A 72,089-nucleotide genomic window follows, 5' to 3' on the forward strand; every position below is an offset into this window, starting at 1 on the left:
ATCGCCACGAACATCGAACACGAAGGCGTACTTCTTTTCCCGACAGAGCTCAGAGACAATATCACTAAAAGATGTAACTATCCTGCGATAATGAGTCACCTGAGGCATAATTGCCGCTTCATCAAGCTCGCGAGGGTAGAAGGAAAGTATTTTGCCACTAAATCCATATTCCTTTACCGCCCTCGCTCACCCATTTCCACGAGCGGCTCATATATACACTATATTTTTGGTAGGTACTAGCAATGGTAGCATGATCGCTTATAATTTTCGTTGGCCTAGTTCAGCTATTTGCTCACATCTGGAAATAGCTTCGATGCTTACATCGTCATTCCCAGGCTAATCCCATTTCCCTGAGATGGTTCCAGAAGGCGTAATCCAGGACCCAGGAGGGTTCAGTCCGCATATCTCGATACTATTTTTCCATATTCTCTTGTGAAAAATAGAGAAAAATAGACTCGGCTTCCGCTCCGCACCAGCGGTATCTTTCTAGAGCGGTTACTTTGTTCCTAATTTCGTTATAAAGGCATATACGCTCAACTCTACCATAAACTAAATTCTGTGCAAAGTCAAAAAACGTACAAGGATCCCACCGATCCATTTCAATCGGACGACTAGCTAAGTATAAGTTATTATCACGAAAATAAATGGAAACAGGGACCTTGCTTGTACCGTTCTCATATAATAAATGTGGCGTTCCACAGGGAAGCGTATTTGGCCCTATTTTGTTTCTTTTATGGGCACAATTAACCGGCCACCTACATTTTGTCTATTTCTTTAAAATTCTTTGGCAATTAAATGAATTGTCTTATAATGGCTCATTGGGTGAACCTTTACGACAACAAATACAACATGTGTAAGTTGTAAAGTGATTTAATTTGGAAAAAAAAATAATTAAAAATAAGAATATGCAGTTTTCTTGGAAACGACAAAAATTAAAAAAAATCTTAATAAAAAAAGTATGCTCTAAATTATCGCACTAGTAATGTGTATTTCCTCCTCTATAATGACCTCTTGTAAGCGATTTGAAATCCTTTCCAGTATGTCTTGGTTGTCACTTTGTGGAATGTTCCCCCATTCCTCAACGGCTGCAGATTTTAGCTCACTGATGGTCGTAGGAGCTGGTGTGCGACTCCGAATCCGTCTTTTTAGGTTGTCCCATACATGCTCTATCGGGTTCAGGTCAGGACTCCGAGCAGGCCATGGTAAACGCTGAATATTGACGGCATCCAATTAATTTGTAAAAATTCTCGCGGTGTGAGCACGAGCGTTGTCGTGCATTAAAACAAAATTATCGCCAATGAATGGCCCAAAAGGCATCACATGTGGTTCTAGGACTTCTGCTACGTACTTGTGAGCATTAACGCTGCCTTTATCAAAGCGACCAACTATGTACGGGCGTCGTAACAAATGCCACCCCACACCATTATCGAGCCTCCCACGTAGCCCACTGTTTCGACCACAGCACATTCCGCAAACCTTTCACCGCAGCGTCTCTATACATACGCTGACGACAATTGTATGAAGTTTATTTCTAAGAAAATCTTCTACGGGATATACCGTGCGCACTGTTGGTAACATTACGTCCTGTAAAATCTGTGGCTATACGTGGACATTTGATCGCCCGGGTATAAAAACTAGCTCCCTGGGTCCCGCGGAGCTCATCCAACCACACATATTTACTGTTATTCTTCCCGACTGGGTATTTGAAATTATATTTTGAGGACCATACCTTGTATTATTTGCTCGACATAAATTCTGACGTCCACATTGATTGGACTTTTTTCGTCAGAAAATATGGCGTTTGAAAAATCGAAATCTCTAAACTCTCTAGCGAAACGTAGTCTTGCGGTGCGATGCTCTTCTATTAATGAATTTTTTTTTAGCTGGTGTCCTATTATGGACCCCATTTCTGTGTAGATAATTGCGAATGGTTTTTACCGAGCACTCAAATTTTTGAGCAAAAATTTTTGTAGCAGGGAAAGGTTGCTCGGAGTAGTGTTGCAACATCTGATCTATTTGGGGCTGCTGCGCAACACGCAACGACATGTTTCGTACTCGATTTTCCACAGTTGAAAAACTTGAGATTAGTCAACTTCGCTCGTTTATAATCAAGATCACTCGATGACTCGCCGTTGGTATTATTTATCTTGCGTTTCAGTTGATAGAATACATTCAATTCCTGTTGTAATTTTTTCTCGCGAAACGATGTTGGTAGTAAAAGCCAAGCGTAGATGTCTCGTGCCAAACTGCGATATGTGAGCCAGTATTGTAGCTACAGCTATTTCTTCTTTGTTAACATCTTTCCAACGATTCGTTGAAGGGGCTATCAATCGACTTGCATATGCCGGAAGTGATTCTTTTTCTCTCGGTTTTTGTTTACTTAATTTAATGAGGATACCTGCCAAAGTTTCCGTCGAATTAAATCTTGCAGTAAAAAGTACTTTGAATTCCATCCATGACATTCCTTCGTATGCAATTTGAGATAACCACGTAGATATAGTTTGATTCGTAGAACGGTGCAAGGCATATTTTCTGTAAGTTAAACACCGGGAATATCCGCGGTTGTATTTCCATCCAATAACTCTTTCTCCAAGTCATTAATATCTTCTTTGATAATAGGCGTTGTAACTTAACTGTTTTACAGTCACTCATCCCAAAACTTATTTACTTAAAAGTTCCTATTATTTGCCCAATTGGCAGGAACGTTCTGATAGTTGTTGTAATGGAAGCAAGCCCAGGGATGGATGAACTCACCGTCCTCGGTCTCTAGCTCGCGGCGTAGTGTACACATCATGTGCGCGGCTATTGTCGCTCTCAACGGCAGGCGTGTCTTCGAAGTGGCACGTCCGATGGTAGCAACGGTTTGAACAAACTTAGACGTACTGGCTGTTTGAGGTGAACATATTACCTGTTGGACTATGGAACCATTGGTTGCTGGGGGTAGCTTTGTGTGTTTATATTTGCACTCCCTAATCCTTCGCTCGACGAATTCAAAAATGTCTCTGTTCAAGCAGTATCTTCGATTAACGAGACCATCATACATATCATTTGGATCGATCAGGTCAAGCATCTCGTGATACTGGTTTTGAGTTAATCGTCACGCGGGTCTCCAACCTAACAAGTTGACTGTAGGTGCTGGGCCCGGTGGAATTACGGCTGGTGCCTCAACTGGAGGTGCCTCTACTCCCTCTATGGCATCTTCTGGTGCCACGTCTTCGGCTGGGAACTTAAATAAAGTTATTAAGAGCTATTCAGTGTAGTGCTTTTGAGAAAGTTTAACACTAGACTGTTTCTGTGATTTCGAGACCAAGAAAGTAGGTCGCTGGTTTGATCGATATTTTGAAACGTAGTGTCTCCTTCATAAATATTTTTGATTCTTGTGGATTACTTGAAGCAACCAGACCATCATCAACATATAACGCCAATATAATTTTAGAATTCCTGATGTTTCTTATCCACTCACACGTCCGGCTCACGCAACTGTATATGCCATCTTACGTCCAGCCACTCGCAACCCTGTGCGAACGATTAGCGGAGCTCGCTATTTCTTAACAAAAACCTATGTAGCTACTTAAATATGATAGAGTAAGGGAAAAAATATTGATGATTAAATAAAAGTATATAGAACACAATGTTTATATTTTGAAACTCATTATATTCTATTGTATTACTAAAAACGAGGTAAATCATGCTATTAGGTGGAAAAAACTTTATATTTTTTATAAATTTACTTTAAAAGCAGAAAATATAGATTGTGGCAATAATAATAATATTACTACAAACTAGACATTTTCCTTTCCTACAATATCAATATGTTGATATTTATTTCAATTCTGAGCAGCTAAATAAATCGAAACAAAACATACTCCAGATAATTTTACCGCAATCTTCCAAGTGCCCTCAACTACTTCTGCGAAAGCTATTTCGTGCCAAGATGGCCGCCCGTCTAAGGTTTCTTACACACTTTATACTATTTAACGAACTTAATTGTTTAAGTAAGTTTTGGATGAATTTTCAATTTAATTCAAATAAAGTAAAATATATACATTGTATATAGTTGAAAATATAATTATTTGAAATGTACAATATTTAAAAATTCAATTAGAGTGATTAATTATTTAAAGTATTTTTTTTATACAATACTCTTTTAAAAATGCAAAACAACCAAACAATTTTCTCTCAAACTATTTAACTATTGTAATATAATGAAATGAACCCGGCATGCCTAGCAATGCCACGTTAATTAATAAAATAAATTAAAATTAATATATTAAATTAAATTAAAAATTATTTAAACAGTTAACAGCGTTGTTTAAATTAAATGTGGGTATGGCATGAAGCAGCCTTCTATGCATAGGTTAATGTTGCACTCCAGACACTTCCAAATTGTTCTCGCCGTGACCTTCCGCTGGGCGCACATCCAACAGCGACTTTGCTTAGAACCAGTTCTAATTGGGAAGTGTCGATGCTGTAGTTGGGGCCTTTTGCTTGTATATGGCCGCCTTGTCGTTGTCTGTCCAGTTTTAGATGTTGTAAGTCGCGGTTCCGTCGTCAAGTCAATACTTTTATGTATTTTCAACAAGTCCTGAATTGCCTGTGTGATATTTTTTGGTTAGCTGTTTTAAAAATTATATATGAATTAAATAAAGCGGAATTATATAAACGACGGAAAAGTTTTTTGTACCAAATTTTATTTCGAATACGTTCCAAGGAGTGAGCAGATAATATTTGATCCTTCCTATCTACGCCACCCATGGATTTATTATAGTCCAGGACAACATTTGGCTTATATGTCAGTTTGTTATATTTCTGTCGTGTTCCAATTTGGAGATGATGATAAGTCGAGATCATGCTAACTATGTTAGCATCTCGCCATGTCATTACCGACAAATCGGAACAGTAGCTACAAAACACATCTCTGGTTTTAATCCGGAGTCTATTTTTATCATTCCATGTCTTCCCAAATGCCTATTGTTGTTTGTGAATTGACATTAGCGTATTCTACGTTTCCCGAAGACACTACGAATGGTGTTCTGTTGCCAAAGTTATAAATTTTAACGTATGTTTTTATAACTTATGCAGTGTGGTTTGTTTCGATTGTCATCGTATTCTTTGTGTGATAAATATTTGTATAATTTGTCCCAGGGCAATGTGTGAACGAATGTTCTAATAATTACTCTTTTGTTTGCTGCGTTTGCACTGGAATTTTCTTTAAGATGCACATAATGTGCTCTTTAATAAACAGAGCAATATAATATTTCCTACATTGAATTCAAAGTTCTTCCTTGACCGTTGTTTTATATTTTCGTATAAGTGACGTAGTTTTTGCCATGTTCTGGTTCACAGCCACTCACAGCTATTGAATTCCAAGTAGGTAAATATTATAAATAAAATAAAAACACGTCGAGATAAGTGGGGATCTCAGGAGAGTAAGTTTTAAAAAACAATACGACTGCTCACTAGAGCTGGTGTGACGGAACTGATCCTTATTTTACATACATTAAACATGAGGAGTGAACAGTGTGTGCTTCTTATGTTTATCTTAATGAATACAGTACAAAGAATATCTTATGGCTAAGGAATGTATAAACAAAGGGGTATTCTGACAGTTATCTTAATAGTAATAGATAAGTTTCTTATACTAGTTGTGGTTATGTAACTCCTCCGCCCGTAGAATGAGGCGTACCGGTGGTTGGGATTGGGCTGCATCTGCAGCGTCAACCCTGATCTCGTGAGCCTCTTGAAGGGGTATTTCTTCACGTGGGGTGAATTGCTTCTGTTTCCAAAACCTTCGTACTGATCTGTTAACAATGTAGCCGATTACTGCTATAAGGAGTATTATATATAAAAGAATAGTGGACCAACTAGGTTTCCTTCCAATAATTCGCTGTTTTTCTAATAGTGTTAGTATCTAATACTTATGCTTTATTTAGTAAAGTATTAATATTGTCTAGGTCTATATTTTTGAGTTCTATAATAGTATCCGATGGGTTCGGAAGTTGTAGCCTAGATAATGGTATGGTTTCTTTAATTTTTTATATCTTTCGTGTGTTTTTAATGTGTGGTCTCCTATTCTTATAACGCATTATATATAACGTTATAATAGTATGGGTTTCGTTGCGAATATTGCCCGCTTTATTTGGATTAGTTTTTATAACTGAAGGACGCTCGTCTGCTCCAAAAAATCCAACTCGTTGTTTTCGAAGAGTTCATTTAGATTTTCCTCTACCGACGGATTTTCGATTGGGGATTCGCCTTCTCCGTCGTTTTGGTAATTAATTTTGTGTGGATTAGGCTTATAAAGTTTTTGTTTATTATCCTCCTGTTTTATTACAGGCTGATTGTGTTTAACGAACGGTCGAGGATGTTGTTGATTATTATAATTATAAGAATTTGGTCTATTATACATTGACCTTTGTGGTGGTGATCTATTATTGTTTAATATTCTATAATTTTTTAATTTAGTTTCCTCCTGTTTAGCCAGGATAATCGTGCGTTCTAGATTATTAGATTTTTGCATTCTGACCGCTAGTGAGAGTAGTGGATTAAGTTGCCCTATAAATACACCTATGCCCATTTCTTCATAAAAATCCCGTTTTAATGGATTTAAACTAATGAGACACTTTTTACAGATTGGAAAAAAAAACATGATGATGTAGGTTGCGCACAAACAGAGCTTTGAATCAAGTCATTGGAACTTTCAGTAAAATCAACACCTTTTTTTTCAGTTCATTTTTTAATCCATGTAATTGTAATTTTAAATTTTGGTGGATTTTGCATACACATACATTATGTGTTCCACTTTTTCCAGCAGAAATACATTGCCTCGGTCTTAAAGTTTGAAATTTAGTCTGCCCAATTTTTTCATCAGGAAATTTTTCTTTAAATTTTTTATATAAATCATGTATGTTAAATAGTAAGAGTCTCTATTGTTTCTGTATTTTTTACCATTTTCCATAACCGTAACATAATCTTTCATTCCGGGCATGATAAATAAAAATTTTTCACGCGATCTAGTGTTGAATTGTCCAGACCTTTACCTTTTTTAGAGTCAGGCTGTGACGCAAATCCTGAATTTTTCCTAATACTTTTAGCATCTTGTACCATTCTCTTTGACACTTTGAACTCACGTCGTATCATTTTGATAGACCAATCCAGCGGAAGAGTAGTCAAAACTTGGATTTTCTCGGATCTACTAGTTTTTTGATCAAAAGCAGACTTGTAATTACTTAAAATAACGTCCCTACAGTTATTACCATTAATACCAGTTAATTTTTTCATAGAAGTTAAAATAGCTGTCTGACACTCGGCAACACTTGACACACGTCTTAATTTTATCGGTGGTTCACCAACTTCCGACAGCAATTTATTACCATTTTAAATTTTCAATTGATTACCAATAGCATCACACTCAAAAGTCGTATCTTTCTTATCATCATCTGTAATTTCGTCTACTTCTGGCTCAGTCGTATCAACAATAGAATCATTATTTACAGGTTTATTGCATGTATTCTTCCGTATCGCAGGTTCGCGTCCCAGATAAATTGCCCTCTCACAAGAATTGCACAAATAATTTCCTGTAAAGGCTTTGAATTGGCAAGCACGATTAGCTGTAATTAAAACTAATTTTTTAATCACATAATTGTGATTTTTTTTAATTTAACGGATTGCAACACTTATTCACTCGGCCCATTTTAAATCACAGAAAGTATTAGTATTACAATTAAAAATTATAATACTAAAATGTTAGCTGAAAAAACAACAACACTTCAGCTTTTATTTTTAATAATTATTTCATGCTTTGCGTATAAACTTATGTCACGAATAGACAGGTATGACTTCTAAAAATGATTTTGTGACAAATGAAAATCGTAACGGAGCGGTTTTTCTTTTATTAACTAAAGATGGAGTGTTGACTAGAAAATTCAAAAATAATAATTTACTGAATAACCTAAAAAAGTGAATACAGACCATAACAGCTTTAAGAATTTTTAATTGATTATTTATTTTTAAATTTGCGCTGTTTGGTAAAAATAATAAAAAAAAAATTATTATATTTTTTATGATATTTTTAACAAAAAACAAAATTTTATTGATAATAATTATAATAATATAACGTAAATAATAATAAAATTTGTTTAATAATAATATTTTGTATTATTATTTTAACGTTGTTCTTAGCTGGGTATAATGCAGCTACTATACTCCATAAGAAACAGTGGTTACCTTTATTTTTAATATTCTTCTCTGTCATCATCCTCATCGTCCTGGCATAAGTCGTCAGTGCCAACATCTGATACAGAAGTTTCGTTCTGTTCTTGTAATACTTGGCGCTTTGCCTTTTCAGGACCCTTCTTCTGTACTTTAGTCTTTTTTCCTTGTCCTTTACCTTTCCATGTTTTCTCTTTTTCTTTACCCCCTTTTTTCTTCATTTTATTAATTTCCTTTTCTAACAGATTTTCTTTTTGTGGCGTTGAAGTTAAAATTCTTCCCCCTCGGATTCCGTGCTAATCGGTCGTGTTGTCAGTGTCTGTGTTGAATTTTTAAAATTATTTATTCAAATTTAAATCAATCATATAAAATCAATATACCAGGAGAACATAAGAACCAACAAGCTGCTACTTAAGTGATGTCACCCACTTTGTCAGAATGAGACCTAACTACGTGAGGAATAAAGACAATTAGCGTCGCTTGCGCTTGTCGTCATTACTGCTGCACGCACTGTACTTAGCCCCGCCCACTAGGCTGAGTGAGACTGTGCTATACGCACACAAGAGATAACTAGCTGCGCCTGAGTCTGTCGTCGCGTCTGCCCCGCTTACCTTAGGAGTGAGTAAATAAACATATATACACAACTAACTACGATTTCGTCCAGTCATTGATTCAATAAGCCTACACTAAGATGTCACAACAAAGAACAACTGCTTACCAATCGCAGAGGGCAGACAAAAATCTAGCTCAATTATCACAATTTGATTCTGATTCAACACTGAATCGCCCGGTAAATAGTGGTGAAGGAACCCTTACACCCAGTATGAATATCACACAACGTAACAAACGTACCAGGGAAGTTTCCTCTCCCAATCAGTTAAATATCTTTAAGGATGAGATCATGGACTTAATCACATCGCTAATTGGCGGACAAAATCGGGAATTAGAGGCAATAAATAATAAATTGCAGGCAATAACCGAATCCAACGCCAGAATCGACGATGCTATCTCAATTTTAACCGCTCAAAATGAAGAATACCGTGGTAAAATAGCCGATCTTGAAAAGCGCGCTCAGAAGGATCGAGAATACATTACCATTTTAGAGGACAAAGTTGAGGATTTACAAAGAACTTCACGTAAAACTTGCTTAGAAATTAGAAATGTTCCCAAAAAATCCCAAGAGTCCAGAGAAGAGTTGATACAAATGGCTGTAAGTCTTTCAAAGTCCATTCATTTCCCTTTAAACGATCGTGACATTAATGATATACACCGTGCGAAATCAAAGGGTGACGTCGAGAAAAAACCCACTATCATCGTCGAACTTAGGTCCTGTAATCTGAAAATAGACTTCCTGAAAAAGGTGAAAGACTTTAATCTCAAAAACAAAACACGTCTGCAAGCTAAGCACCTTGGATTCACGAGCAACGAAGACACACCCATCTTTGTAACCGAGCATCTTACCTCTAAGGGGGCACGACTGTTTTTCCTGGCCCGAGACCTAAAAAGAGCTCAAAAAGTTAAGTACTGTTGGACCTCTATGGGGAAAGTTCTGGTAAGGAAAGATGACACCTCTAAAATTGTCCTTATCCAACACGAAGCACAAGTTCATCAGCTAATGCAAGAACTATGACTAACCTTAAGCTTAAGTTCTCTGTTAATAATACTAGTTTTCTTACATATTTATTTTGTACAAATTTCTTGTGAGATTATATCAAATACTTGCAACAGACATACACTAAAGCCGTTATATAACCATTCGCATACAAATACACATATACCCCATACACACAACCAATCACTTCATTACATACACACAACTCAAGCTCTCCTTCAAGTCAAACCAGAACGTAAGTGGGATAATAACCTACGAACTTACCCTGATACCGTATGTGCTCTTATACACTCAAGGGTATACTTACACTTCACAATACATAAACAGTTTATATCTAAACAAAGCGCACTCGTACATCTATACCCATTCTACACACTATCTTGCTTGCCATTATATAATTTACATAAATATACATTTATATCCCGTTCATATAGATACCTATCTTTTTCCACAGACACACTTCACGCCACCCTACAAGATTATTTAAAACATATTAGTAAGCAAATAAACATCCCACTATTATACATTAACGCTGTCATTACACTCATATATTATTTTATAATTCAATACCACACAAAGCACAAACATACAACACTTTACACACAATTTACTACCGGACAAACTGGATTAATACATGAATACCGATACAATCCACGATCTAACTTTGTTACTATAGTAGTACATTCCACCTACCTTCCCTGTAACCCTAAGAGTTCTAAATTAATTCTTAATGGATAGTTTTAATACATTAAATGAAATAGATCATATTAATATATCTGAGTCACTAAAGTGTAATATACAAGACTTAAAAATAAAGGTGGATAATTCTACACATAATTTTATTGTATTAACACAAAATATTAGAAGTATATACAAAAATTTTGACGACCTCCTTCTCACTCTGGCGCAAATAACATATCATATAGACATTTTAATCCTGACAGAATGTTGGTTAAACTTAAACAAACCCATTCCACAACTAATGAACTATACTTCTTTCCAAACCAAAAACCATATTAACCAAAGTGATGGAGTAGTTGCATACATCAGTAATAAATACTCAGTGAATTTCAGAGAATTAAACCTTCAAAACGCCACCGGAATTGAGTTATATACATCTAACTTTATAATTTTAGGTATTTACCGTTCCCCATCATTTCCTAACTCAAGTAATTTTATTTCATCTCTCAACAGTTACCTTGAAAATACTACCCCCTGTCAAAATATAATGATCGTAGGCGACATTAATATCGATCTGATTATTTCTCCTGCAGAGACAGCCCAAGAAAGAACGAATAGAATAAATTATCTGAACATGTTATCATTACATGGGCTACTCGCGACTCATAATTTACCGACAAGGGGAGACGGTTGCCTCGACCACGTTTTCTTGAGACACAACAACAAGGACACGGTTTTTACCGCAGTATTAAACACAACAATAACAGACCACTGTCTTGTTCTGTTATCTATATTAAATATGGGTGTACAAACTGTTCCTAACAGGTGCAAAACTGTGGTTAATTACGAAAATGCTTATAAAAGCTTAATAAATAATGATGTGTCCTTCTTTAATACCTTTAAGGACCCTGATACTTATGCTTTTGCACTAATAGAGATGGTCAGAACGGCCTTACTATCTAACACTAAGAATATTACTGTCAGTAATAGTAAAAGAATTATAAAGCCTTGGATAACCCCAGGTGCCTTACGGTGTATTAGATTGAGAAATAATATTTATTTAAAACTTAAATCAAATCCCCACAATCAAATCCTCATTATAACTTATAAGCGATATCGAACCTTCTGTGTCAATCTTCTAAAAAAACTTAAAAATAAATATAACAAAGATAAAATTAATGCCAGCGCTAGGAACCCTCGCGCTTTGTGGTCTACTATAAACGAAATCACCCACTATAAGCCACCCAAAAGTTCTAATGCCCACTTACTTAATATTAAACCTAGTCCTCAAGTTTCTGTAAATTATGTAAACAAATATTTCATTAACATCGGGAAAACTTTGGCTGAGAACATCTCTAATAAGCATGTTCCCTCTCAATCAAGTCTCACATATGAGTGTCATCCGTCTTCTTTTGTTTTATTGGAAACTGATTGCAAGGAAGTAGAATCAGTTTTAACATCCTTAGACTCTAATAGTGCTCAAGGCTGGGATGGAATTCCTACATCCTTTTTAAAAAAAGGCAAGGATTTCATAGTTCCACTAATCACTGAACTTGCCAATCTGTGTTTTAGAACAGGAACCTTCCCATACCTTCTCAAGCGCTCCATTGTGACTCCTGTGTACAAGTGTGGAGATAACTGCGACCTAAGCAACTACAGACCTATTTCTGTCTTGATTTCTATTTCTAAAATTATTGAAAGACTTTTGAACTCTAGAATAGTAAGTTACCTGAACCAGTATGACATTCTATCTGACTCCCAATATGGCTTTAGAAAGGGTCGATCAACGCAGCACGCTATTTCTGATCTAACATCTGTCATAACAAGGGAAGTTGATAAAGGTATGAAGTGTCTTGTGGTCTTTCTTGACCTCAAGAAAGCCTTTGATACCGTCTCTATCCCTATTCTCGTACGCAGGCTTGAAAGTATCGGATTCCGTGGAACTGCTCTCTCGCTTCTTAGAAGTTACCTTAATAACAGAATGCAAGCGGTAAAAATTAACAATTTCATTAGTGTAGAGGAAAACGTAACTACTGGAGTCCCGCAGGGCAGTGTCCTCGGACCAACACTATTTTTAATATATATTAACAGTCTCTGCAACTTAGGTAGCCTTGGGGGAAGAATTGTGTCCTACGCTGATGATACAGCCATCATTTTTACTGCTAACACATGGAATAAGGTTAAGTTGGAAGCTGAGAAGGGACTGGCTATTGTTAGTAGATGGCTTGAAGATAATCTTCTCACCCTAAACACCCAAAAAACTAATTATGTATGTTTTGCTCCTTACATAACATCGCAACCCCCACCTGATTTTGACATTAAAATTCACTCCTGTAGCACTTCTTTAAACACTTGTATTTGCCCATCCATCCAGAAAGTTAGCAGTATTAAGTACCTCGGAGTGATTGTGGATTGTAGATTGTGCTGGTATCAACACCTGGAACGCACTATAGGCAGGGTAAGGAAGCTCATGTGGATCTTCAAATTATTAAGACGCGCTGTGAATACTAAGGTGTTAAATAATATATATATAGCTCTCGCTCAATCAGTAATAACATACTGCATTTCAATATGGGGCGGTGCAGGAAAAACTAACTTTCTAGATTTAGAACGGGCACAAAGGTCCTTGATCAAAGTAATGTACAATAAACCTTTTAAATACCCCACCAAAACCTTATACGAAATTTCAAATTTGCTCTCTGTAAGAAAACTATACATTTTACATTTGATTTTAGGATACCACAAGACTTTACCCCTTGATAGTAATAAACTCAAAAAAAGACGGTGTCATGCTGTTGCCCCCCAATATCCTGCCCGCACTGTCTTTGCCACTCGGCAATATATATCACGTGCCCCCTATGTCTATAACAAAATACATCGAGTACTATCTATATACCCTATGCAGCTGTTTGAGTGCAGGCGCGCACTAAAGGATTGGCTCTCTGCCCTTACCTACGACGAGGTTGAGCAAATTCTTACAATAACAATTTAGTTTTGGCTCTCATTGGACCCACCACAAACACACACACACACACACACACACACACACACACACACACACAAACACACACACACAGACACACTCAAACACACGCATAAATCTCACAAAGAAATGTTAAAATTAAAAATTATTTTCTCTTTATGTTAAAATGTAAATCTAAACTGTTATGTACATTGGAAGAGCGAGGCATTCCCTACACAAGTGTCTCTTGACTACTTTTTGGGAAGCCCCGGCAACTTAATTGTAAAGATTTACTTGAAATAAATACATTTTTATTTTTATTTTATTTTTTTATTTTATAAAATTGTAACGTGTTGCTTCTTTCGGCCCTGTCTTGTTTTAATAACAGATGCTTTCTCGGGCATTTTTATTAAATCATGCAATACACTAGATTGATTAGGCGTGCCAGGAACTTGTGGTACAACATCTGATTCAGAATCAAGTGGGACTTCTTGGTTAGACATCATAAGATCTAGTGAAACAATTTGTGTTGACGTGCTCGGAACTGGCGAGTCTTCTTTTGATGTACTGGGAATCACACAGGCAGCTGCGAGAGATTCATTGCAGTCTTCGATTACAACGGTCTCAGATTGGAGAGTTTCTGCAGCGAGAAAATCTTCTTCTGTGAATACCTCCGGATTTAGTGAAAATATTCCAGTTGATCTAAACCCCGATTCTCCTTTACTAATAGAAGCAACATTATTAAATGCTTTCCTCACCAAGGACGCTACGTCGTAACGGGTTATCTTTTTTGCTAGCACGTTCATCGCCATGGTGGGTCAAAATGACCGGCACTTGATCTAGCCATTTGGGCCATGGGGGGTCAAAATGACCGGCACGCCAGACCTACCTTTGCGAAGCCCGTTCGCGCCGCAGAATGCAAAAGCTGTGTATTCAACCATACAATGTGACCGGCGCGGCCCCAATGAACACCTGTAACTACTTGGTTTTTTGATTTTTTGATGGCATACCTGTTTTTAGGACTTAGAGAAAAAAGTTAATGAAAAAACATAGGATTTCGAATCATATATTTTTATTTCTGTTATGAGTTGCATTTATGCATAAAAATGAAAAGACAATAGAATATTATTAATTTTAGGCATGTTTTTATCAAATCAAAGACAATAGAACAAAAAATATTAGGAACGTTTTTTATCAAACCACAATTACAAATCGTCATACGAACAACAATCAAACTAAAGATTAATTCAACTCTAAATGGATATTCAAACATTTTAGTGGCATTTGTCAAAACATTGACGACATAAATGGGGATTGCCGGGACAAATAGTGCAAAACCAAGAAACCTTCTTTGTTTTGTTCTTGGCCACATTTCTTCCATGCAACTCAACATTTGATTTGTAACAATCACGACAAAATTTTCTTGTTGATACTGCTGCACCTTCTTTTTTCTTAAGCTCGTGTTTTTGTCTTCTGGGTCGTGGTGTGGTCAATCCCGTATTTTCTTGACTACCCTCAATCAACTGCTTTGCCAACAGTCGCCTAAAATCGACGACAGATATCTTCTTCTTCGTTGTACTTTCATATAGTACTCTTGCATTTACTACAGCAGTATTGAGTAATAATTCGATACCGAGCTTCTTATACCACTTTAACGTCTTTCGCAATGGACTCGAATAAGCACTCATTTGGTCAGACAAGTCAACGGCTGCTTTGGCTTTATTATAATCAATCACAATTTTCGGTTTAATTGTTTCAACCCCTCTTTTGTTCTTTTTTTTTGTAAAACCAATTGAATGTTTGGTTGACAACAAACACACGTCCCTCTTATCCTTCCACTTCATAACCGTGACTCCGTTTTTGTTTTCTTTTGCCATAAACTCACCCGGTTTCAGATTTCCAGTCATGACGTCCTTTGGTAAGTTCTTCCTGTTTTTTCGTAGGGTCCCTACTAAATGAGTATCGTGTTGAACTAACTTCTCAGCTAGATCTAAGCTTGTATACCAATTATCTACGAACATGGTATGACCTTTTCCAAAGTAGTTACGTGCTAAATTCAAGACAACGTTGGTTGGAGTATTATCCTGTGAATCTAATGTCTTTCCTCCATATACCTCCACCTTTGTCGTATAGCCAGGAGTAGTACACAATTTAAATAGCTTGATGCCATATTTATGTCTTTTCGACTTATTATATTGGCGGAAAATGATACGCCCACGAAATGGTATCATACTTTCATCGACGCATAAACATTCATCGGGAGTATAATGAATTGAAAATGTTTGGTTCAATATTTCAACCAATCTTCGTATTTTACCCAGCCGGTCATTTTTTGGAACTTCTTCGTTGTTGGAAAAGTGGAGCATTCTAAGCAAAACTTCGAAGCGGTTGCGACTCATAGTCTTTTTTGCAAAAGATTGACCCAACATTTCATCATTAGACCAATAGTCTACGATTTTTGGTAACTTCACTATACCCATCCAAATAATCACGCCTAAAAATCGTTTCATTTCTTCTTTGTCGGTTGGCGTCCAGAGCCGTAGTCTCGACTTATCTTTAATGCCACCTTTATCGATACTTTGTTGGGCAAATATATTCGTCTGATGTGCTATATTTTCAAATAACTGGTCAGTGACTAAGAGGGAATAGAAATCAACAGGTGTAGCATTGGATAGTTGATTTCGAAGTGAGTAAGGTTTCAGTCCCGGTATTTCGGTAAAAGGAATTAAACGAGGCTGCTTACCACGTGGCTGGTACCACTCACATTCAGGTGTATGGCCGGATAAAGCTGGAGATAAATCACGGTCATCTTCTTCACTGTCCGACAAAATAACTCGACGTTTTCTGGTACGTGGAATATTTATCACTTCATCACCCTCACTTATGACATGGTCAATCCTGCTATGTGACCTCTCTAAACTGTCAATTACATGTAATTGTTCTTGTGTAAACTCAAAGTCAAAAAAAGTGTCCATTTTAACAATAAAACTATTTTTTCTGCTAAACAATATCTTAGTGTGCATTTGATGACCAAAACAAGTGCGAACTAACGAAAACAATCCGTGATTGACTTGAGTCATAGGGAGAGGTGAAAGGGGTGAAGGGAGGCGGGAACAACAACCGCACGCACGGTGTACTCCCGCGCTAGCATCCATTAGGCGCGCGGTACCCGTGCGTAGTAGACGTGTCTATAACGTTTGTCTATGTCTCATCGATCGAAAATTACGCGTACGTAAGTACGCTGACCGGCATTGTGACCGGCACGGCCTGAATGTAATAATTATTCCGTTTAGGCCGCGCCGGGTCATAATGACCGGCACTTAAAAAAACCCTAAAATAAAGCCAAAATAAACAAATATCACTGTAAAACTTTTATATATGAACAAATAAACCTATAAATAATCATAAAAACCAATGACATTTTTTTATGATTTTGTAAAATAATAGTCGGCGATGAACGTGTTAATATGTTATTTAACTTAAGGCTTATTAATTCAAAATTCCTATTAGAGATAATAAAGGATAACATTTCTTCTCAGGGACGCGTTACTAGTTCGCGGGTATTCATCAACTTTACTTTTACCCACTTATTATAAATTTTATGAAAGTATGTACCTTTAATTAGACCATTTTTAAATGACAATTTAAAAATACGTATAAACAACACAAGTCCCTGTGCTCGATCAGTCATCCATCTGTCCAGTGGCGGCTCGGAGGGAAACTTCCGGATAACAGTCCGAGCGTCCACTTGACAGATCCTACTCAGAAATTTGGTGACACTGACCTGGATGTTGATTTGTAGTGATGATAAGGAAGGTTGTACCTTATTTCATTCTAAGCTCATTGCCATCACATATACTTTTTTTTTATCAAGTCCCTCCGTGACCTTGTTATTGGGAATTTTATAAAATAATTAATTAATCCAGGAGTTGTCAGGGCATCTGTTACTTCCCTTACATATTTACTCACAGTTGTTTGCCCTAAGTATTTCTCCACCAACCAGTATTTGGTATGATCTAGTGGCATAAAAAGACAAAGCATATAAAACCTGCAATGAATAGATAATATTAAAACTTTATTAGCACGAGTTATGTTGAGACACCGAGTGGACGAGTTTTTAAAAAGCAAACTCAGGGACTACTGTCACTTAGCTGTGTTGTGAGAGAACTGACTTTATTAAACAGAAATACATCTTATATACTAGCTTAACTTAAGGTGTGGGTGATCCATTGACAAAGGACTATTAATGTTATCCCGCGAACACAATACTAATTCTTATGATGCGTGTGGCCTTATCGTTCCTATTACTTCCTTATCTCTTTCTGTTGTTTGTTAAAAACCTTCGTTACGTGGATGTAACTCAAGCAAGGAAATAATATTTTGTTTGCTTTGAATTAGTGATAAATAACAGTGATTAGAGAAATAATATATGGAGTATCTTTTCTTCTAAGCTGATTCTTTTGGTAGATTTTATACTTGTTTTCTGACAGAGTTCAGCACACAAAAACTTAAAAGCTCATTTACTCAGACAAAACCTATTCTTAAAATCTATGTCACTGAGATTTAGAAGATTAAATCTTCTTTTATTTAAAGGTCTTCTAGTAATTTCCCTAGAAAGTGGTACATATATTTTAAAATTTATGACACTGAACTATTTAAGTATGATTTCATTAATTCTAATCAGAATGAATTAATAATCATTATATTCTAACTAGAATTTATTTAATTCTACTAAAACAATAATAATATTTATTACTGTATAATTCATGTTATAAATAATATCCGCAAATAATTATGTTTATGTTTTTAAGTAATTTAGTATTTTATAATCTCACTACACAAGTATATACCTACTCTCCTACATTGAATGAATAAAAATATGAATTTAGTTAAAAGTTGAAACACATTACATTAATCATATAAATCTAAGCGTAATTAGCTTACCTTGTATCCCTGACTTCATTGTCAATATTTTCAATTAATTCACTTAAAATGTAATAACATAATGGCACACGACGACTTTTTAATAAAGATAACATAAATTTTATATGAATAACGTCTCAAATACAAATGAAATAACTTTAAATTGTCAAGACAAATGTTCTCAAAACTTTTTTCACCATAAAAATCTAAGTGACAAAATTTTCGTGTATTTACATTAGCCAGCCGCAGATATTTACGATACCGTACGTCAAAAAAAGATTCGTGCTTCGAACTTCGACTTCAGAAAACCCCACAAGAAAAAGTTTAACGGAATCATATAACCCGTCCGTACGAACACGCAAGCGCCGTACGCCGACTCTGTCGCATCTGAGAACACATTTAATTCCACATAAATAGGGTTGTCACCTATAGCATGCCGTGGTATACGTAATGTCCACAGTGTAGACAGCGCGCTTACGAAAGCCTGCCATGTGTGCCTGATGTCGCTGGGCATCTCGTCGTCCCAGCCGGTTTGCAGCAACCACATGCGCTGCACACCTTGACGGTTATAGTCACGCAGCTTAATAATCCTAATGGATCGAAAATTTGAGATATAATAGACATGATGCATCATTGTGAAGTCTTTGAATCTAAAAATTCCGCATTATTACAATCAAAATTAAATAACCATTTACGTAATGGAAAACATCCCGAGTGAAGTAATTCTGTTATATGTTCGCAAATTTGTAACAACTGAATTTTGTCGTCGTGACCCGTTATCATGTCATCCACGTAAAAATCCTCCATAATGATAGTTGCAATAAAATGGCAATGGTGGATAATTATGCTCACGTATTCCTCAACATTTTGACATGCCTGAAGTGTTGTTGTGCATCCCTCAGTAATCCTACTCGACGTGTCAGTCCCGAGTCATCAAAGGCTTTGTCAAGGTTATCCCATACCTCTTTTGCAGTTTTACAGTCCAGAATATGAATATAGTTCGTTGTATCAACGAGTTGTATTTTTGACTTCGCGTTTGTCGCGTTTCTCATCTACGACGCCGCTGCTCGTAATGCAGTCCTACAGATCTTCATGCTGAAGACTCGTCTTTAACGCGAATTTTCAAGTGGAATAGTTTTCTCTTTCACTTTGTTTTTCTTTTAATGTTAAAGGATTGCTTTTAGACATTCTGATTTTTATAGACGATGCTTGACCACGAGTTTATCAATATGTTCCTGTTCCGTTTTTCAGTAAATAATAATATCGTCTTAATAAAGTAAACATTATTTCGTGCCATTTCTAATTTAAAAATATTATTCATCATTCTTTGAAAAGTTGCTGGTGCGTTTTTTAAACTGTTCAGTAAAAGATTAGGCAAGGAAATATGTTTTATAAAAATTTATTTAAAATAGAAAAACAACTTAAATAGAACATGTGGCGTTTCCCCACTGCGCAGGTTAACTGCGCATGTCCGATGATAGGCGGATAATATGTCATTCAGTTAGAACTCGACAGCTAGCTAGTAAGGTGATGCTATGTATATATATGTAAATAAAGCTTTGGAACATATGTGTCTTTAGTGGTGACCCCGACGTGATGTTCTAAACCACTGAACCGATTTTTTGTCTGAAAAAGGAGTCAGTGCGAGCGAATATACCGAGGTCCGACCGGAGCCACTCAAGGTCAGGCAATTTCTCAAGAAGCCTCCCTGCATTGCCTACGCCTGAAAGCTTCGGGCCCGTTAACGGCATCTTCCCGCCAGCCCGGTAAACCTATAAGGCTTATACAAGAAGACATATTATAAGATATATCATCCATAAAATATATGTGTTTCATGAACAGTAAAATCAATAATAGCGTAAATGCGTGAAAAAGTGTGTCAAACAATGTCATTTGCGTAAGCTGCAAGTAAGCTTAGACATCTAGCATATTATTTTTGGGTTGACAAAAAAAAACCGCCATGACATGTTAATATTGCATTGACGCTAGCGCCAGAGGAGTTAGCGACGAGTAACGAAAGCTTCGAAGTGACATATCCCGGAAAAGACTTTTATCTTCGTTTATAATTTGTCAAAAATCAAACTCATGTCAGAGAGTAAGGAGGTTTAGAGTGTATAAATATAGCAACTATTTATATTGTTTCAAGAATCCTGTATATGTTTGTGCGTTGAGTTTATATTTTTGTGTAAATAATTTTAGCCGGTGTATTATTTGTTTTTGCAATTGTTAATTCTTTTATATCGCAAAGGTTGCGATAGTAGAGTAATAATATATTTTCTTTAATTTTCTTCCTCGGAGTTCGTAGAAGTGACACTTTCGTATCCTTTCAACTGTGATACATTGTCTTTGTTACTTCTGAATAATTGAAATTGTAATTTTTTTTTACATTGGTGTGTATTGATATGCATATAGATTTGTTATTTTTATTTTGTATTGTACATTAATATTGCACAGCTTTGCGCAGCGGTGGCAACGCCTGTTTCCCTTTCTACTTCACTACTCACATATACATATATTACAGCGTTTTTTTTTCTCTTCTTTGATTCTTTTTGCCCTTAGTATCATGGCAACCCCAGAAGAGCAAATCCATCTTCTTCAGGAGCAATTGAAATTACTGCAAGCAAATGATAAACAAGTCATGGCTGCGTCGGCGAAATTACCACCATTTTGGACTGACAAGCCTTCTGTATGGTTCGGGCAAGTTGAAGCACAATTTGAGATTTCCGGTATAACACAGGAACGCACGAAATATAACTATGTAGTTGCGGCTTTAGAAAGTAAAGTGGCAGGCGAAATAGCAGATATCATAGAGAATCCACCAAAAGAGGATTGTTACCAGTATTTAAAAACAGAGCTTATTAATCGCCTCTCTGCATCAAGAGAGGAAAGACTACGCAGACTATTAGGCGACGAAGATATAGGGGACAGAAAACCATCCCAGTTTCTTCGTCACTTGCGTGGCTTAGCTGGTTCTGTTTTAAAATGTGATGATATTATTCGGCAATTATGGTTGAAACGTCTCCCGACTAGTATACAGTGTATACTTGCTACGCATGAAGATATGCCATTGGACAAAGCAGCGGATATGGCTGACAAAATAGCTGAGGTGGCTAGTCCGGTGACTGTACAAACTATACAAGGACCATCATCAGAGATGACTGAACTTCTTTTGCGTATCGATGCCCTCGAAGCGCGTTCAAGGAAATCCAGATCGCCCTTAAGGCCACGAGGGTTAAATACAAGATCCCGATCAGCGTCTCGGGCACCTACTGGATTCTGCTGGTACCACAGAACGTTTGGCAGGAATGCTAAACGATGTACTACTCCTTGTAATTGGAAGAATTCGGAAAACCAAGTGAGCAGTCAGTAAGTGCGGCGACTGACTGCGATCCAAGCATTAGCCGCCGCTTGTTTGTAACAGATAAAACAACAGGTCGGAGATTTTTAATAGACACAGGTAGCGATCTTTGCTGTTTTCCTTATAGGTTAACCAAGGGTCGCTCAACATCCAGCTACCAGCTATCTGCTGCGAATGGCAGCGTTATTAAAACCTATGGCAGTATCACCTTGCGTCTTGACTTTGGATTACGTCGTAGTTTCCTTTGGGATTTTACTGTTGCCGATGTTGAATCACCTATAATAGGGTCAGACTTTCTAAGTTACTATAATCTTCTTCCCGATCTTCGTCACAAACGGCTCATCGATGGCAACACTAGTCTGTCAACCGCTGCATTAGTCGCCCATGTCAATCAGGTTAGTGTCAGATCAGTATCCCTGGATAATAGCTCACCCTTTTCCAGGCTTCTTCTGGAGTTTCCAGATTTAACCCGACCTCCTGGGTTTCCACGACTAGTTAAACACAATACTGTACATCATATAATAACAACAGATGGTCCACCAGTTTCATGTCGTCCACGAAGATTGGCTCCTCGCAGACTGATCGCCGCTAAGAAAGAATTTGAAGATATGGTAAGGTGTGGGACTGCTAGGCCATCGAAAAGTCCTTGGGCCTCACCTTTACATATGGCCAGAAAAGGAGAGAACGGATGGAGACCCTGTGGAGACTATAGAGCGCTTAACGCTAGGACTATCCCAGACCGGTACCCTGTTAGGCATATTGCTGATTTCTCCCATAGCTTAGCTGGGTCCAATATTTTCAGCACAATAGATCTAGTGAAGGCGTATCAACAGGTGCCGGTTAATGAGGCTGATATTTGCAAGACAGCTATCACTACGCCCTTTGGATTATTCGAGTTTCCCTTCATGACATTTGGTCTTCGAAATGCAGGGCAAACATTCCAGCGTTTTATCGATGAGGTCGTGAGGGAACTCGATTTTTGTTACCCATATGTCGATGACGTGTTGGTCTTCTCTAAGTCCCCAGAACAGCACCTAGAACACTTAAGAACTTTATTCCAGCGCCTAACCGCTTATGGCGTTGTAATTAATGCAGCGAAATGTACCTTCGGAGCTAAGGAAGTGACCTTCTTGGGCTATCGAATCAACAGGTACGGTACATTTCCACCTCCGGAGCGCATCAAAGCTCTTCAAAATTATCCCTTACCGAAAACTGTACAGGGTCTTCGGAGATTTTTAGGCATGATAAACTTTTACCGAAAATTCCTCCCAAATGCTGCAGAGCTGCAAGTGCCACTCATTAATGTTCTGACGGACTCGAAGCTCACTGGAACCAAACCGGTACCGTGGACTCCAGAGCTAGAACTGGCGTTTCAAAACTGTAAGGATAGCCTTAGCAAGGCTACCCTTTTGGCTCACCCTGTCGCTAATCCCACTCTTGGATTATTTACCGACGCCTCTGCAATGCAAGTTGGTTCATGTCTCCAACAAAGAGTTAGTGATCACTGGGAGCCCCTAGCTTTCTTCAGTAAGAAATTGACCGCGAAGCAAACTCAATGGCCTGCGTATTACCGTGAACTTCTTGCAGTGTATGAGAGTGTTCAACATTTCCGGCATTTTTTGGAAGCTCATCATGTCACCATTTATACCGATCATAAGCCGCTGGTGTACGCTTTCAAACAGAAAAGAGAAAAGCTTCCGCCGATTCAACTGAATCAATTGTCCTTCATTTCACAATTCACGACAGATGTCGTTCATGTTAAAGGAGCCGAAAACATAGTGGCCGATACACTATCACGCATCGAGTCTATTTCATTCGATGATAGTTATCGTGCTCTAGCTAAAGAACAAGAATCGGACGAAGAGATCAAAAATGCCATCGATAATTCGTCGTTACGATTACAAAAATTTTCCATACCAAATTCCGATTTATTTCTTTTTTGCGACATGTCCACTGGCAAACCACGTCCCTTTGTTACGCCCTCTTTCCGTCGTGAGTATTTCAATAAGCTCCATAATCTTAGTCATCCAGGCGCGCAAATATCAGCACATTTAGTTGCTGACCGTTTCGTTTGGCCAGCTATGAGGAAAGACTGTAGGAAATGGGCCAAGGAGTGCATAGCATGCCAGCGCAGCAAAGTGTCCAGGCATACCTGGACACCAACAGGAGGATTTACAACTCCTACAAACCGTTTTCGTCATGTCCATGTGGACATAATTGGCCCCATGCCGAGCAACAAGGACTATAGATACTGCCTCACCGCAGTTGACAGATTTACTCGGTGGCCAGAGGCATGGCCAATGAAAAGCATTACTGCGGAGGAGGTTGCTGAAACATTTATGGCTGGATGGGTTGCTCGTTTTGGGGTTCCTGCAACTGTTACTACGGATCAGGGACGTCAGTTTGAATCGTCTCTATTCAACGCTTTGCTGAGACATTGCTCGGTAAGCCGAACCCGTACCACCAGCTACCACCCTTGTGCGAACGGAATGGTAGAAAGGTTTCACCGCCAGCTCAAAGCAGCCCTTATGTGTCATGGAGGTACGTGGTTTGGCGCGCTGCCCTTGGTTCTTCTTGGAATGAGAGCAGCACTAAAAGAAGATCTCGGGGTCTCCACAGCAGACCTCGTTTATGGAGAACCTCTTCGTCTGCCCGGCGAGTTCATTTCTCCTTCACCTAACACACACACTCCTTCAGTCACTGATTTTGCGTCAGAGCTGAGAAGTCACATGGCCAGCATAAATCCTGTTCCGGCGAAGCATCATTCAGAAAGACGACCATTCATTTTTAAAGATCTTGATAAGGCAACTCACGTTTTTTTGAGAGATGATGCAGTGAGGACATCATTGAAGCCACCATATACCGGTCCACATCCAGTTGTAAGCAGGGACGATAAGAATATTGTTATTACAATCGGAAACAAGAACACAAAAGTTAGTCTAGACCGAGTCAAACCGGCGTATGTTGAAGAGACTTTGACACCAGACTCTTTTTCCTCTTTTCAATGTCCTTCGGCTGTCAATTCTCCCTCAAAATTAATTACATGTATTCCACAATCTAGTTCACATACATCTCAACCATCACCGAAAAGCGACACTCACGATTATATATCACGTTCAGGTCGCAAGGTGCGTTTTAAATTGCCCATTAAGACATAACATCTATCATCTTCCCTCTTTGAATTAAAAAGTTATGTTATCTTTTTCTCTTTAAGCAACATTCTTTAAGTAGGGGTCATTTTACACCGTGGGGGGGTACTGTGGCGTTTCCCCACTGCGCAGGTTAACTGCGCATGTCCGATGATAGGCGGATAATATGTCATTCAGTTAGAACTCGACAGCTAGCTAGTAAGGTGATGCTATGTATATATATGTAAATAAAGCTTAAAAAAAAAATTCATCGTCGAGTTCCAGAGTATAGAGAGTCGCTCCCCTATCAAACAACATACCAGTTAAGCATTTGTTATGATCTCTTCGGGCGGGGCCCCGTTTTGAAGACCATGTCCCGTTAGGTATCTTAGTTGGCACAGGTCCTGATAATGTCTCTTCTCCAATAAGGTTGTCTGATGAGCAGTCCCATGTGTGGCCGAGCCACTTGTTCTTTGGAGCCGCGGGACGTCCCGGCTCATCTCCTACATCTTTAGCTACTTCTTCTCTGGATTGGGTTCGTCCTTGGTTTCTGTCTCCTTTATCGAGGATGGGGGCAGGACTTTCTCCCCACCTTCTGGGCCTTTCTGGACCGGCAAAGTGGTTAAGCCCAACTTCTGTAAAAAAACTATGTTGGGTGGATCCGGATACTGTAAGGGGGCAACCGACCAGGTGGGCACCTTGGCGCGCATGGCGTTTTTGTTTATTATCAAAGCAACCCCTGGGCTTGAAACATGACGGTAATGATGCTTCAGTGTTGTGCTTATCAAGTTAGACATAAAACCCGCGGGCACGATGTAAGTGTGGGCGTCGCCAGCGGTGTGTAACTGCCAATCCTCAGCAGACAAGTGCAGCATGTAAGGGACAGCTCTTGCGTAGTCCAAGTATAGCGCGGGCAAGTATGCGTGTGTATCCAGAGTGGTGGCTAGCCACGACATTGAAGCGTTACTGTTACAATCAACCAAAAGGTGGGGGCTCTCCAAGTCCGCACTAATCACACCCTCGGTGGCTGTGTAATTCCCGATTAGGTCTATTGAGAAGATGTTTCCCCACTGAAGAAAGGCTGGATACGGCATACACACGGACTGCCCCCAAAGTTGGCTGGTGGTGGCCATCCCATAATATGTCTCGATTTCGGCGGCAATACTAAAATTCCCGTTTACAACTTGGGTCATGTAAGCATCTGTATTGGTTGGAAGAACCATGCCTTGGGTGAGGTCAGACACCCAGGCGCGTATGGGGGTTTGCGAAACAGGGGCCTCATTTACGCCCAAGCCAGACCAGGCTTTACGCGAAACATCGCTCTTGACGAGATGATGTCTTTAAACACATTGTGCTAAGGAGAAAAAAGTAAGTGTAGAAAAGAACAAAATAATAATTGCAATGAAAATGTTTTTAATTAACACTAATCATACTAACACTTATTAGATACCTAGTTTACCATATCGGGTCAAATGACCTGAAATTTACGTTTCCTACTTTTATGTATGAAATATGGATGTTGGAAAGGAAATAAAGATATAATGAATATAAAATATGTATTATAATTACAGGGTGTCCGCCGGCAGATTTTATACTTAAAGAATGAAAATAAAATAAACCATGAGAACTATCAAAGTTATTTATTGATCATATTACAGAAGAATAACGCGGATTTTATTTTTTAAAGATAACTCCACTTAAATGACGTCCTTCTCGCTGCGCACACTCTTGCAATCTTTCCTTCATGTTGGTGAAAACTCGCTTGCAAAGTTCTGGACTGATAGCCGCAATCTCGCGTTCGATATTGGCTTGTAGGGCCTGTATTGTTGATGGCGAATCACTGTATACGCGAGATTTTAAATATCCCCACAAAAAAAAGTCGCAAGGACTGAGATCGGGAGATCTAGGGGGCCAGGGTATGTCACCAAATCGACTAATTAATTTTCCGGGAAAAAGCTCTTTCAACTTAGTCATTGTGACCCTAGCGGTGTATGCGGTAGCCCCATCCTGCTGAAAATGAGTCCTATTATTGTAACTGACATGTTGATGCAGCTCCGGTATAAAAAAGTTGTCCAACATCGCGCAGTAACGTTCAGCGTTGACAGTTTCACCTCGACCGAAAAAATAAGGCCCAATAATCCCATTACCAGAAATGGCGCACCAAACTGTAGTCTTTGGGCAGTGAAGGGGCCTTTCATGGATCTCTTTAGGATTGTATGCGCTCCAATATCGCATATTCTGCTTATTTACGTACCCACCAATATGAAAGTGCGCCTCATCGCTAAAAAAGATGTTACATAATCGAGTAGGAGTGGAAAATCGTTCCAGAATGACTTCAGCATAATTCTTCCTTTTAATGAAATCATCTTCTTTCAACTGCTGGGTAACTTGAAGCTTGTATGGATGGAATTTTAATTGTTTACGAATAATTTTATGAACTGAAGTCTTTTTCACACCCGTTGATGCTGCAATCTTCCGAATAGACTTACGCGGGTTCTGCAAAATTTCCCTTCTTACAAGTTCTGCGTTTTCAGGACTAGTAACAGACGTTGAAGGTCCAGCTCGAGGCTTATTTTGCACTGATCCAGTTTTTCGAAACTTCTTTACCCACGCCCAAATCAATTGGTTCGATGGGCCATCGTTTAATCGTCGGATATCGAAGTGAGAACAAAACTTACGTCTAGCCACATTGACGGAATTATTGTTTGCGAAATACGCCTCGACCGCAAAGGCGCAATGCGCTACTGTCCACTGACTCATGGCTACTAAACAACCCGCAACAATGCCGCGTCGAACGATACCCCTTTCCCTGCTCCACCGCCTTCCCACTCGGCGAAACCGAAATCCAAAGTATAAACTCTGCCGGCGGACACCCTGTATATGAAATAATATTTTTACAATTTCTATTTCAAACGCAAAAAATAAGAGTTGTTTTTATACATCACATTTTTTACACATAAGTGTTCCCGCAAACAATTTTTTACAATTGGAGCAAGTTTTATTAGTTTTATTCTCTTTGCAGTATCCTATTTGACACCTCTTACGTTTATTAGAATCTGTAACAGGGTTAGGCAACGATCGTTTAGTATTTGCTTTTTCTTTTGGTTATTCACGGACAACTCCAAAATCGTCGGCAAGTTCTACTGCTAGCTTGAGTAAAAAATCTTGTCTCGAGATATTATCTCCTGTCGTTTGCTTGTATAAAATCCAGGCATTTATACCAGCTTTCACAAGTTTCTAAAATATCAAGCTATCTAAAAGAATTTCCGTAAGGTCTACATCTGGATAACTAGTCAAAGCCGCACCAATTATAAGGTATTTACCTTCGTTGGGATTTGTGGAAAGCAGAGTCCGAGCGTTAAGAACTGCTTCAATCTGTACAATGACAGTATTTAATTCCTCATATGTCAAGCAAACATTGCCAACTACTCTCTTAAGGTGAAATATCACACTTTTCACTCCTGCTTCCCAAAGACCCCCGAACTCCAGCGAATAACTCTGCAGGACCGTTTATTTTACCTTATATTTAATTTTTCTTTCGATGCAAGCATCTACGCTATCGACTTCCATCTGGAGAGTTTGCTGACGTATTTGTTGAAGAAGATTCTGGTCGGTTGGTGATATTAAGTTCTGGGTCATTCGATAACATAGGAGAATCATCGTGATTTGACAACAATTCGTTAACATAAAAATTATCATCTTCCGTTAATGATGTAATTGTTTTTCTTTGTTTCATATGCTGCAACAAAAAGACGTATCTTCTTCAAATTGCCATTTTTTGAGGTGAGAAGTGTGACCACTTTTTGTGCGTTTCTTAACAACTTCCCATCTATAGCTTTCTCTAAGTTTGCATGTTTTCTTGCACTCTGATTCTGAAATAGAAAAAATCGAAGTGAAGAGATGTCTGTGTGCTAAGGTATGTTTATTTTTGTTTAGAAATGCTTCATAGCCAATATTCTGGATTTGATGTTGTACTGTACACATCGTGTAATGATCCATCTTCCTCGACTTGCTACTTATATAGTCTGCAAATATAGCATCATCATCGTATTGTCTTGCATCAGATGTAATCTCCCTCAGTAATTGTAAAGCTTCAACTTCAGGATCTCTCTATTTTTCGTGAAGTCCTTGTCGAAGGTAGCGTAGTCTGGGAAGTGATATTATCTTGAGAAGACTGAATATAAAAAGGAAATGCATGTGTTTTCGTAACTCGCGCCGCGCCTTATTGTTTTTAGTTTTATCGATGTTAATAAACATTTATATTTCGTTATAAAAGTAGTGTTTAATTCATAGGTTTACCTTAACCTGCCCTAACACACTACAGTAGGTAGTAGGTATCTAATATTAATACGCGAGGCAAAATCTTTGTACCCCTATTTACGAAAATATAACTTATTGAAATAATGTGTTTTGAATTAATTATGGTCGAATTTCGACCAATGGGCGACCAACTAGTCTATTATAAGAATTTGATGGGTACTTACACTAGGTGTGTGGCTGTTCAGAGTCGGTACCGGTGCATTCTTGTCATTAAGGAATAACGCCTTATAAGCAAACCATTTCGGCAATTGAACATCTTCCCGTCCAGTTCCACTCCTTTTAGATTCTTCAAATTTGCGTTTTTCTCGAAAATAATGGCTGGATAAATTCTTCAGTTTTCTCTCAATTTCTGATGATGCTATGTTGAACACAGAAGCAATATCCCTAATAGCATCATTTCTTTTGTTGCGATTCTTGAAATCCATATGCCTTGGGTCCCACAATAGTTCATTTTCTTGATATTTTTCTATTAATAAAAGTTCTGTGCACTATCATCCCAGTTAAATTCTGTCATTACGTTATTTAAGTATATGAAATTATGTTATTCACGAATACTACAACACTTCCACTCACAAAGCCGCGCATGCCGCAGGGGATTGCCGGCGTGCCCTTGAGCGCAGATTTCTTCTTCTATATAGAGGTTCTGCGTTCATGGTTCTATCTATGTAGCTATCTTGAACAATATTGTACGAGGCCGATCCGAAGTTAACTGGCCCATTCTGTGGCATTGCTTAATGTCAGCAGCAGAAAAATTCTCCAGCTTCATTTTAGTCACAATAGTATGAACCACTACTGAGACAGTATCTTCCGATGTGGTCGGGCACCCCATGAAGTAACAAAATTTTTCGTCGACTCTGTGACTCCAGATCTGCTTGAGAAGAGAGGAGTGCCACTTGTTCTTGAAGTGACTTCAGTGCCGACATAATGAATGAGCGGAATGTTGTAAACTCTGCTGACAAACTTGTGATGGTAAATGCAGGCACAGCACTTGCCTGAGTTGTACCACTTGACTCACATACCATTTCTATTTCTGGTTCAGTATTCTCACAGATTCTATTAAGTATTGGTGGTTCTGGTTTTTCCATTTTATTGACAGTTGTTAGCTGAAACAAGAATTGATATTGTAATGTTTTAATAGACATATACACTTAGCGGCACAATTAACCGCCGACCTTTATTTTTTACGATTTTGGTTAAAAAAAAATTGTGGCCTTACTTGTGAATGTTATTTTATAACGTAGGTATATTGAACTAAAATGAAAGATAATATTGTTTTTATCATATTCATTTATTCACTTATTATCTATATAATACATTTTATAAAAAAAAAACACAACAAAATATATAAAAAATAGTATACCACCGGCTGCGGAATCCCATTACTCAAACAACCAGTGGTGAGGGCTACAGAGACCGGAACCTCCTCACTATGCGCGCGGTTTCTAAAATAACTGCCTTTTGTATCAGGCTCTTAATCCAACTGTTTAGCGAGAGCTTCTTAAGATGTTGGTCTAAGTATTTTGGTAATTTTTCTTTTTCAGCTTTCACGAGATTCTCGTCATGTGGAATAGTGACATTTACACAAATATCTCGAAAAGTCTTTATTACATTTAATCACATTAAAACTGGTTTTCATTTATTTAACATCACTTTTTTTTAGAACAAGACTTTGTTATAAAATAAACATAAGGTTCGAAAACACTTTACTCTTAATACAATAATTGTTATACGTGAGACGCAAAATCTATTAAAAAAGATAAACACTGCGTTGAATTGCAATCAAAATAATCGAGTATGCATTACTCTTCAACGTCGTACCTAAAATACAACTAAACTTTGTTGCAGACAAAAATGTTTATTTTAGGCTGCCTGTCCATTGACGCGGAGAGAGGCAGCGGAGCTGAGCTAGCGAGTATTGCGGAGCGGAGTTACGGACTGTGTCTGTCCATTGACGCGGAGCTAGGCAGCGGTGCGGAGCCAGCGAGTATTGCGGAGCGGAGTAACGGACTGTGCGGAGCTAGGCCGAGTTCACCCAACGAGTCATTTGAGCGGAGGGCGGCGGGCGGTCAGTTCAGTCATACGCGAAATATTACGGAAAACAGACATGTTGTCGACGCAAAAGTTGAAATGTTACTACCTCACATTGCTCGAAGAAGAAATGTTAGACTCGGAAGAAACCGAATTACTTACAACATACTATATTAATAATTCTATAAGAAAACATAGATTTTGGTTAAGAAATCATATCAAGTATCGTTCAGTGCACGGTGAATATTATACTTTTTTCCGAACTGCTGATGAAGAAACTTTCGAAAATTCTTAGAGTTTCTCGATCTACTTTTCATAAGCTGCACTCTCTGGTTCAACCATATATTCAGAAACAGGACTCAAATTTCCGAAATTCCATCAGTAGCTGTGAAAGGTTAGCAGTGTGTTTAAAGTACTCATTTTAAAATCAAAGTAACTTTTATTAATTTTCTAAGTTAACACCATGAAAAATAATTCAAAAATTGAAATTAATATTGTTATCCACATATTGATCTGCAGTTTCCTCCGAACCTCTTAGCTCTACTACAGGCGTTCCAGTTCTTCCAGTGTTCTGAGTTTCTGGAACATCTGAAGCGGTAGCAGTAGATATATTGATATCATTTTGTGGAAATGTTGATGAGTGTTCAGTAGTAGCCTCAGTTTCTTCAACATGCGAAGAATTTGCAGTATTATTACTGATATTTATATTGCCTGATGTTGGTGTTGAGCTTGTAGAGTAACCATAATTATTCGGAGAATACCATTAAAACAATTTTTTTTTATTTGAAGTTGTAAATAATATGGCAACTTTTTTGTTGACGCAGCCAAATTTAAAAAAAAAAGAGTCTATTTCATCATACTTGTCCCTGGCTCCCATCATATTTTTAACTTCCGTACGTTCTTGTCTTAAAAGATCGCGGTTTTCTTGATTTTTTCTTAATATATCTAGGATCTCATCGTTCTTCCTTTTTTTCGATGTGGAAGGAATCGGACCAGATGCTGTCGAATCATCGGAAACATTGACAGAGGTAAGATTATTTGATGTTGATGGCAAGATACCGCTTGATTTTTGAGAATTATCATCAAAATTTGGCTGATTTGAATTCTCATTTGCCGAGTCTTCTAAGGATTCAAAATTTGATGCTCGATCTCTGTTACACATGTACGGTAGAAGAAATGACATGGCGTTTTGATATTTCCACTCCTTGCGTTGTCTTCTAGCCTGTCCACTCCTTGTTGCATTTTGACGTTTTAATGCATCTCGATGGTTATCTCTAAGTTGTTTCCATCGGTATTTGGCGGTTGTAACTGAAACAAGTAACAAACACATCACTGTAGTATTATATACACATAATTAAAAAGTGAAAACTGTTATTATTTTTTATTTAGGTACTTGTTTAGTTTTGAGTAATTGTTAAAAGTTTTTTTTTATTATTTTACAGATATTTAGCAACCGGCCAGTCATTTACGGGGATAGCAGAGAATTTCAGGATTGGATTAAAAAGTGTGTCAAGAATTATAGAAGAAGTTTGCGATGTTCTTTGGAACGTATTGCAACCTTATGTTATGCCAGAACCAACAGAAAACGACTGGAAAAAAATTGCAAAGGATTTTGATGACCTATGGCAATTCAAAAATTGCTTAGGTGCTCTTGATGGCAAGCATGTATATATCAAGTCTCCTTCTAAATCAGGGTCATCATTTTTCAATTATAAAAAGAGGTTTTCTGTGGTTTTGATGTGTTTAGCTGATGCCAGAAGAAAAATCATAATGGTTGATGTAGGATCTATGGGAAGGTTTTCAGATGCAGGAATTTTTGACGACAGCATTTTCGGAAAACGCCTAAAAGAGAGGAGCTTAAATTTACCTCAGCCCGTACCACTTTATCAGGACGGAGAGCCATTGCCATTTGTATTTATAGGAGACGAAGCTTTTCCATTAATGGAAAATTTTATGAGGCCTTACCCCCGTGATGGACTGAATTCAGAAAAAAGAGTATTTAATTACCGCTTGTCACGGGCACGTCGCATTGTTGAAGCAACTTTTGGGGTACTGGCACGAAAGTGGTACGTGTATCATAAAGATTTCGAATGCAAAATCGAAACAGTTGATAAAATAATAAAAGCAACATGTGTGTTGCACAATTATTTAATTGATCGACAACCTGATTACCTAAACAGTAACGAAAATAACAAGGAGCAGATATTAATCTCAATGGATAACAGAATAGAAACACACTATAGAAACAAAGGTTATCAAGTTCGAGAAATGTATTGTTCTTACTTCAATAATCAGGGGAAAGTTCCATGGCAAGATACTCGCATTTCGTCACGAATTTCAATCAACAATTATAAAAAAAACTAAAGTTCTATTAAGTAAAGTGAAATACAGCTAATATTATGAAAGTATCGATATGTTGCAAATCAGGATTGCGTGTGGGCTTTGTTTGTGTTGACGATGTATCTGTGTGTGCGTTAAGGCAGCAACGCATAGCGCATACCGTAAGAAAAAAATCTTGAAATACTTAACAACAATACTCATACACGTACAAGACTTCAACACAAATAATGTTCACGCGCGCTCACGAATTGCAAGAAGTGTAAGCTATGATATTTATTTTAATAAAAATATATAATTACCGTCTTTTATGTTTACTTCATTAATGATGAGATTCCATGCCGCATCCTTTGTTTCGTTACATTTATAAAATTCTGAACTCGTGTCCCACAGGCAAGGAAACTTTTTTACGCTTTCGATGAGTCTTTCATCCATTTTTCAAAATTCTTCGTTACAACAAAGCGCACGTACGTACTGGACAAACTTCAGCGGCATACTATCCCAATATCCCATACCCCCGCCCCCGAGACCGGGCCGTTTCCCCGCCGCGCCGCGCCGGCTCACTCGGCTGCCCCGCTCCGCCGCCCCGCTCCGCCGCCTCGCACCGCTACCTCGCACCGCTACCACGCACCGCTTCCGAAAATGTATGAATTTTTAAACTAGCTCGCAAATCCCTTTCCACTAAAGCGGAGCGGAGATTTCATGCAATCCTATTGGTTAATATTTCTTCGTTTCTCCGCTCCGCTGCCCCTCTCCGCGTCAATGGACAGGCAGCCTTAATGTTGGAGTTTAAAGACAACAAAAAATATTAAAAAAAAAAAAAAGTTTATGGTTCATTTGAAAAAGCGGACGAATAGGATTTTTTTTTTTGTCATTGCGTAGACAATAAATGTTTCATTGTTGGTTTTCGTAAAAGAACTAATACTAAGGGCTAAGAATTATTGATTCTTTCGCTCAACTTAATTTTATCAAAGTGGTGTGTCACATGGCGTCGATTGATAAATAAGGTAAGGGTGTTGTTATGATTGACTTTGATAACTTTATAAGGGCCTTTTCAAACTGGCGAGAGAGCTTTTCTCATCCTAAGGTGATTTTTAACGTATACATAGTCGCCCACTTTATACTTAGGTGGAGTTTTGCATCGTGAATCATAGTAATTTTTAGATGTCTCTTTGGATTTTAAGATATTTTCAAACGCTTTTTGACGGGTGTTAGTAAACTTATGCTGTAACTTCCTCAAATAGTCTGTATATGTCGTATTTGACATAGTTTCGTATACTGAATTTGGTATAAAAGATTTTGAACCAAATAAAAGTTCAAAGGGATGAATTTGCTAGTTGAATGGACGGTGTTGTTGTAGGTAAGTATGGCACCTTGAGTCTGTGGATGGTAAGGAGAGGACCAGAGTTGTTTAATCTTTAGGATATTGCGTGTGGTTTTGAAAAGGTCAGATGTGAAGTTAGTGCCCTGATCAGTGAGTATAAAGGATGTCCCATAAGTAGACAAAACTGAGTGTTCATATCGGCCGAGAAAGAGGTTTTCAAAAAATAAAATTACTCTTGCCATGATAATCACCGGGAACAAATCTGTTAAAAATGCCGTGTTAAAAAGTTTTTTTTTAACTTATTTTTTGGTTATAGAAAATTCATAATTTAACATTGTTGCAAAATAATTAGTTTATATCTTTTGTAAATTAAATAATAATTAATTAAAAAGTAATATTATACTGTCAATGTCTTTCCATATACCTAACAAAAACTTCCATAGCCTGTTTCATAACCGCCAGCCATGCAGCTTGCAATTGTAGCTCTACATCCCTCTGTCTCACTCTTTCTCGTATCTCTAACTCTCACTTTCAATTCTTCATTCTTTAATCTTTCCTTTTCTGTCTCCTCATATACTCTATCACGCTCTCTAGCATACTCCCTAGATTGCATATCTCCTTTAATTAACATTTTAATTGCTTCGTTGCTATTTTTAAACTTTTTTTGTGGTGGAGGCTTCCACTCCTCTTCCACAGGAGCATTTGGAGGTGATATAGGATGGGCCTCAGTAGGTGCTGGTGGTGACAACAAAGATGGAGGTGCAATAGTGGGTTCCTTGCTGGTACCAGGTGTAATCTAAAATATATTACAATATTTATTAAATATACAACTAGTTGGTCCAGATATACTATTTCTAAATACATACATATATTTTCAGCTAATATATATAAATATATATATTAGCTGAAAAACCCGGCTTCGCCCGGGAGTTGATATGACATGACGTGGTAGAGTCGAAATAAAAAAATAAACTATGACGTAAAAAGTAAAAAAAAAGTTCATTGAAAACGTTTTCTCATTATTTACAATACTTGTTTATAAACAAAATTTTTCATTTTATTGTCCGGAGTAAATATACATAAATTTTTCGGATTTCCTACTCTTGAGTAAGCTACATATAGCTGACCGTGAGAGAAGCAGGATTCTTTGAGGTTAATGCCACAATATTTTAAAGTTTGTCCTTGCGCTTTGTTAATTGTAAAACTAAAGGCTAATTTTATTGGAAACTGCAGTCTTTTAAATTGAAATGGCAATTCCGAAGAGATCAGAGGTATTCTAGGTATAAATACTGTCTGTCCTTTGGTCTTTCCAGAAATAAGTTCAGCTTCAATTATATTATTCGATAGCTGTTTTACGATCATTCTAGTTCCATTACATAATTTTGGGCAGTTGAGATTTCTGAGTAGTATGATTGGAGTTCCAATTTTCAGACGAAGGAAGTGTAATGGCATTCCTGGTACTTGTAAAGAGTTTAGAAATTCAGTGGGGAAGTTGACACTTTCTTCAATGGATACCATCGTGTCGATCGATTTATATATTTTCTCTTCACCAGGCATTTTCTTTAGAATATTAAAATTGATATCGTCAACAATATTATTTTTAGTGGCCAAAATTGCTCTTTGAAATAACCACTCTGCATTAGTATAGTTCTGAATAATATTTGGATAAATTTTGTCGATTAGTTCGTCTTCAGTAGTGGCTATATTACAGAAATCACTATTAAGTTCAATGAGGCCGGTCGTTTGGTCAGTAGGATATGTACCTTCGCCGATTTGTAAAAGTATTTTAGCAAATTGTGCTCTTGTTTCATCTCTTGATAATTCAACTCTCATGTTTTTTGTTAATTGCAGTATTTGTACTTGTGGCCAGAGATGTGATTTTTTCAAGCATGCATTGATCTCGTCTGCTGATGTTGACTTGGGAATAACTGGAAGTATTTGTCGAAAATCTCCTGAGAGTATTAGTAGAGCTCCTCCCATTATTTCAGAGTTTTTTCGCAATTCTTGTAATGTTCTATCCATGGCTTCTATAAATTTTTTATGGGCCATGGTGCATTCATCCCAGATGATAATTTTAGCTTGTTTTAAAATTTGACCACGTCCAGATTTTCCTGAAATTTTACATACCGGGAATTGTTGTTCGGCTATATTCAATGGTAGTTGTAAGGCAGAATGGGCAGTTCGTCCTGCTTCCATAAGTGTGGCTGCAATGTCAGATGATGCTAGTGCCGGTGCGATGAGATTTTTAGCACGTATTTCCGCCAGTATTAGATTTATGAGAAACGTTTTACCAGTGCCTCCTGGTGCGTCCAAGTAAATAATTCCACCAATATTGTTATTTATCCGGCTCATTATAACGAACATTAACGAACATTATAACGAGCCTAAAAATTTGGTTAATTGTTTTAAAACGTTATTCGTGAATTCGGTACCTTGATCGGAATGAAATCTTTTAAGTACCCCAAAATGTTGGCAAAAGTGAAGTAGTTCTTTGGCTACTGTGACGGATTCTTTATCGGGAATAGGGTATGCTTGCACAAATCGAGTCAAGTCATCTTGGAGAGTTAAGATATATTTATTGTTGTCACTGATATCGGAGTAAGAGACAAGATCTATGGAAACTCGTTCGAAAGGTTCAGTGGATTGTGATGTAATGACCATAGGTGCTTGGAAGTTTTTCCTTTGGATTTTGTTTCGTTGGCAAATGACGCATGATTCCACATAAATTTTTATGTCGTTGGTCATACCTTTCCAGAAGTATTCGTCGCGAATTTTTCTGGTAGTTTCAACAATACCACGATGACCTGAGAGGGGTTCGTCATGGTACATTTTCAGTATATTAGGAATTCCTTCAGGTTTAGGGTATATGATTTTGTTTTGACAAATTGTAATTTCATAATTATATGTTTCCGCAAGGTATGCAGTTATACGTAGTTGTTCATTACCCACTAGTTTACAGGTAGCGTCATTTTTTAGATCGGGGATATAGAGATTTTGGGTTTTATTCTGTTGAAGACACGACATTAAGCCTTTGAAATAACTTTCGGAGTCCCATGGGTCAAAATGGTTCGGTCTGGTGAGGCAAAAGAAAAGGTTTTGATTTTCATTTGAGATTACAAGGTCGACGTAGTATAGTGATTTAATTTTTTGTAAGAAAGGTTCTACCTGAGAACAGAAACGTATAGCTTCGTTGAATATATTATTCTGATCGGAATCTAGACATGAAGTTGGAATAAATATATTTTTATGATTTGTATCTAAAATATTGTCGGGAGATATTTTTAGTCTTGGAGTATCGAAGGATTGGTCTCTAGAAATATAATGTTCGTAATTCATTTGTAGATAATCAATAGAGTTAGTTTGATTTGAGTCATCTGAAGTTGAGTCAATGATGTTGGAATTAAATATTGGTGGTCGTGATAGTGCGTTAGCATTTGTTTATTTTTCCTGCTTTATATACGATTTCGTAATCGTATTCTTCTATTTTTAATCTCCATCGTACGAGTCGACTACCTGGATCTTTTATAGAGAATAACCATGTTAAAGGTTTATGATCAGTGACGATTTTGAACTTTCTTCCGAAGAGATAGGGTCGAAAGTGTTTTACGGCCCATACAATCGCTAGGAGTTCTCGTTCAACTGTGGAATAGTTCGATTCCGCTTTGTTTAAGGTGCGGGAAGCGTACGCTATTGGCAAATCCTTGCCAACTTCTCCCTGAGATAGTATAGATAGTTTTACATGTGTCGAACGCTCTTTGTTGAGATTCACCCCATGTGAATGGAATATCCTTTTTTAGAAGGCTTGTCATAGGCTTGGTAATTTGGCTGAAATTTGCTATAAAGCGACACTTTGGTTTTTCACCACCACCTGTGCGCATTTGTCCTTCCTTGCCTATGAATAGATAAATTTGCTTTGGCTGCAAGCTTCATTCTCTTCCAGGCCAACTTTACTTCACCATCAGTCCTGGTTTTACCAGTGAGTTCGCTTATTCTATTTAAACATGTAAGGGTTTGTAATTATAACTTATAATTTAGTACCTACTTGTTATGTGTTTAACAACAAAGCACTTACTTTGTGGCTACGTTTTTCCATTCTCGGAGTTTTTGCTGGTTAATATTAGTCTTCGTGGACTTATTTTCTAAAATAACGCACGATTGTGCGACTAATTGACGCAGTATTTCCTATAATATTAAAAATAACTTGTTATGCGACACAAATTCTTCCGGATCAAAGAAAGATTTTAAACGTAGTAGTAAATGAAGTAGTAGGTAATTAATTATTTATACCTTCTCCTCAGAAGTCCAATTTGCAGATCGTTTTGCATATCGTAGTGGACTTTATTAAATTAAAGTTCTTCTTGATCGGAGATATTAACGCCTTTATTGCTCCCAAACGATTGGACCATTTTGATAAGTAACAATAGATATTTATACTAGTTCGCCGCGGCTCCAGCAAACGTAACCCTGTACCGCACCGTTCTTTAGCGGGCTCAAGTTAAAACAACGCTGCGTCTTTCGGTCGGTTGACAAAGGATTTACAAAGAAACCCGCCCTTTAACGGCTCGCTGTGGCGGCACAAGATAAACATTGAACCGACGCTAATTCCTTGAACTGTTAAATGTGTTGCGATGCGAGTTCAATTACGGCACGTGTAACATGCGTTGGTAACTACGTCGCCAACAATTAGTTTAATAAAACACAATACAAGTACAAAATAGAAAGTACAAAGATCGCGCGAGGCGGGAAATTTCGAAAGAATTCCGTTTGACGTGCTATAATCTATTCCATTTTATATACATACCCGAGAAAAGATAGCCAGATGTTACAACTTTCGCAGAAACGGAACGTTTATTATCGAATGACATTTAGTGAGCGAATGATTATCTGTCATAACTGATTGACCGTGGTTCAAATTTCTAGTTTATGAAGTTCTGGTTTGGTCTACGTTTTGTAATACGGGTTCATTTAGACCATGGTTTTAGAGATTAAGCTAGACTACGTAGTTCGGGTTTAAACCAGGATTATTAAGATTTTTTGTAATAAGGCGGATAATGTCCTGACTGTGTACTAAAAGCTGTCTTTTGTCTGTCCTTTTCGGATACTTCTATTTGATGATATCCGCTAGCTAAGTCGAGTGTGGTAAAATAACAACTACGTCCTAGCTTATCAAAGAGGTCCGTTATGTTCGGTAATGGGTACTTGTCGTCTATTGTTATTTCATTTAATTTTCAATAATCGATAACAAGTTTTTTTTTTCTTTCGTTACTTGCATCGGTCTTTTTTGGAACTAAGTGTACTGGTGCACTCCAGGGTGAAAAAAAAGGTCTTATTATATCGTTTGCTAACATTTTATCTACTTGTTTATTAATTTCATCGTTAATTACTTGTCGCCTATACGGTCGGACAAAAATAGGGTCTTCATTTTGGGTTCTTATATAATGTTTGACATCGTTAGTAAATGTTAAAGGTAAATGTTCTGAATAAAAAATATCTTTATATTGTAAACAGAGTTTTTTAATACAATTGCGCTCTTCGGGGTTCATGTGCTCTAAACGTAGTCTATTTAAGTTTTCCGTTAAGATTTTATCTATTTGGATGTGGTTTCTGTATTGTAAATTATTAATACTAATCTTTTCTGTACTACTATTGTATGGGGTTACGTCAAAGGGTTTTGTTATCTTTAAGGTGATTTCTTTATCCGATGTGTTTTGAATTATTGTGGTTGCGTAACCCTTCTGACATTTTACAAGTGCGCTTGGCATTCTAACGCCATTACAGAATTCAGTATAATTTAAAATAACTTCACCATTTAGAATATTGGTGGGTAATTTAACTCGTTGTTCGCAACGGGGGGCTATTCTAATTTCATTAGATGGGTTATAAATAATGGGAATTTTAGTGGAGTCTGTGTATAATATTTGGTTTTTCATATCTATTTTATAATTTAATTGCTTCCTGTGTCGATCATGAATTTCGCGTTTATTTCGGGGATTTCGATGTATGGTAATTTTAATCTAGGGTCACAATAATTAATATGTATTATTTCGGGTTTTTGTTCGAGGCTTTCATAGGAAAATTTTCGTCAAGTTCGAAAAGTTTCGTGTACCGTCCCGCAAGGCTTAAAAGGGTGTCCTTGCGCCCTGGGTCCCTACTCCGTAATGAGGTGAGAAAAGAAACTCAGGTGGTAACAAAAGAAATATATAATATTACCAAGCACTCAGCGGTAGGCACAAATTTAAAAAAAAAAAATAACTTTAGAACGCCAACGTTAGACGGAAACGATCACACCAAGACCAAGACGCCGGTGACCGCTCTTCTCAGGAGATTGCAGGCAAGTGACCCGGCACGTATGCCGCGACCCCGCCGAGCTCGGGTCGCCCCTCTAACCCGCGCACGAGCGTCGCAGTGCACAGATTTTGTGACGTTTTAAATACGTTACAGTCTGTTAATAGAGATTCATCCTGTTCATTATAAGAATTAATATTTTCGTCGTAATTATTTTGTTCTAATTGGCACTGCTCTGGATAATATTCGTTATACTCGTCAAAGTAATATTCACTTTCATCATAAGAAATGTCATTGTCTTCATTTATGTTGTATAATTGATTCATATGAAAAGCTTGAGGCTTAATAGGGGGTGCGGTACGCATGCTAACGTCCGTTGTCTGTGTTTTTGGTTGAAATTGTGGTTTTAGTATATGAGGTGGTGGTCTATAACCAAAAGATTGCGAATTTAAGTTGGGTTTATATCCAAATTGTTGTTGAGGTAATCTAACTTGCTTACTTGGAGTAATTCCGAATTTAAACTTAGGTTGTGTTTGATATATCGGTTTCGTGTTATATGTTCCCTGTGGAATACCGAATTTAAAATTAGGCTGTGATTGTGAATGTTGCGCCTGGTAAATAGGTTTCGTTTGTAAGTTGCCTTGTTGTGGTATTCCGAATTTAAAATTATTCTGTTGTGTATTTTGAGATAAGAAAGGTTTCATTACGTTTTTATCTATGAAAGGATTTTGTGTGGTTAGTTGCGGCTTTTGTTGCGCGTTATTAGGTAATCTAAGCATTTTATTTCTAGTTTGGTTTTGATATAAGAAATTTACTTCTTCTAGGACCATGCTTAGGGCATTTTCAAGTGATTTGCATTCTTTTAATCGCACTATGCGTAATAAATCTTCTGGTAAATTATAGAGAAATACGTTCATTGACATGTGATCGTAAATTGTGATTTTACTGTTGCGCAAATTTACGTCACTAATTCGGTTTACTTTTGCAAATAGTGTACTTTTAATATGCTGTATTCTATTACAAAAATCAAGATAAGATTCGCCATTGTTAATTTTTAAAGTTTCTAATTCAATCGCGATACATTCTTCGGAACGTGGATCACCGAAATGTTGTTCAAAAGCTAATTACTAATTCAAAGCGTCCTAAAACGACTAATCAGGTTAAGGAAAACTTTGGCTCCAGTGCCAGTCTTTCAGAAAAATCTGTATCACTAAAAGAAACTATGAAAATGATGATGGACTCAAGTGAAAGCGAGGAAGAATTAGAAAATGAAATTCCAAATCCTGTAGAAGTTTTAATTAAAAAAATATTAATGATTATGTATTGGATAAACGTATTGAAAATGAAGAAGACCCACTTCTTTGGTTGAAAGTTAATAGCAATAAATATGGTATTCTTTCTCCTGTAGCCAGAGAATATTTGGTAACTCCACCCACAAGTGTCCCCAGTGAAAGAGTTTTCAGTGGAGCTGGACTTCTCTACACACCTCACCGAAACAGGCTGCACGGAGAAAGAGCTTCAAAACTTTTATTTTTAAAATTTAACATTCCATTACTTCAATTTAATTACTAAGAATTTAAAGTTACAGCGAGTTTAATTATTTTAATAGTCAACTGTGTCAACTTGTTATTAGCAAAACTATAATTGTGTAGTTTATATTTGATTATTTTTAATTCATAGAAAAAGAAAATTAGTGAAAAAATGTGCAATTGAAACCAAATGTTAACATTATGAATATTAGAACTTTACTTTTGTTTTAAATAGAAATAAATATTTTTTGTTTTTGTAAAAAGCTTATTTACAAATAGTCAAGTATTCATTATTTGATTTTTTAAGTTTATATTTCATTATCATATTTAATTCTTAGAAAATATATAGTGGGATGGAAAAATATATAATTAAAGCCAAAAAGGTTATAAATTATTATTATACTTAGATTTGATTGGATCTCTGAAGTTCTGTTTTCACAAAAGATACTTGAATTTAGAATTAGATTTTTTTCAAAATATATGTAAGGCATGGACATTCATTATTTTTTCTGTGGTGGAGTTAAGTTGTGATTTTGTTAATATTTAAATTAGACTAACAAGAACAAAAGAGAAAGTGTTTCTAATTTAGTTGCTTACCAAGACTGTTCCATAATATTTTTTTTTAATTCAAGTATGGTTAAATAAAAATATATAAATCTTATCAGTTGTGTTATCATTTCATATGCAACCATATAATAATTTCCTTTTTGTTTGTTAAATACATTCGCTAAATATTCGCATCGTTTTTTGCGAATAGGAATGCGAATGCGAATATCGAAAAATATGCGAATATTGGCGAATGCGAATATTCGTTACATCACTAATATTTATGATCGTTTTTTCCTATTCTGTATATTTCTAATAAAGTGGAATGGAACCTTTCTATGACTACCATTGAATTATAGTTGTTAGGGGTACCAATATGTAATTCTACTTTATAAAATGTTAACAGTTCTTTAAGTAAAGCATTATTGAATTCCGTTCCGGGGTCACAACTAAGTTTCTGCGGAACGCCATATAATGAAAAATATTTAATAAGGGCTTCAACGACTTCGGGGGTCGATCTGTTAGTTAATTCAAAGGCTTGTCCTAACTTACTGAATGCATCTATGATAGTTAAATAATAATGGCCTTCTATTGAAAAGATATCTATAAATATTTCCTCTAAGGGCTTACTTTGAGTTTGAGTTAATTGTAATTTAGGTTTTATTGGTTTTCGGTCATATTTCATGATTTTGCAAGTTTCACAAAATTTATAATACTAGCTACTGTTTGAGCCATGTTGGGCCAAAAATATGAACGTTTAATATGGATCAAAGTTTCTTTAATACCGCGATGGCATGTTATGTTCTGTTTCATATTCTACAAAGACAACTCGTTTTGTGCATTCGTAAAATTTAACAAGTTCTTTATTAAATAAAAATATTACTAACTGTGTAAATTGTTTGCGGTGTTCTTCATTTTCGAAATAGATAAAATATTTAGTTTTATTTCTAATGTATTCTTTTAGAAACTGTTTAACGAGATCGGGTCGATCTTCTTTGGGTTTTTGCAGTTTTCTTCCAGTCTCTAAAGGTGTCTTCACCGGTTTACATTCAGACATTCCAAACTCCTCCAGAATTTTCTGAATGTATTCATTCTGATCAACAGTTATCTTCTTACCTTGTTGACATATCTTCATTCCCAAAAAAGAATCCACTTTTCCTAAATCCTTCATCTCAAATTTCGACTTCAATTCTGTCTTAATCTTTTCTTTCTCATTGTGATCATTATAGAATATGAGAATATCATCTACATATACTGCGATATAAATAGTTTGCTTCCTTCTTCTAAGGTAAACACAAGGCTCGTTATCGAATTTCGTAAAACCCATGTCACACAGAACGTTATGAAGTTTTTTATTCCACTCTATGGGTGCTTGCTTTAATCCGTATAGACCTTTTTTCAGTAAACATACATGATTTTCTTCTTTGCCTACCTCTTCACACAATTTAGGTTGTTTCATATATAGTCCAAGAGCTAGTGAACCCTGGGAGTAACGGTCTCCCTGTAAGGTTAGAAATTTGTATACTTACGATTTATGACATGCTAAGAGCAATAGCCATGACCTGGCAGGCGTCAGCCCTGCACGTCATCAGCCCCTTTATTTTTTGGACTGTTAAGTAAATTAAGTTTCAAAACTTGTTTCTGTAAATTTGAAAATTTAGGATAAAGTTTATTTATTGTACATCTTAAAAAAAATTGACAGGCGATTACAATAAGCAGAAGTATATGACAGATCAATTAGAAAACGTACAGTTGATGAGGTAAAATAAACATTATCCTGTATACTTAAAATTTTCATATGTTTTCAAGTAAACGTCTCAGAGCGGTAATATGTTCAAGGCGGTTTTGAACAGCATAAGACCTTGACAGGCGAGGGGACAGCTGCTAAAGGCGTGCAAATAAGAAATGTTACATGAACGCATACAGTAAATGCAATGTATTTTATTGGGTTTTATGCAATCTACATTATTTTTAACATTCATTTTCTTCAGCATCATCCGAAATTTCGCTATCACTGTTTTCATCATCATCTGATTCTTCAACAATGTTTTCCTCATCTGAAAATAGTAAAAAAAATATTTTAATGAATCAATAAGGTTGTTAAGAATTAAATATCAAGCTCAATTACTGCGTATTAAATGTTACGGAATATAAATAGTTGTATGTTACCTGAAATGCATTCCTCAGTTTCAGTCGATTGTGCTGGGGCAGTATCAGCAGGTCCTTGTAAAAGTATGTCGTATATAGAAGATGGATCCGTATTCCCCTCAAACCAATTAAATTCATAACGACTATCAATTAAGTTCCAACCGTTATTTTCAGGTGTAAGAAAATTTTTTCTTTCTTCTGTACTATTTCTGCGTTTCCTAATTCTTTGAATGCCTTCTGATATACACTCGATTTCTGCAATATTTGGAATGGTTTTTTTTTTTCGGTAAATACTAATACTTGGAAATTTGTTTTGCAGCCTCACAACCTGCACGATCTAAAAGGAGACAATCAACTGCTGGCTCAAATGTCAGGAGAAGATTGTTTCAATTGGAAGAGGAGCGTGCAGGCAGAGAGACAGCTCTGATCACTGAGCTTGCACGCATTAGGGTTACCCTGGTAGAGCTTTGTGGACTGATGTGAAATAAAAGTGTATATAAATTTGGCAAATGAGTTTTATTCACTATTTATAATTTTATACACTATTTCTCCTATTCCTCTCCAACATTTGCAGTATTACAGCCCTTGCCCTCTGACCTGCCTGTAGTGCTTGAGCTGAAGAAGCAACTGGTAGGGCCCTGTCTACCGGCTGCCTAGTCATTTCCGTTTGGAGTTCAACTTCTGTCAACTCGGGAACATCAATCCCTTCCTTTATACATAAATTATGTAAAACGCAGTAGGTTATTATAATTTTACCAGCTGTTTCAGGACAGTAATGCAGTTCTCGCGCCGCAAGAAGACATCTCCATCGACCTTATGTAATATCTTTTTTTTTTTTTTGAGAACTCTTAGGTATATATTTTGTAAAATTGCCTATCAGAAAGGAACCTAGAAATAAAACGGTAGACGGGTTCCTACTACTATTTAATTTGGAAATCAATAAATCATACTTAGGTTAAGGATTAAATTTAGATTAATATAGCTCTTCAGTTGGGAGCACTTAAAGGGATCTAAAATCAGGGCTTGTACAGGGTGGTTGGCGCGTTTGGTCGATGACTTAGTTATGCAATTAGAAACTATTTACTTATATTATATATAGTATTATTGTATTATATGCAGTATTACTCTTTCTTTTTATATTATATTATATAACTTATATAAATAAAGCACTTCCCTGCTATTAACATGATCAGGAAATCCTCTGCGGACACAACATCATTGAAGTTGAGGGCATACGGCCTGCGGCAGACCGTATTGGCAACGCTCTCACGTACAGGCACCAGCGCTGGGCAGAAGCTCCGGTTGCCAAATCCAGGGACACCGAGTACACCTTTCAGTTCGGCTGACAGCTTAACAAACAACACACCTCTAAATATTCCTGAAAAACGCGTTCAGAGTAGCCAACTCGCCGGCGACTGCGTGCGGGAAGAAAGGGGTTCATGCCTTCGACCGGCTACACGAATAACAAACCAAACAGATTCTCCAAAGAGGCATTGTCCTACTCCAATCGCTTTATCAGCAAAAAGCGAAGACCTGCTCTCACTTCTTCTTGAACAACAAATACGACAGAATAAGATGTTTGAGTGTATCGTACAACTGAGCCAAAACCAAGAAGATAAGATATCTAAAATCGAAACGAAGCTAGATCATAGCTCACCTGACAGTGCCCCAGAGGATCTTAACGTACGAGTATCATTCGCTGACAGCACTCACTCAGAAAACCGTCAGGATGAAGATGACAAAGTAGTAGATTCGAACGCAACACCACCTAATATTTGGGCACCCATTGAATCTAATGATGCTGATGAAAATAAAGGAGCACAAATCAGCCAAGAAGAATTTCTTAGAATCCAAATAATACGAGTAGATGCTCAACGAAAACTACTTGAATTACAAAAAGAAAATCCTCAGCATCAAACAACCGAAACTAATATCGATTTCTCACCATTAGTAGTTGAATCTCAAGTAAAAATTGTTAAAGCTGATTCAGAACTTGCAAAACAAGGCTCTACCTATATATGCCAACGTTTAGGCGAACATTATTAAAAAATGGAGTTTACAACCTACAACTTCAAGAAAATATGTCTGCACCAGCGGTCATATCTGGTGATCTCTGACATCGCAGGTTAGGACACATAAACAGTGAATGTCTGAATAAAATGAAGAATACACTTGATGGATTAACCTTGAAAGAGAAAGTTGACATTACAAAGTCTAACTCTACTGTATGCTGTGAAGATAAGCAAGCTCTATTGCCTGTTACTCATACAGGTAAGAGAAGTACAGAGGTGTTAAACATCATTCACATGGACATCTGTGGTCCTATGGAGTGCGAGTCTATTGCAGGTTTTAAATACTTCATTTTATTACTTGATTTTAGCAGAATGACAGCTATTTATTTTCTAAGAAGCAAGAATGATGCCTTGAAAAACTTCAAAGAATACAAAGTGTTAGTTGAAAACCAGACAAATAAAAAGATTAGAATTATTAGAAGTGACAATGGAGCAGAACGGACTATGTGAAAGAATGAACAATATAACTATTCAGTTTGTCAAAGATCAAACCAATGTGTTGAAGGCTCAAGTGCAATCTCGTCATATCGGAAGAAAAGTTTACAGATGTTTTATTGAATATAAACCAGACACAATTGGATGGAGTGGAATATCAAGGTATTGTTGTGAATGTGCTAATGGACTCAGAACAATTGATTGTTGTTCACATGTCGCTGCAATAATTTTCTACTTAGCACACGCTCGATATTTGGCTAAAATCCCCAGACCAGCTGAAATACTTAATTCCTTATTCAATAAAGATAATATTACTACGGTCATTGATGAAGATAGCGAGGAGGATTAGTCATGAGGATCACAGAAAATCTTTCTTACTATGTAAATAATAATATATTCAAATATAGCGATAACTAGTGTTTAATGAATAAAAATATTGAAATAACTTGATTTTTTTAATAAAAAAATGATTTTCTATTTTTTTTCAATATGGCGTACCATTTATTAATATTCGTAAAAGTCATAGTTGTATATAATAATAATATTCACTTGTGGGAAAAAAACAATTAAAGTTACATAGTAGCAAAATAAAATTCAAGATAGAACTCTATCGACTTGACTCATCAGAGAAACTATACCACTACCACGTGCATATCAAAAGCCGAACGTGGCATCTATCAAGTTAAAACTAGATAACATAAATCTAGACAACCTATAGGACGCTCTACACCACTCAGAAGATATTGATATCCCCGAAGAGGACACAATAACTATACCATCAACACCCAGTTGGCCATCCATAACAATGTACACCTTGGTATTCTTCACTGGAGTCGGAGTAGCAGTCTACAAACTCTGGTGAAAACCTAGATCGGTGCAAATCACAGCTCAACGACAACCTGAACCTGAAGAAATCCAGCTTCGGTCGCAGCCGCCATTGCGCCTCCATCTTAAGGGGGGAGGAGTTATATCCTTGCAGTGGTGCTTGTGAGGTGGTTTTTGAGCTATTGTGCATTTAAATTAAAAGTTTTCGTGTATAATGTCTCAAATTAATACAGTAAAAACAAATAGATCTAATGGTGAGCTATCACGGTAAGTGTTGGATATTAGGAAAACCGAACTAATCAGAAAATATCACAAAGGTAAAACAATACACAGAGGTATTCAAGAAACATACAAACATATTCACAGAAACTATCACTGGCCTAAAATGTTAACTTCAATTCAAAAATTTATTAATAAATGTGACAGCTGTCTGAAAAGCAAATACGAACGTAACCCGCTTAAACTACCCCTATCCCTAACAGACACACCTCATAAACCCATCGCTGCCAGCCGTCGTTAGATCGATGGCCGGCAGCGAGCAGAGCTGGGCCGCCGTCGCCTCGTTTGCACGCGAGGTGATGGCGGCCAAGAGAGAAGCCCTGCGGGAACGCGAACGCGCCAGCGAAACGCTACCGCCCCGCAGGGCCCCAGCGAGGGGCCGCTGGCGTACGAGGTACGCCGCGGCCCTTCAACCAATTTGAGGTGGCCACGCGCGGCAGGTCGGGGGATCTGCTGCGCCGAATGTGGCGGATGCCCTCTCTCGTGTGTTCCGAGGGAGGGCATCATAGGGTGATGGGAGGGGGTGTTACATCCAGCCCCTCCCTACACGTGTCGAGCCCCTACCAAGGGGCTCCCCTAGCCGGGTTGTGGATAAACTAACGTAGATGCCACGGCCCGGTCAGGCGAAGGAGAACACCGCGGGGTTTAGTGGGTATTCCGGTCGCCTTCTGCGGCCGGCGAGTCCCACACGAAACCGTCCCTGCTGCCCCCGCAGCACGGACGGCGAAGTGCGTAAATGCATTCCCCGCGTCAACAAAAAAAAAAAAAAAAAACTATACCACTACCACGTGCATATCAAAAGCCGAACGTGGCATCAATCAAGTTAAAACTAGATAACATAAATCTAGACAACCTATAGGACGCTCTACACCACTCAGAAGATATTGATATCCCCGAAGAGGACACAATAACTATACCATCAACACCCAGTTGGCCATCCATAACAATGTACACCCTTTATTCTTCACTGGAGTCGGAGTAGCAGTCTACAAACTCTGGTGAAAACCTAGATCGGTGCAAATCACAGCTCAACGACAACCTGAACCTGAAGAAATCCAGCTTCGGTCTCAGCCGCCATTGCGCCTCCATCTTAAGGGGGGAGGAGTTATATCCTTGCAGTGGTGCTTGTGAGGTGGTTTTCGAGCTATTGTGCATTTACATTAAAAGTTTTCGTGTATAATGTCTGAAAGTAATACAGTACAAATAAATAGACCTAATGGTGAGCTATCACGGTAAGTGTTGAAAATTACGAAAACTTGCAGGAGAAACATTTCTGCCTTTTAGGTCGATTTCTGAAAATGAATATCTATTACAAAAGGTTTAAATTTAAAAACAAACATTGCATTTACTGATGATGACTGAAGAAATATAATAGGAGTACAAATAAGTTTCCGCCGTTTTATTGTAGATGGCGCGGCACGGAGTTTCGGTCAGCTTTCGCAGATGACAACCGGCTTAAAAAATAGTTTGGACATTCAAGAACAACATAACCTATAAATATTATTGATTTTATATTGGTAAAATATAATTCTTATAAGTTGAAAATGTCAAAATTTTAGCCAAGTAAGCGTCATTTGCGGGAAGTATTAGTTTACTTCATTCATTTAAAGAAATCTGCTGCTGAGGCGCATCAATTGCTCGTAGAAGCATATGGTGAGGGTGCTTTGAGTGAGAGAACGTGTCGAGAGTGGTTTCAAAAGTTTAATAACGGTGATTTCGACGTAGAAGACAAAGATCGCACTGGAAGGCCAAAAATTTACGAGGATGCAGAATTGGAGGAATTATTGGAGGAAGATTCATCTCTTGAAGGGCTTCTTAAACTCGTGCTGCGACGTGTTAGATTCAAAGTCAAAATAGGAATAACATGAGTTTAAATGCGCCCTTACTTTAAAAACTCGTTTGAGTATCTGATCGTTAGAATATACTTATGTAGTAGACAATTTTTATTAAATATAACTTAAGAAACTCGCGTAGCCACTTGATCTTGCCAATCTAAAGCACCACTTGATGAAAAATAATCCTTAAATTTATTCCTTGTGGTTAGAACTGCGTCGCTATTAGAACTGTTTTCATTATTATTGTCTGTTATTGCTGTTAATAAATTTATATTGCTGTGAAATTCATTCTCTTGTCCTGGCGTCCGATTTTCTATTAAAAAATTATGTAAACATGTAGTTGCTAATATAATTAAATCACAGTACTTCGGCTGAATTTTCATTCGTTTTTGATAAATTTCAAATCTTTGAGTTAGCATTCCAAATGCACATTCTACGACTTTTCTTGCCCTGCTTAAACGCAGATTAAATACTTTTTTTGATAATTCTGTTCTTGCTTGTTCTCTTGGATACGGCCGCAATATATTATTGCTCAAAGGAAATGCCTCGTCTCCTATAAAAACATGTGGTAAGCTTTCAGTGGTACTAGGTAGAGGTTTATTTGGGGGCAGCTTTAACTTATTGGTGTTGAGTTTTTTCCAAAATTTTGAATTCTGTAAAATTCCGCCGTCGCTATTTTTACCATATGATCCGACATCAACAATTAAAAAACTGTATTTCGCGTCGACCACAGCTAGTAACACTGTACTGAAAAAGTTTTTATAATTATAGTATAAGCTTCCACTATTATCTGGTGCCTGTATATTGACATGCTTTCCGTCTATAGCGCCCAAACAGTTAGGAAAATTGCAAATATTAAAGAAATCACGTGAAACCTTTTCCCACATTTCTTCATCTGGCATCTGCATAACTATGGGCATCAAAACATCACAAATTACTCTGATTGTCTCATGAATAATTGAATGAACTGTAGAAATTCCCATTCGAAAATTAAATGACAAGTTTTTGAAACTGCAACCAGTGATGAGGAATCTGTAAAAATAAAACAAACACACAAAATAGAAATATAAGACTGCCGTACCAAAACGAACTATAAAATAAAAAAGAGTTATGTTATTAATTTTTCATTTCTGTTCTTTCCAGTGACGCAGTGCCAGGATCGTTGGAAGAAACTGCGAGATAACTTCAGAAAAGCCTATTATAACCGAAAAGGCAAGAGTGGCGATGGTGCAACTACGTCCAAATTGATAAAATTTGAAAAAGAACTTTCTTTTATAATACCATTTTTTCGCAATCGAAACCAAATATCTAATGTAACATTATCATCGGATGATTCAGAGCCTGGCACACCAATACCACCACCATCGACATCATCTAAACGTTCTGACCATTCTGAAGTTGAATCGCTTGCAAGTACTTCTGGCTCGAAAAAGAGACCACGCTTAAGCAAAGATGTTGCTACGGTTTTCGAAGAGTATCTTGAAGAAAAAAGAAATACTACACCCCGTGACAAGGCATTACGTAATTTTTTTTTTGTCTATGTCAGATACAGTGGAAACATTCCCAAAAGAAGTCCAAGCACGAATTAAAAGGCGCGTGTTTAACATTGTTAATGAAGCTGAATTAAGTCTGTATGAAAATAGTACAGATTTGAATTATTCTTTGTCTATAAATTCACCGCCATCGACTAATCAATCTACTTACCTAGTGTCAAACGAAACCTATATTCCTCAAAACTATCCAGATCAGACTACTTACGGGTACAATACCAGCACACAAAATACAAAATAATAAACAATCAAAAACAATAATAATTATAATAATAATAATTAAACACACACAAATCTGTACTATTTAATTACATTTCATTAACGTAAATAATGCTTAATAAATGGAGGGCTGTGATTTTGTGATCTATTTAGATGTTTGTGTTATTTAACATGATTAGTATAAGTAATTTACATTTCATTAACGTAAACAATGCTTAATAAATGGAGGGCTGTGATTTTGTGATCTAAATAACATGATTAGTATAAATAATTGTTTTTTATTTACCTTAAAGTTACCGTTAACCTTTCTTCGGCTGTAATGGTGCAACGATAATTTGTAGTCTTTTTTGTTATATGTACTCTTAACAAATCTGTCAATTTCAAAAATTGCCAATATTCCATACGATAATACTCATAAAATTTTAGGCTATCTCTCTTCAATTCCTCGAAAATGGTGTGAAACTCCCCATGGATTAGTCTGTTTTTCCAAATATGTTTTACCCATATTTGTTTCCGCTTGCGCTTACGTTTCCTATGTTCTATTTCAAGTAATCTTGCTAACAAATATATTTCTTCGTCGGAGCTATCTAAATCCATGTTTCGAAAAGCACACGACTGCGCGGAATACTGGCACTGCCTTTGTAGTGTATCCACCCGACTCCGAGCGCATCCGACCGGCTCCGAGCACATCCGACCGACTCCGAGCGCATCCGACCGGCTCCGAGCACATCCGACCGACTCCGAGCGCATCCGACCGGCTCCGAGCACATCCGACCGGCTCCGAGCACATCCGACCGACTCCGAGCGCATCCGACCGGCTCCGAGCACATCCGACCGACTCTGAGCGCATCCGACCGGCTCCGAGCACATCCGACCGGCTCCGAGCACATCCAACCGCACCCGCTTTCAGATCTCTTCCAGCCGGTCGATGTGAAATAGTTGGCGGCTCCGCTCCGGCCAATTCCAAGCGTATACGACCCGGTCTGTGTGAAAAGAAAAAAGCAGGCCGATGCTCTCCGAGCCGGTCTGTGTGAACGGACCCTTAGACTGACTATTTGAGTGGACTGTATAAAATGAAAACTGGTTGCAAGAAGAGAATTTACTAAACTTTGATTACAACTGAGAATACAGAAATTACACTTTTAAAGTACAATGAATCCCGCACTGAGTCGCTGTTGCTCGCTTGAGTGAGAGAAAGCCGCCCACATGCCCGCCACAGTGCCGTATATTCTCTCGAGGGGCTTAGCTTGATGGGGGCCTAAGCGTGCTCTGTCGTTGTAGGCGGCGCTTGTATTAGTCGCCACTGCCCCCACTACGATTACTGCCCCCTCCCCTGTCACCGTTTCATTCCCCGCAACGGGCATGGGGGCTTAGTGACGCTAATGCCGTTGCTTGTCCGTAACAAAGAATATATTTCTAGTTTCATAATTCTCTAAATTGTGTGAGTGTGTGTGTACACAGACCAAGTTATACGCATCTATTTGTTTCTTTACTGAAGATTCCTTTACTATCATGAGTCCGTTTTCATTTTCTATGGGCTCTGTGATAGCTGAGGTGTACCGGAGGATGCTTAGGATGGTTATGCATCTGACAGGAAGACAAAGAAAATGATCAAGACCAATATAGGTATTCGATTAGCTCAATGGATCCACCTCCAACTCCAGTATCGGAAAATAAGAAAAGAAAAAAAAGGACAATGACCAGCAAAACCTTTTACAGAGAACTTTATCATTTTTGGAGAAGGATCCTTCTGATAATCAAGAAGAATATACTCTTGCCAAAGTCTGGGCCCCTAAACTGACAAAACTGGAGTCTACGCAAAACCTTTTTGCAAAAAAGGGAATTAACGATATTTTATTTGAGGCACAACTTGGAAAATTAGACAAAAGCTCCGTGAAAGTTAATAAGCATGTACCATATAATATACTGTAAGAAACGGGATTCTTACCACGATTAGGTTGTTTGAGCTCCCGATATTTCGGCACAGTTGCATGCGCCATGTTCACGGGTGACTGGTGTTGTGCGGTAGTGTAAAAAAATGTTAAAGATAGCCGTATCGGTCTACCTTCTTTCTGATTCGGCGACCACTACCACTGTCCTGTACGCGTTCTCACTGCACATTAAGTCCGCACTCGATGTTATTTTTTGTTGTCGACAAACTAAACTCACTGTGTCCACATTTGTGCGCGTACTCGAAGTCGGTTGCTGTCCAGTCTTGTTGTAATACTGGATCACTGGATTCCAGGCACTCGACAATTTAAACCCATCTTCGCGATTGAAATTTTTGCATTTAGCAATTTCAATCGCTTCTCTTACCAATCTTGGTATGTAGTGGCGTTCTGTCGATAGTACCTGGGGACTATGTAGTTCAATCCAGTGATTGGTGGAGGGGTCCAAAAGGTGTTCAGCTATGGCCGACTTCTGAGGATCGTTGTTTTTAACAGCTCGTATATGTTCCTTTATGCGACTGGTGATGGTGCGCTTGGTTTGTCCTATATACGAGCTGCCATAGCTGCAGTTGATTTTGTAGACACCGGGTGTTTCAAACGGAATACGGTCTTTGGGCGATCGCAGTTTTTGTGCTATCTTACTGTCGGGGGTAAAAATAGTTTTTATTACGTGTTTGTTTAAAATCTTCGACAGTTTGTCAGTTACCCCTTTGACGTACGGCAAAAAAGCAGGCTGTCTCGCCACCTCTCTCGGCCTATTCCGTTTGTGTCGTCGTGCTTTCAGCTTTCCATCATATCCATTCCGCCGCAGTACGTTCGACAAATGTTCGAGTTCACCTGGTAAGCGATCTTCCAGAGCCCACGATCTTTGTGGAAAGCTGAAAGCACGACGAGGAGATGGATTCATTTTCCAACAAGATAATGATCCAAAACATAGTTCTAAACTATGCAGGGGATATTTAGAGCACAAAGAGACGGAAGGAGTTTTGAAAAACATGGAGTGGTCCCCTCAGAGTCCGGATCTCAATCCGATAGAGCTTCTGTGGGAGGAGATGGATCTATTTAATAAGGTAAATAAATAATTTGTAGAGCACTAACTTTTGTAGTTTTATTAAATATTGTAATTTTTTTCAAGGTGGTCTCAAACTTTTGGCCGGCAGTGTATTTGATATCTCATGGTACACACTGCTAGCTTTACTAACAACTTTTACAAAATCGTCATGTATCCGTATGTGCACACTGCCAAGCTGAATAACTGTTCATATGGCTATGCGTGGTTTATTTTATATTAATTGTAGGTCATATGGCTTTCAAGAGCTAGCAAAATACTCACATTGGTGCCAAAACACAGTCAGTCATCAAATGATGAAGAAAGTTCGGATTCTAGTAGTGAAGTCGAGAATTTTAATTTTCAAAAACGCGATAGTAATGAATCTTCATCTGGTCCTTCGCTTCCTTCTTCTCTTGAAAATCTTCACATACTTTCTGACGATGAAAACAACCTCACTTCCTGCCCTACAGTATTAATGAAACCAGCGTCTGAAAGTATTTCTTTGGATTCTTCAACTCAAGATTCACATGATTACAGAGCAAAGCAATTTATACTCAACTCAAACAATTGGTCGTTCTCTTAATTTTTCAACACAAGACATCAAAGATTTTATTGCAATAAATTTGATAATGGGAATCGTGAATATGCCGGCCTACACTGACTATTGGTGTCAGGAATTCACAAATAGCTGATGTAATGACACTCGAAAAATTTCAACAGATACGACGGTACATCCACTTCAACGACAATCTGCTTGATGACGGTGATCGGTATTTTAAAGTTAGGCCACTCATTGAAAAAGTACGTGCCAACTTTTTGAGAGTTCCTCATGAAACCAGGTTCAGCATTGATGAAATGATGGTGCCGTATAAGGGCAAAAAAAGCCGGTAATCGAAAACAATACATAAAGAGCAAGCCTCGCAAATGGGGGTACAAAATATTTGTTAGAGCTGGCGTTTCGGGCTTCATTTATGATTTTCTCGTATATAGAGGTGAAGACACTTTCAGATACCACCTATTTTCACCCGAAGAAATGAGTTTGGGCTTTGGGGCAAAAGTCGTTTTCTCACTATGTAAAACTATTCCTGATCCAGCACGTTCAGTTGTGTACTTTGACAATTTTTTCACTAGTCTAGAGCTAATACATATACTCCGATATAATATGGGTATATTCTCCTTAGGCACCATAAGGTCAAATAGACTACGTGGTGCAGAACAAAAGCTTATACCTGATAAAGCCCTCAAAAAAAAGGCCGCGGATCTTATTCACGAGTAGTATGCAATACAAACAAAGTCTAGTATTGTCAAATGGCATGACAACAAAGTGGTTACTGTGGCAAGCAGTTATGTTTCTGAAACTCCTGTTGGAGTTATACAAAGTTACAATAAGGATTTAAAACAGAGAGCTGCTGTCCCCTGTCCCAATAGAATAAAGCACTACAACGCACATATGGGAGGAGTCGATCTTTCAGATATGTCAGTGGCTTTGTACAGAACGGAGATGAAAAGCCACCGATGGTACTTACCGATATTTTCTCAAATGTTAGATATGTGCGTGAACTATAGCTGGATTTTGTATCGCAGACATATTGGCGTGAATAACATAAAACGACTGAGTTTAAAGAAGTTTCGACATCATATTATACAAGGGCTCTTACATTCTGGGAGACAGCAGCCATTCAAAAACTATGATTCTGTACCACCAGCACCAAAAAAGATTATAAAAACACCCTGTACCGTAAGCCCAACTACGGACGTTAAATATGATGGATACAATCATTTCCCTACTTTTGGGTCCAAAGGACGATACAAACTATGTATCAAAGGTCAGACTACTGTTATGTGCATCAAATGTGGTACGAGGCTGTGTCTTTTACCGGATAGGAACTGTTTTTTCAATTTCCATAATATGAATGTATAGCAAACCGACCCATTCGTAGCTCTCGCGGCCGTATGCCCGCTCGGTACAAGAGTTATAATCTATGTCCGATGTTTGACACGACTTAATCTTTGATTTTTTGACAACTTCAAAAATGGCTTTCGTTCTGGATGTTTTTTTTATGTAGTAAAATCACAGTTTTCTTTCGATTAAATAATTGTATTCGGTAAAATTGTATTTTTCTTGTAACTCAACTCACAAGTAACTTTTTGTGACTCATATAAAGTGATAGTCGACATACGAACCCTACTACCTGTATAAATGTCTAAAATTAATCTGATTTTGTATTTTTTCATTGAAGTTCAATTTTTGTTATTAAATAAATAATACAAACTACTGATTATTAACGTGTTTTTTATATTTATTTTCATATAAATTATTATATTACGCTATCAATGTATCTGTAGAGATACATTGATAGCGTAATATATTTATCAATGCCCTTGGCAATGTATCCCACAAGATACGGGTGGTTTTTTTAAAGGGGTAGTTTGAATACTTTTTTAATTTAAATCCAGACCCCTTGGGTCATTAAAGTTTAAGTGCTATGAGTATTATTTTTATATTCGAAGTTAAATTAAAAGTTAAATTAAGTCTACATTTTTAAGTTTTTTACTAAAGAAAAAGTTTGTTATTATACATTTTTATCACAGCTTTTTCATAAAAATGTATGTTGGCAGTTCTGTTATAATATAATTTTTGTAATTAATTCATAGCAGTTTTATGTTAGCGGCATTATTCTTTGGGATGATTCAGCAATATTATAAATAATCCTCGCATACAGCTGATGAAGCTGTATGCGAGGATTCGTCATTTCGATTTGCTGACAAGTTCTTATAGTAATCGTGTTTAACAGGAGGAATGAATTTTAGCAGGTCCATCATGTCTCTCCATTTTTCCCTTGTCACAGTTCTACCTTAAGGAGATAATAAAGGCTGATCTATATTTTTCAAACTTTGCGGTCTACCCACTAAAGATTTTCTTATATTAATTTAGTTTGAAATTCTGTATCTTCATTATAGTCACATTTGAATTGTATGAGATAGGGTTTGGACCTTTCTAACTTTATCCAGCGCATTTTAAGCCAATTTACTGGAAGCCCTGTGACGGTTACTTTTCTGTTAATGATAGACTGTTCTAAAGGTTTTGTTGACAAAAAATCTTGGTGACTCATTTGGATTAGATGAAATGGCGCTTTCTTTTTACATGTTTTGATTATATAGTACCAATCATCTGGTGAAAAAATGTTTTGATTTTTTTTCGCACATGACTCAATAATGGCAAAATCTGAGTCATTGGGCAAAAAGCTGTGTCCACTTACCAAAAATTACATTTCAATTGATTCAGCTTTGATTTTCGTGCTTTGAACAAGTTTCAATAAACTTAAGACGGTTTTAATATTTCTGTTTAGCCCGGTACACGAATCCGAATATGTTATTATTTTTTCGAAGTTTGCAGCGTAAGTCTTTATGTACGTACTTTATTAGACAAGATGAAATTTCTTGAGACCCACGAGATCCTTCAGTTTCTGGCCAAACAAACATGTGGCTTATATTTTTATTGAATTCATGACATCCAAAATTATAAACATATAAATTTCGCTTATAATATATTATATAAAATATTAAATAAGCTACAGATGTAGTCAACTTGGGAAAGGCTAAAGCTTTTTTCAAGTCAAAAGAAAATTGGAACAATTTTTCAAATGTTGCCATTCTATCAATGCCCTTGGCAATGTATCCCACAAGATACGGGTGGTTTTTTTAAAGGGGTAGTTTGAATATTTTTTTAATTTAAATCCAGACCCCTTGGGTCATTAAAGTTTAAGTGTTATGAGTATTATTTTTATATTCGAAAAAATAAAAATCTGCCAAGTTAAGGGTTAATGTGCAGTGAGAACGCGGACAGTGGTAGTGGTCGCCGAATCAGAAAGAAGTTAGACCGATACGGCTATCTTTAACATTTTTTTACACTACCGCACAACACCAGCCAACCCGTGAACATGGCGCATGCAACTGTGCCGAAATATCGGTAGCTAAAACAACCTAATCGTGGTAAGAATCCCATTTCTTACGAACAGTATATTAGTAAAAACCACGAAAGTTTGAAGTTATGTACCATATACTTCATCGCCTTTGCTGCCTAGACTGTCACTAGATCATTCCAGAGTAAACTATTTATATTCCATCACCTAGTCAATCACCAAGCACACAAGATTCAATTTTGAGATACAATTTAACTCTTTGGCCACATTCCAATAAATATGGGTTGAAAATTCCTATGGTTTGCGACAGTACAACAAAATATATGTTTGATGCAATTCCGTACTTAAGTAAAGGAATAGAAACAAATGGGCAGCCTCTTGGCGAATACTTCATGAAGGATTTATCTAAAACTATTTGCGGAACATGCAGAAACATAACTTATGATAATTGGTTCACATCAATACCTATGACTAAATCTTTGCTTTTAGAACCATATAAATTGACTTTTGTGGGTACAATTCGGTCAAATAAGAGAGAAATACCAGAAGAACTAAAAACACTAGGTCGAGGGTTGTTACCACCATATTTTGCTATGACGGTCCAATGACGTTGTTGTCATACAAAGCTAAACCAGCAAAGGTGGTATAACTTCTCTCATTCTGTGATGAAAACGGTGTCATCAGAGCTAGCACTGGGAAACCTGAGATTATTGAATTTTATAATCAAACGAAGGGAGGAGTCGATTCTTTCGACCAGTTGTGTTTGCAAATGTCTTGTAGTAGGAAGACAAACAGATGGCCTACGGCTTTATTTTATGGCATACCAAATATGACATGAGCCGCTCAGTGCACACTTCGATTAACTCCATAAAACAAAAAGTTGACAAACGCGATATATGTATTATTTTTTAAAATTCCTCTGATAATAATATGAATTCAAATATATAATGTAGAATGCATAATTGCAGATATAGCTTTCATCTAACGGTGTATAAAATTAATAAGAAAGAATAGTTAACAAACAATCGTCAGTAATGTTACAGTTTTTATGTGACTGGTGGAGTTAATCGATTTGGTTAATCGTCTTTACATTTTTAAGTTTTTTTACTAAAGAAAAAGTTTGTTATTATACATTTTTATCACAGCTTTTTCATAAAAATGTATGTTGGCAGTTCTGTTATAATATAATTTTTGTAATTAATTCATAGCAGTTTTATGTTAGCGGCATTATTCTTTGGGATGATTCAGCAATATTATAAATAATGTCTTCTTCATCAGCTGTATGCGAGGATTCGTCATTTCGATTTGTTGACAAGTTCTTATGGTAATCGTGTTTAACAGGAGGAATGAATTTTAGCAGGTCCATCATGTCTCTCCATTTTTCCCTTGTCACAGTTCTACCTTTAGGATATAATAAAGGCTGATCTATATTTTTCAAACTTTGCGGTCTACCCACTAAAGATTTTCTTATATCAATGGTTTGAAATTCTGTATCTTCATTATAGTCACATTTGAATTGTATGAGATAGGGTTTGGACCTTTCTAACTTTATCCAGCGCATTTTAAGCCAATTTACTGGAAGCCCTGTGACGGTTACTTTTCTGTTAATGATAGACTGTTCTAAAGGTTTTGTTGACAAAAAATCTTGGTGACTCATTTGGATTAGATGAAATGGCGCTTTCTTTTTACATGTTTTCATTATATGGTACCAATCATCTGGTGAAAAAATGTTTTGTTTTTTTTTCGCACATGACTCAATAATGTCAAAATCTGAGTCATTGGGCAAATAGCTGTGTCCACTTACCAAAAATTTCATTTCAATTGATTCAGCTTTGATTTTCGTGCTTTGAACAAGTTTCAATAAACTTAAGACGGTTTTAATATTTCTGTTTAGCCCGGTACACGAATCCGAATATGTTATTATTTTTTCGAAGTTTGCAGCGTAAGTCTTTATGTACTTTATTAGACAAGATGAAATTTCTTGAGACCCACGAGATCCTTTAGTTTCTGGCCAAACAAACATGTGGCTTATATTTTTATTGAATTCATGACATCCAAAATTATAAACATATAAATTTCGCTTATAATAAGCTACAGATGTGGTCAACTTGGTCGACTTTTCCAAGTCAAAAGAAAATTCGAACAATTTTTCAAATGTTGCCATTCTATCGGCAGCCATTTGACTGCGAGCCCGTTCAGCCTCTTCTAAGTGAGTTTCCTTTTCAATTTTTGCCATCTTAATTCCCTCATCGTCTGAAGATTGAATTTTTATTTGAAAAGCATCATAAGTTTGACACGTATCCTTTGATGGTTGTTTAAAATGTAAATAAAATTTTGTAGAGAACACATTATAGTAATATTTTTCTTTTACTGGTGCTACGTTTTCCTTTTCACATTCTGTGACGTATAGTTCATACATCTTTTGGGAACAAATAATAATCACTTGAGGCTAAATCTTGTCTATAGGGAGGATGTTTCAAGATTTCAAAGCCCACTCTTTAAACAGCAGCCATCGCAACTTGCGCCTTGAGCACGAGTGCATTGTCGTGCAAAACGAGCACAACTTTAGTCAATTTTCCCCGTCTTTTCTCTCACAGCATCTCGCAGACGTTCTTGTTAGGTTTATGGTACATTTATATATTCTGCTGGCAACACTGTTTTCTTTTTCTGGCTAACAACGACATGGCGTACCGTGTGTGTAAAAATGAATATTAGTAATAGTAATAAAGTGTTAATAATCAAGCATCCAGTGTTTTAAAGTTAATTTAACAAATTACCAAGTATTATAACATGGTAGCAGAAAGTGGTTTACAAAGTGTTTACGTGAAAAACATTAAATTATTCGTCGCATCGCATTGCGTAAAAAAATGGCGCTTATGAAAAATAACGAAGTGTTGATCCCTATATTTGATGGCACGGATTATGCTAACTGGAAAATTCGATTACTAAAGTTCTCAGAATTCAAGAAGTGCAAAGAAGTGAAAAGAATATCTAAATTCAAGAATTTATAATTTTACACATACCTTATAATGATAAAACCGTGCCCACCTTATGTACATGAGTTGAATGGTACTGTTAAGAGGTACAATAGAACTATAATGGATATGCCAAGATGTTTTTTTGCTGAAGCAAAAGTAGAAAGCACTGGCCTGAAATAGTGAAGACGGCTACATATCTAAAAAAACAGAACTTTTACAAATTGGCATTGAAAAGAAATCACCCTTTGAAATTTTCTTAAGAAAAAGGCCGTCCATGCATTATATGAAAATTTACGGCTGTAAAATTTTTGTTAGAATACCAGAAGAAAAGCGCAAATCAAAATTTGATAACAAAGCTGAATTAGGAACATTGTTAGGCTACACAGATGTTGGTTATAGAGTTTTGATAGGAGATAAAGTAATTGTTGCAAGACATGTTGATATTATAGAAGAAGATGTGAATTGTATTGGATTTGATAATAAGAAAGAACATCAAAATGAAAAATTTTGTAATGAGACAAGACAAAGTCAATTAGAAAGAAAAGAAATAAATTAAGGTGAAAATGTAAAGTTGCCTGAAAACAATTGCGAAGAAATTAGAACAAAAAGAAATATAAAACCTCCAAAAAGATTTCATGAAGAATTCGGTAATTATTGTATTTTTGTATATCATTATGATGCTATGATTCCAGATACATACGCGCGTACGCGCGCTAATATACCTGACAAAGTGAAATTGCCTACTTTCGGAAATAATACTCTTTTCGAAGTGGTGATGAATCCCTTCATTGTAACCAACATGTTTGAATTTTTGCCTAGGAGGATGCGCTTCTCTGCTGGACTCATACTTGAATTACAAAAGCCTGACGTGATGCTCGGCCCCATTGACATAGGTACATTGCAGAAGACGGCTTCACTGTCTATAACTCGCGCGACCTCAGTCTCTACCATGTTCTCCATTGATTATACGCCGGATATGAATGAAGCCATAAATGCTTTCTTCATCTCGTGTATAGTTCCAGGACTGATTGAATTTGACATTCACATAGATGATATTTCACCAGCAGATCATCCTCTTAGGGCACTATGCGCCTGTTTATGCAAACTTATATTTTCTCACTCCAACGCTCATCGTTGGAACAATGTATCTCCAAGAGGTGTAAGGATTGTAGAGCAGGCGATCGTTGATGCAGGTCTCAACGCACATATATTGACCGTAATCCCCGGAGGTGGGGGGACGCCGCTGAACCGAGTCAACGCCGAGCCACATGCTCATATAAATGACCTAAATGGGCTAGTAACCACTGGGGATGGTGGCTGGAGAGAGGGAGACATGCAACGTTTTGCCCCTCCCGATCCCGCCATTCCCTACGTTCAATGCGCCAACAGACAGCTATTTGTACACGATATTGAGAAAGCTTCTGATCTTGATCATCATGAGAGAATGTTTCAATATAATATGTGGCGTGTAGCCAATACCGCCAACAGCTTTCTTGCGTCCACGAATAGATTCGGGGAGGATAGAAATTCATATGCCGGAGCGCCACAGGTGTTTAAACTCCTTGCTTCAAGGATATTCGATTTCTTCGCAGTTGTGAATGAATATAACTCCCTAAACTGGCATTCGTCATTGCGTTTGTCGGAGGAGTCCATGAATGAGTTGTATGCTGATGGGAGTGAAGAGCCCACAATAGTTCCAATAAATGGCAAGACTATATTGTATCTAGCGAAGTCATTATGCGCAAACACGGTGTTGGAAAGAAGAGTACCGTATATGGTACAGGTAAAAGCTGAATGTGCTCTAGCTCGTGATTGTGCGGAAAGTGCCATTAAGGCATATATTTATCGAGAGATTAATAGAATACATAATATTCCCGAAAACTCATTTCGCAGATCAGAATATATTGAATTCATATCCCCCGCTGATGGTCCTTTGACGAACCATCTTAATCTACTACTACGCACAGGGTTGGCATCTCAGATTGGACCCTTCTATGAGGGAGTAACACATAATCCTCTGACTGAACTCGCATTCGAATTGATAGATTCCATAAATAATAATCCATTAGATTACGGTATCCTTCCCTCCGTAGAACTGGGCACGCAGATCGCCGATAGAAGCGTCAGTACCTTAGAGAGATATTCTCAGAATAATATTCCGTATACAAATATTGGGATATTCGAGGACGGTGATCTCGATCCAATCATGAGCGCCGCCCCACGTAGTGTTATATCCTTCCAACAAGTATCAGCGATGCTAAACACATTCAATGTGCATCATACTATTCAGTGCATGAGCGCGAGGGGAGTAGTATCCCTGATTCTTCCCATACCATATACTATAAACACATGTTCCATCATAGCAGAATATGACAAGGAGCTTTTTCAGGTAAAATATGACCCGAAACGACCAGATAACAATCTCAGGAAGTGCATGGCTTGGAATGTCTGCAATATAAATATCACCGATATTGATCATGAGCGGATTCAAAAACCTGATCTATACATAACAAATTTTTCCACTATAAATCGAGTTTCAATACCGAGAGTACATGGAGGACGAATTTTTATGAGTGCAATCGAATGGCTTGCGCGCATAGATGAAGAAGCTACTCGGTGTGTCTATGTACGCACCGATAACGTAAAATTGGCTTCAGTTTTTGACAGGGTGTAGTCACCGTTGTATCGGAACGCAGCGCGCAAGGGCGGTTTTCTGGGCAACGTGGGATATGATGGCTTAAAGAGAGTAACTTTCAGGAGGCGATATCATGTGATGAGGCCAAGGACATTTTGGGACACTTGCCGGAGCCGACGAAATTTTCAAATACACGTGACATTTATTCCGTGCCACTTCTCGAATATTTTTCCCATTTATTTTTTGTCTGTGTTTTCAATTTTTTTATGTTGTTTTCATTTTGTACCTACTCATCTTTCGAATAGTTAATTACAACTTAGTAATAGTAGACCTAAGTTTATTTAATTTCCATATTTAGGTAGGCCTATGGCTGAAACTTTGACGGGTGGGATAATTGATCCTCCGGGATCATACAACCCACTCAACGGGATCAAGTATCCCCCATACGGAGGGTTACTTGATCCTTGTGTCGGACTTTAAAAAAACCCTTTTTGTCGTTTTTTTTTAATAAATAAGAAGGTCTGTATTGGTGCTAAATCGGTAATAGTATTGAACGGATAATTTAAATTACCCGCCAGTAGCGCCCAACTCACGCTTGACGGCGACGAGCGGCGCTCGGGGGCGATCGGGCGCGTGGGGGCGAGACGCGGTTTTTTTGAACAGTAACCGTTGAGTTCTGACAGTGTGAATACTTGTTATAGATGACTTCTAAAAGTCTTTTTGATGTGTATGTTATTGTGCTTAAGTAAACCGTTTACAACTGTTATATTGTTTTATTTAACGACAAAAGAAGAACATACGTTAAAGATATACATGTGTGATTTAAAAGAAAGTCAGATTTATAAAAATGGTTCGAATTACTAAAAGAAAACCAAAACAGGGATCAAGTATACCACCTCTCCCCTACTTTATTATCAATATTATTTTGTGTGTGCGGCTAGCCTTAGAATAAGACTTCCAACCATCCAAACAGATTTTAACATAATTAATGATACTTGTTGTTGCCTTAATAAATTTAAAAGACAATAATTTTACAAAACATCGACTGTTGACGACCGCGCAAGGGGTCGACGGGATAGGCGCGCGGGGGGAGCGGTCCCGACAGTACCGAACAGACAGCCATAAGTCGCGCACAAACTGCCACAGCGAACGCATCGCATTGCGCGGCTCCGTTGAATAAAAATTCAAAGTTGTAGAAAAAAGTGTTAAAATAGTGTATTATTATAGATCACCGGATTCGTCTTGGTGCCACGGACAAGACAGTGTAAAAATTTTTGTAATCCAGCAACCCAGTGAGGAGTTACAGTGAAAAAACTAAAAACCGTTAAGGACACAAATTTCGACTCGGAACACAAAACAAGAACATCTTTAAGGAATTAGAAAAGGAACAGGACAGGATTGAAATAGCCTTCAAAAAAAGAGCCAGGAATCCACTCACCAACCACATCATACTTAAAGTCTCACCCAAACTGTGGAACTTGATAATCGAAGCGGGCGCAGTACATATTGACCTGCAGAAGATAAAAGTAGCTGACCAATCACCATTGGTGCAGTGCTCCAAGTGCTTGGGGTAAAAATAAAATAAAAATAGATAAAGTAGCATAATTAGAATTCGGTAATCCCAACCGAAAAGAATGAAAGATGAAGAAAGCAAGAAAGATTAAGTATGCGGAATGCAAGTGCGAGAGGTAAACAAGCGAGAACTGGTATGCAAGAGAACATAGATATAAAAAGTCTGACCATCATGTCAGAGGAACATAGCGTTAAAAGAAAAAAAAAAAATACAGACAGCCATAGAGAACGCGCGCGCTCACTTAAAAATCCATACAAACCCAATTGTAACGTTAATTTGGAATAAATATTATATATGAAGAATCTGCATTTTCTACTCATCACTAACATCGACCTTGACAGTTTTACCTACGATACATTGTCTAAGTTAAAATTATTATCCGACGACGCAAACAAATTAATAAACGAAAATCACATATGTAACGCGCCGCGCAGAAACGATCGCACGCGCAAGGTTAGATTCGCCTAGCAACGGCGCGCGATGGGTTAAATAGCGAGCCGTTACACTTCAAGGTCGATATAAGACGCCCCGCCGGCGGCGGGGCAGTCCCGGGCAGTCCAGGCAGTCGCGTCGCAATCGCTCCCGTGCGTACACGCCGCCCTTCTTTCTTCCTTCGCTCACTCTAACGAACTTTATGCTTTTCGAATTACGTGTTATCCATGTCGTGTACTTTTATTTTCCTTGCGTATAGTTAATTATATGATTGTATTGTTTTCTTTTAATATAACAGACGCTGTTTTGTAAAGTGTGTGTATTTATTTCTTATTGGAACCCCAGCCCTGTCGTATTAAACATATTAAAATATGGAATTCAGTACTCAATTGTTACAATTGAGTCGTTATTTTAATTCTGATGTGTATGTGTGCGTGCACACCCTCTCTCTGTCTCACTCGGTCTCGTGGAATTCTACCAGTAATAAACCAGCTGTCAAAGTGATTGCGCGTATCATTTATTGCACCTATACCTCAAGTGGCGACGAGGATTTCAACGTACCTAACGTTATATTTGGATTTTATTTCATTAAAAAAATAAATGTCATCAAACATTGGAAACATTGCACCATTCGACAATAAAATCCAAGAATGGCACATTTTTAAAAGCAAACTAAAGATGTTTCTAAAAATTAACGTGGTATTAAAAGGTAATGAAAATGCGGTACTAGTGACGAACCTCACGGAGGAGACGTACCGCTTGGTGCGTAATTTGCTATATCCTAAAATAGTAGAAGAAGCAAAACTTGACGAGCTGGTGAGTGTACACGACTCGCATTTCACTTCAAAAAAGTGTTCGTTCTCGACAGACTGGTCATTTAGACGTACAACATAGACGAGGACGCGCAAGGTCAGGCGCAGTTCACGGAGTGCCCGGACTGCGACTTATTTAACCTCAGGTATGTCACTAACGATCCAATGCACTTAGACGTAGAAATTAATGCAAAAGCTGTGGATCAACAAATGCACCTGGGATGACGAAGTAACACACGACATCAAACTAAAGTTTATAAGTTTTATAGATACTCTTCCAACATTGAATAAGCATCGCATTCCACGCTGGGCTTGTGGCACCACCGCCACTGTAACAAATATGTAAATGTAATTAATGCATACATTTACAGATGCCTCTGAACAGGCGTACTGAGCGTGTGTGTACGTGAGAGCAATTGACGAGTTAGGTAGAGTAAATGTTCGTCTTCTGGCGTCAAAGAATAAGGTCGCGCTGTTAAAGCCACCATACCGAGGTTAGAGCTATGCGGGGCTCTATTAGGCACTAGACTTTGCACTAAAGTTACAGAATCGTTAACAAAGAAGTTTGATAGTAGCTATTATTGGACCAACTCCATGGTCGTGTTGGGGTGGCTTCAGACCCCAAACGGTAAATTAAAACCTTTTGTTCGCAATCGAATTGGAGAAATCCAAGACAAAACTTCTGGTGGCAGATGGAGCTATGTACCTTCAATATTAAACCCCGCAGACCTAGTTTCCCACGGAGTTAACCGTCGATACCAAAGAATAGAAAAATTAAAACAACATTTTTGGCAACGTTTCACGAACGAATATGTATCAATATAAAAAGGAGAGCTGTCCTGATTTTCCATGGTATAGGTGCCACAGGGGCATCTATCCCTCCATTCACCATGTTGTATTGTATGTGCTAATATTTCTGTAATTTAACCTTACAGATTTATACCATTTAATTTTGTTTAATTTCTTTATATTAGAGTCTTATATTCTACATTAATTGCATTACTACTATTTGTTATCTGTAACCTACTAAGTATTACCAAGGTAGATGTCAAAATAGTTAGTAGTTTTTGAATACAAAAAATAAAGTGATTTTGGAGGGTGGACGGCACTAGGTATTCGAATGTCGTCCGTCGAATGTACAGTGCGCACCCATGTTGAAAACCCAAGTGTTTCATTTTGCTGCATCGCCGCCATCCTTTACATACATTATGAACATATATTTTTATGTTCTATTATATTTTATAAATCCAAACAAACAAATCAGCCGCTACAACGCAGGAAAGCTTATCCGCAATGATTGGATTCGCGCTGCCACTCCTTCGAATGCTCTTGTGGTATATATCTAGTTGACCGAAATTCTTTACCAGATACTACAGTGTGGGCCAGAATAAAGTTCACTTTTCTTTGGCAAATAGATCGTCATACGTGAGAAGTAGCGGGGTGCGCGGGGTGTGATCGGGTCACGCGTCTTACGAAAATGGTCATTCTTACATTATTGTGCGGCGTATGTTCAGAGTTAAATTCAATTTACGGAGTATCCGGCAGTGTCCTAACTCAATTGCTAAAACAATGGCTGAAGAGGTTCAAGAAACTGGTGCGACGCTACCAATGAGACGTCAAGGTCGCCCCCGTACTTTACGCACGGAGCAAGCGATTCAGGAGGTTAATCGATCTGTCCAAGAAAATGCGGAACTCTCTACGCGACGACGTTCAGCGACTTTGGGGATTTCGCGAAGCAGTTTAAGACGAATTTTGAGACAAGATTTGAAGCTTCATCCTTATAAGATCCAGTTGGTGCAAGAACTTTCCCATGATGATGACCATACAAAAAGGGCGTCATTTTCCACCTTGATGTTAGAGCGATTTTCCAACTTCGGGAACATCCTTTTCTCGGACGAAGCCCACTTTCACCTGAACGGATTTGTCAAAAAGCAGAATTAGCGTTTCTGGAGTGCTGAACAGCCTTTGCGAAAGCATCAAAAGCCAAGCAAGATTTATATGTAATCAGGCTGTTTGTTTTTAGGAATCATGGCTTATCAGTTCTGCATCAAACACTTCTGGCATTACGGTTTTATGACTTAGGTACTATGTTGGTGTCAGTTGCAGATTTTGTTGGAGTTTCAATTGCATCTACTAGCAGGATTGTCGCCGACGTGTCTAGAGCCATAGCAAAATTGTATCCAGAATATATTATACAAAATTACAATATGCAAGTTTTATAACATTGCTGGATTTCCATGGTGCTATCGATGGCACTCATATTTCGATACAATCACCAGGAAAGCGGGATTTCCAACAACATTATTGATAGCTGTTGTAAACCATGGAAAAATTAAGATTTGAATTTGTCGTAAAACAAAGAAGACCCGAAAACAAACGTGATATGCATAACCTCAATTACGGACACCGACAAAAACATGTACTTAATACTGGACAAATTTCAACCGGCAAAAGTACATGAAGAGATTATAAAAACTCAAACTTTTCAAAAATTATAAGGTACTTTACAAAAAAGATATGAGAGAAGACATCCATAATAGAGAAGTTCAGTGACGATGAAGTTGTCGAATTTCAATATAAAGTTATTTCAATATTACGGAATTTTAAACAAAGAAATATAAATAGCAACACATCAGAATCTCAAAGTATACACCTGCAAGAATTCATCCAACTTCAGCCAACCTATGATACTGAAGCTTATGGATATTCTACTGCACCTGGACCTTCTAACGTGAGAAGCCAATCTAGACTTACAACTTATAATGTTGTGCCACATCAACTGGACAGAAGATAGTCTAACACTTGCGTTCGAAGAACTAAATAAAAAACAAAAAAGTATCAACGAATTATCCCGGATTTATGGCATATCCTCTCGAACCTTAAGAAGACCGTATGAAAAAAGAAACCGATCAATCATTCAATTTACACGAAACGTTCAATCATTAGTAGTTGTGAGTTCCACCTTGTAAAGGGTTTTCCAATTGGGACTTGACAATTTTGAATTTAGTTTGTGAATGCACCTTTTCACTTAACATCGAACTGTTACTGTTAGTTTACTCAGTAGACATTACCTTTTCATCATAGTGAAATATACGAACGAACAACGTCTGCAAATCTTAAAAATTTACTACAGAAAAAAATTATCGCGCCATGATTATCGATTATTTGGACAGCATGTGGTTTCAACAGGGCGGCGCCACAAGCCACACAGCACACGTTACAATAGATTTATTGAAGAACAAGTTTTATGAGCGTGTTGTCTCGAGAAATGGACCAGTCGCTTGGCCGTCTAGTTCATGCGATTTAACGCCTCTAGATTTTTTCTTTGGGGCTACGTCAAGTCATTGTTCTGTGCTAATAAGCCGAAGACGTTGGGAGAGCTCAAAGCCAACAGTGAACGCGAAATAGCAGCCGTTTCGACCGAAGTGAGTGGCCGAGTCATGAAAAATTGGGTCCAAAGAATCGACCGCTGCAAACGTGCCCACGGTGGTCATATGAGCGAAGTCGAGTTCCATTCATAAATGTGTTGAATGGACGTCAACTCTATAATAAAGTTTTTGAAATATCTCAAATGGTTTTCATTTTATTTTGAAAAAGTTGTCAAGTCTTTATTGGAAAACCCTATACATACGTCGCCTATTAAATGCTTCAATTTTCCTTCGGAAATATTTTGGCTCTTCTGCGCTTGCATCGATTCTTCGGCGCCAACACTGCTTTGATGGAATCAGAACACAATTTTACAAACTCTGTCCAGCAAAAGTTTTAAATCAGTAACATTTACAGATTTTTCGACCACTAAATTGAGCGTATGTACTAAACAAAGTAGGTATATGTTTAGTTCGACCAAAAGTAAGTTCTATAGCTTTCACAATGTTAAGACCATTGTCAGTGGTAACGCTTACTATAGTTGCCAAGGTTACCGCCATCGCAGGGTGTGGTTTTTCATTGTACTGCTTGAGCCATGTGCTAAAAGCTAAAGTTTTTACGGAGGCGAGGTTTTTCTTTTTCTTTTTGTTTGATATTTTTCAACAAGAGCACTAACAGTATTGTAATATCTTCGTCAGAGTCCATGGCTTAACTGGTGTCAAATAAATTTAAAACAGCACTAGCATACAAACGCACGGCAGTC

General features: G+C 37.5%; 3 protein-coding genes and 1 pseudogene across 3 annotated transcripts; 1 reads left to right on the forward strand and 3 right to left on the reverse strand.

Moving 5' to 3' along the window:
* Nucleotides 1–14,589: 14,589 nt before the first annotated feature.
* On the reverse strand, nt 14,590–16,852 carry LOC123722620 (piggyBac transposable element-derived protein 4-like). The gene has a single exon (XM_045685018.1). It carries the CDS (start codon nt 16,619–16,621, stop codon nt 14,741–14,743), a length of 1,881 nt encoding a protein of 626 aa, XP_045540974.1. The 5' UTR covers nt 16,622–16,852; the 3' UTR covers nt 14,590–14,740.
* Nucleotides 16,853–29,962: 13,110 nt separating this feature from the next.
* Nucleotides 29,963–34,104, reverse strand: LOC106712990. Its single transcript, XM_045684871.1, is given in 5 exon segments — nt 29,963–30,298; nt 31,729–31,988; nt 31,991–32,066; nt 32,068–32,531; nt 33,863–34,104. Coding segments are annotated over 5 exon segments (1,269 nt in total). The 5' UTR covers nt 33,996–34,104.
* A 13,337-nt stretch (nt 34,105–47,441) lies between these two features.
* LOC123722598 lies at nt 47,442–52,637 on the forward strand (annotated as a pseudogene).
* A 2,031-nt stretch (nt 52,638–54,668) lies between these two features.
* LOC123722599 lies at nt 54,669–55,463 on the reverse strand. Its single transcript, XM_045684872.1, has one exon. The coding sequence runs from the start codon at nt 55,461–55,463 to the stop codon at nt 54,669–54,671; it is 795 nt and encodes a 264-aa protein (XP_045540828.1).
* Nucleotides 55,464–72,089: the final 16,626 nt, after the last annotated feature.

This window comes from Papilio machaon, chromosome 28, assembly GCF_912999745.1.
Source record: "Papilio machaon chromosome 28, ilPapMach1.1, whole genome shotgun sequence".
NCBI classification, from domain to species: domain Eukaryota; kingdom Metazoa; phylum Arthropoda; class Insecta; order Lepidoptera; family Papilionidae; genus Papilio; species Papilio machaon.

Excerpts from the sequence above, each read along its gene's own strand:
- LOC123722620 (XM_045685018.1), bottom strand. The coding sequence starts at position 16,621 with ATGGATGCTAGCGCGGGAGTACACCGTGCGTGCGGTTGTTGTTCCCGC.
- LOC123722599 (XM_045684872.1), bottom strand. The coding sequence starts at position 55,463 with ATGAATCCATCTCCTCGTCGTGCTTTCAGCTTTCCACAAAGATCGTGG.